The sequence below is a fragment of the Nymphaea colorata genome, chromosome 13 (assembly GCF_008831285.2).
Source record: "Nymphaea colorata isolate Beijing-Zhang1983 chromosome 13, ASM883128v2, whole genome shotgun sequence".
NCBI classification, from domain to species: domain Eukaryota; kingdom Viridiplantae; phylum Streptophyta; class Magnoliopsida; order Nymphaeales; family Nymphaeaceae; genus Nymphaea; species Nymphaea colorata.
This window is the reverse complement of record NC_045150.1, coordinates 15,334,465-15,403,131: the sequence shown is the minus strand read 5'-3', so window position 1 is coordinate 15,403,131 and position 68,667 is coordinate 15,334,465. Positions and strand designations below refer to the sequence as shown.

Here is a 68,667-nt window from a genome sequence, read left to right as displayed (position 1 = left end):
ACTGGACGTTGAAACCAAGAAAGCTCCAAGATAGGTTGAGGAAAATAGGAGCCATACTGGTTTACCTACTCCTGGAGAAAGTATGACTACCACGTTCTTTATGCAACCACTTTGTTGTCATATACAAAATCAATTTATGAATTAAAATAATGATTAGGTATTAGTCACATAAGAACTTTTAAAATTTATGTGGTCGTAGTTGAAGAAGAAAAATCAAGGAACTCCTTTTGGAATAAGCCAATACATTAGCTAATGGGGCCCTTGGTAAACTGTATGATGGGCGGATCTTTTAATCTTTTTCAAAAAGTAACCTTTTAGTTTCAAGTTTTGTTCTTGTATTACATATAAACGCCACATATGCTAGCGAGATTTTAATTAGGTTTCAAAAATGAATCTGAATTTGAGTTGGAATGCAAAGCAGATTATATGGAATCCTGTACAGGCAATTTTTTGCTCGACGACATAAGCACTTCATGTTTGAAACCTATATTGAGCATCCCTACTTTCAATTTGGGAGGCTTTTTCTTGCAACTAAGAGGTTGCGTTAATCATTGAGTGTAAATATGTTTCTTACAATGAAAGCCATCTGCGTGGGAGGGGCTCTCCTCATTTATTGCAACACCGAATCGTATTTACAAAAACTATACACCGAGTAAAGATGCCTCTTAAAACCAAACTTTATAACATTTAAGAGAACTATCTATCATCAGAATGGCCTATTGGGTCCACATACGTGCACACACACACACACACACACACATATATATATATATATATATATATATATATATGTATTATATATTATATATATATATTGTGTGTGTGTGTGTGTGTATGTTATTTAAATATAACTAAGCATCGAATAAAGTAACTACATTTCTTGACTTATAAACCATCATTGATATGGTTTCTTATGGCTGATGATAAACCTATGCAGCCCAATTGTAACAATAATCAAACGTGTAGAAGTAATATATGTAAAATTGATCAACATTGATATCGTGGTATGGAAAGAGATCAATTCAATTGTACTAAGCAGTTGAATGCTGAAATAATTTAAAAGTGTAGTCTTGCACTTAGATTCAATCATTTTCAAAAGGACCCAACAACAGCCCAATGATATAGGCTTCTTTTCTAATTTCCAAGTGGACAGTGAGACGAACCACTGAGCCTTACAGTGACAACTACATGGAAGAGTTCATGAAACAAAATGGCAGCATAAGAAGTTGATCCAATCTCTTCAACTTGACACCCTCCATATTCTCCTTTTACCACTTGCTCACTACTTGTAACAGTGTTGTCATTGGTTCAAGAGTGTAGCATAAGGACTGTAACCTTCTAACATTATTCAACATAAAACATCAAAGCTTACCGAAGACCAAAAAATCAGTAGAAGTAGGCGATAACACAAGTGCGACCGTTGATCTCATTGGTGACTTTATCCTTTGCTTTTGAAATCGCATAATTTTACACAAATGTCTTGGTTTAACATCTGTAAGGTCTCACATGTCAACATTGAAAGGTGTCTCTGATTTCTTTTAGATATTTGTTTATAGGAAAAGTAGTGTTTGATGCTTTCCACTAGTTTTGAATGTTTGGTTCAGAATTAATTCAGTTAGAGAATGAGTTGTTGTGAGAACCGAACATTTTTTTTTTGTGTCCGTTGAGTTCAAGTATCTAAGAAGTTTTGCCCTAGACATGAGGGAAAATGGCGTGATTTTCTTAATGATGATGGTACGTAAGTGTGAAGGTTTTTAGATAAGTTCAAGACCAACTATTATAAGAAAAACATACTCATATTTGTCCTTGCAAATAACAAATTTGGCCAAATAAGACTTGTCTTAGAGAGAGATCTATGCAGGAAAGATTGGATAGAAGCTGCCATTGTCAAAGTCATCTATTTCCCAACTCTTTGTCTATAAAAAAAAAATCACATGTAACATATATAGCATGCAACATGTTTGTTCAATTATTTTATTTGTTGTAAGCATCCATATCTTTCATTTAACCTACACTCATTCATTTGTCTCCACCTTCTAAACAAGTTTCTAATAGTCAACTACAAAAGTTGTTGGTCTAACTCTTCTCATATATAATAAATGTATTTCTTGTCCACTATTGGAAAACTTGTTTAAAAAGTGGAGATGAATCAATGTAAATTAAACAAAAGATATGGATGTTAAAGTTCTAATATCAAAAGAAAAAGGGAAAGTGCCGCTCTACTCATACTTAAAATGTTAACAAATACAAGTTCTAAATACCATGCTTGGGAAACGTTTTTAGCAATTAAAATTATTGCTATAGTTTGATAGTAGAGAAACTATATCATGTTGTGACTTGTTTAAATATAATAATTATCATATAAACAGAAAAAAATATATGATTTCTATTCTAGAAAGCCATGTGCATTACCTAGAAATTTACTAAGGAATCTATTTTAGATAAATATGAAAGCTCCAATGTAGGTAAAATAAAAGAAACAACACAACAGACTACACATTAGTACTTTAGTTTTGCTTTTTTCTTTTGGGGTGAGAGGTGGGGTGTTGTTGATTCTACCTTTCTGAAATCTACAACAAAGGCACAGCTTGCTCATGGTTTAAGTCATCTTCTATTTTATGATAAATGGTAACATAATCAAACCTTACATTACATGCATGAATATCATTTCAAAGAAAAGCAAAGTAAAATAAAACATACCATAATTGTACACTAACAATCTCATGTCATGGCTTATAATATGCATGACTAAGGCACCTATACGTGCATATCTTGGCCTCATGTACCAGATGATTGACATTATCATAAAGAATGAAATCCTGTGAATAAATATTCAACTTAGTAGACACTTAAACTCAATGAACACCATAGCAGAACTTGAAGAATAATTCAAAGCTAATATGAAGCAACATAGTGTCAATAATTAGTATCCCAAATAAAACCATCAAGCCCTTCCCCTAGCTTGGCCACATGCACCATATGTTGATTTTTAAATAATCAAAACCCTATAAGAAAAATCTAAACGTCCAAAATGCCTTCAAAATATGTTGCTTTGAGCTCATTTATGCACACCTTGAAATTATAATCAAGTTAGGTTGAGAACAAAATAAAAGATATACTAATAAAATGTTTAATGACAAATCAATAGAACATAACAGAAAAAATTATTGGAGGTGTAACACGAAATCTAAAAGAATATAAGCAGCATATATTCCAATAGAATCCAAACAATATAAAATTATATGAAGATGGATCTCAATAACATTGACTTTGGATTATTTTGAGGAGTTAAATTTGGTTGACTCCATTTCAGTGTCCTAGAAGAAAAATAATATTAGTTAATCATTGAAGAAAAAGAATGTTAAACTATTTAACAATGAACAGTGTTCATAATATTATTAAATTCATTTTTAAAATTTGGTTGACTCCTTTTTAGTGTCCTAGAAGAAAAATAAAATTAGTCAGTATTTGAAGAAATAAAATGTTAAAGTATTTAAAAATGAATAGTGTTCATAATATTATTAAATTCATTTATTAGATGTACTTAATTTAAAATACATGTTTAACAGGGCTTCCATAATTTTACCTAATCACATGCACAAACTACAATTTTTATTGATTTGATGTCAATGTGGCACCAAATCAAGCTAATGGTGAAAATGTCTTTAAAAGTAACAAAAATAATTGGGATGGATAATGTATTGAATGTTATCTATGATAGAAATGTGGTCATTTGCAAATAGAATTCATCTAAAAACATGCTTCATTTTAAAAAAATCAAATATGATTTACAAATATCAAAAAATTAGAAAAAGGAAAAAAATAATGTAAAAGTTTTTACCACTTAGAAAAAGGATGACAAAAAGTTATTACTACAATCATTAATGACAAATGAAATAACATATTCAACAAAGTGAATCACATCCAGATAGTACTTTTGTAGTTCATACATTCAATTCAAGCAGTTACCATTATCTTGTGAGGACCCTTCTGGTTTTACGATATAAGGTGCATTTAACCTTTGTGGATCACGAAAAGCTTACATGTATTCAAATTCACATTCCCAACCATTATTCAGCTACATTATGGAGTTTAATGTAATCCTTACAATAATTACAAAATGTTATCATTATTAAACATGCATTATCATTTAAGTTTGATGAAAGAAAAGAAACATTAATACTAATTTTTCAAAATTCCAAAACTTAGAATACCACAAGTACTAATTTTTCAAAATTCCAAAACTTAGAATACCAAAAGTATAACAGTTGTCAAAGTTCCAAACTTAAAACATCACTAATGTTTGTAAAAGTTGTTAATGTTGTCATGAGCTAAGATCATGATTGCAGTCATGTACATCATTGAAGCCATACCGATAAGTATAATCAATGTTTCTTCCAATCATTTGCATATTCTCTTTAGATTTTTCAATGTTTATGTTTGGTATATAAACGTCTTGTGGGACGCGAAAAGTATTTGTGTCTATAAAAGGACCACCATTTTTCATATGCATCAAATCATAAAAAGTTATCTTAGTTTATTATAAGAGATCTATAATACTGAAACAACATATTAGCAAATTGTATACCTTTATAATTCAATGTTGGGATTTCATGAACTTCATCTTCAATATCAGTTACTTCTGCCTATGAAGCATCTCCTTCAATTACCAAAGCATCTTCTTCAAGAACCAATCCTTAACTCATTTCCATGACATGAATGCTAATTGATCCAAGTAATTGTTTTGCCTTTCACCTTAATTTGAATTGCTTGTCTATAAATTTGAGAGAAAAAACAATTATAATCATATATATGTGATAATAAGTCAATATTTGAATGAAACTTATAGCCAAACTTTTGTTTCAAAGTCAAGTCATAGTTGACAACCTAGATCGTTAAGAATTAAACATTCAAGTATGTTCCTTTTCTTTAGTGTATATGCTCAAACACAATCAAATTTCATTTGCAACTAGATGTGTTACATATCTGGCTCAATATTCTAATTGCAAATTTTTTTTGAAGGGACAACAAAATAGTAATTCCTCTACTATGTTGTATCCATCATTCAACAAGCCATGTTATATGAAGATATGATCAATGTAAGGAACTTTAATATATAATGTGACACAAGTTGGAGCAAATCTATACTAGGAGCCATTTTATATCAGTTTTACTTTGCTATTTCTATTCTAAAGTCACTCTCAATTGAACATTAGTAGATGAGACCAACTTGTTAATGCAGTCAATAATTCCATACCAATTTTTTTGTATTTAATGCAAGTTTGTCACCATCATGTTTGTCACCATAAAGTTTATTAGGATTCAAATAGCATCCTACAACATGAAGAGATGAATGAAGTTGAGATTTATAGCTTTCATAATTTTTTTCTAATATCAGACCTAACTCTTCCTTTCTCATTACTGCTCATATAACTTGTCTTGCTTTTAGCATCATATCATATATATAACCCATGGATGGTCGAAGGTCACTATTAGCTAGAACAAGGACAAGTATAAGAGGCTCACATATACTACAATGTCTTTGCATTTATTCCAAACATACTATTCAAGTCTAATTGTGCCAACTTTACGCCAATGTCAACATTCACATATTTAGACAGAACCCACTCAAAAGAAGTAACATCTAAATCAAAACTTCTTTTTATGTAAATACTTTGCAAGGTAAGAAAGTGAGTAGCAAAAATCATGTCATTTTTGGTCTAATGATGTTTTTTCATATGTGCTTCTTCATTAACACACATGAATGATTATATAAGAAATTTGTTAACTTATACGAATTCTTCAATGTTAACTTAACTTCATCCAAGTTTCCAACATTATGCAACACAAGATCTACAATGAATGACATATGGAGACTTAAAAAAGTACCAAATTCTTTTTCCAACATCTTTCATGCTATTTAATAGTTGGCAGCATTGCCGTTCACAGAGTGTTCAATATTAGATGATCTAACTAAACACCATCTTTTCAAAGAGCATAAACAAACTTTCTGTTGTTTTAACAATTTCAATTGTATCAATAGATTCATCAAATATAGTTTCTTTTAAACAATATATTGATATGTCCACCAATCAGTCATAACTATACATCCATATTCTCTCTAGTCTTGTGTAAATTGTTCACAGCAATTGCAGATTTGTCTTACACTTATTTGTAGGAGATGACCTCATAAATAATGATATATGTAACCGGATCCAATACTAACAATAGCATTTTCCATATTGTTCGCGTTCTTTTTTTGTTGGTACTATGAAAGCCTTGTTTTGAAATCAAATTGGTGCTTACGAAAGGGACCTGCCCGTTGGCCAAGGTCCAACCATTGCCGATGTCTTTATCAAAAGTAATCAGACCGAGGACTAAGTATCTCCTCAAATGTTGAATTTATTTTTAGTGAAATCCTTTATGATTGTGAATGGTTTTGACATTTTCCAAACTAAGTTTGAAAATTTTACTCTCAATCATGATTTGAGGAGCAATTGTTTAAGGCTTGGGAAAAATCTTGATTTGTAGAACTTATGGGAATTTTAACTTGGAAAGTAAGCTTATAGAAGGCTTTGGTTCAAGCCTTTGAAAAACCTGAAAAACTAGTTCCAAATTTGTTTAAAATGTTTTGCTAATGTTTGGATGTGACATGGAGAGCTGAAAATTTTTAGTAAGACTTTGGGAATTTTTAACTCAGTGTCAAAGATTTTGCCAAAATCATGAGTGGGCGTGGGAAGAAGAATTTGCTTGTATACCTATATTAGCTTGATTGTGATGATTTAAATAGGATTTGCAATCCCAACATCGAAGAAGAGTGGGAGAGAAAGAGAGAGATAGCACTTGAAAACGGTTTAGGTGAGAGTTGTTTTGAAAATTTGATAAAAAAGATAGACTTAATGATGGCTTTTGGTAATCTCTTGAAATAATCTCAGGAGTTTGAAATAGAGTTTCTAGTCATTGGATTTGAAATATATGTTGAAATACTTGGCTAAAATCATAGGCTTGGTGTATCCTTTTATAATCTAAGGAGAGAACAAGGCTTTTTGTTCTCCTTAAATTCTTAAGTGATGGTACATTCATGTCATTCATGTAGACCACAAGCGCTCATGCATATGCATGGTCTGCAACTTCTATATATGTTCTTTCAAGCTTCTCTCATCTCGAGTTTGGAATAGCATTCATCCATTGGATCTCCAATCATACAACATGGAGAAAGTGGGAGAGGGACTCAAAATATGGGTTGTCTCTTAGATTCACCTCTTGATATTAAGCATCAAGAGTTGACTTAATTTCTAGAGAGACGATCCTTTGGTTTGTAGAAAATAGTTCAAAAGCTTAAGAGATGAAAAGTGAGCCCAAAGAGTTGGCTTCTTGAAAAACCATTGGTGTGTAAATGAATTCAAAGGCTCTTAGCATGTCTCTTAATTCAGCTAGATCTCATGCTTTTCACACACTTAGGACAGCTGAATTCTCATAAGATTTGGTGAAAATCTCCAAATTCAAATTTAAAAAGCTTGCAAATTTCAATTTTGAAGGTTAAAAATTATGAGCTTGGATTTGTAAGATCTTGCCCAGTTTTAGCGAAAGCTTCGATATTTTTCTCTAGACTTTTAAAAATTGTGAACTTGTGCCCTACTTTGGCTGGCTTTGTTAAGAATTTTCCATATCAGGTTTTGTAAATTAATCTTAACTTGTCAAAACTATAAAGACTTTCGAGTTTTTGATTTGGAAGTTTGTGGACTAGCTGAACTTCTTTGTCTTGCCGAGTTTAGTTGAAAACCCTATTGACTAATTCTTTGACCAAATCCATGAGGATTCTTTGCACTTCTTAATTTTATTTTGGGTGGAATCCAAATGGCACCTCCCTAAAAAGCAGCTAATGACTTTAGAAAATCATGCTTTCAGCGATCTTGTGAAAGCCTTATGAGATTTGTCTTGTAAGACTTCACAAACTCTTGATCAAGTTTTTGAAATGCTTGTAAATCATAATCTTAGGAGTTTTTTATCCTAAAACTTAATTTGAATGAACTTGGTAAGAAAGTATAAGCATAAAATAGAAGCTTCCATACTCGAACTTTATAAATCCTTGATTTACACAAAATCCTTGATTTACTCAAAATTCTTGATTTGTTCTTGTACCAGCTTCAATGTTTTGAGAAAACCAGGATATTATTGTCTTCATGAGAACCTAGACCCTTGAATTCAATTATTCTTGCTTGGATGATTCCATACATTCATAAACTTTTAGAATCATGAAATGATAGACAAGAATCAAGATCTTGAGTTGGCTTGTCATGGAGAGCCATAGCTCTTCTTCAATAAAATTTAACTTCAAGATCTTAACTTGAAAGAGCCCCAGCTGCGTTCCATGTTTAAAGAATGGGTTGTTCTTAAGTCTGGTTAAATGAAGAGCAAAACAGTGTAAAAAAAGATAAATGAAATTTCTTGGAAACAAATCAAGCACTTAGGCCTTCCTAATGTTGATGCTCATCTATTTTCTAAGATGAACCGGTCTCTTAGCTAGGATGCCAAGAAAGCGAAGTCCACATGTGAGCTTGATTGTGCATGACATTTCACATGCTTTAATTTAATTAAAGTTTTAGCACATTCTTCATGGCTTTCTAACCATTGTTTGCAAATATAATCATCACCACTTGGCACATTCATACACCAATCAAGCCAAGAGTGGAATAAGAAAAAGCTTGCATTGCCAAGATTACTCTTATCTATCACTAAGATAAAGCTGCATCTGGCCCGAGTGGGGCCCATGTCCTAAAATTGGGCTCAGGGCTGGCCCGAGTCGGCCCGATAACTTATTTTTTAATATTATTTTATTTTTTAATATTATTTTATTTTTAATATAAATTATATATATTGTTGTGATTAATTATTATTATATATTAAATTATATAAAAATATTTTTTTATTTTAATTAGAATGGGCTGGGCCTAGGCCCCGACTGCAGTCATGGGTTGTGACCTAGCTTGAGCCTAACTTTTTATTGGGTTTTATATATATAACTTGAATGGTGACTCTAGTTTTTTAGAATCATTCTGCCATCTAATTAGAGCCATATAATCCATCATGATATATGGTTAAGAGAAAAACAAGGAGAAAAGGTGGGTACTTTCGTCATCTAGGATTTGTTCCTAGCTTTTGCTTCATGTTTTTCTCTTAACCATCCATCTGCATCAGATGAACTACCTTGGTTACATGACTGGCTAACTCTAGACAGTAAGAGTCACCATTCAAATTATGAATCTTTTGAAATCTTGAGGAACCATTTTGATTCCATAATGAAAATGTTGTGGCTTATGCCCAATTTTGGCATGATCAACCCAGCCAATGGGCTGGGTTTGGGTGGCAAGAAGCCAAGCATGCCTGGCCTAAAATTCTAGGCCATGCTGGTCCACTTGGGGTGAGTTGATTGGACCAACTCATTGGGCCAATTACCCAGCTCGTTCACCCCATGTTGGGCAGCTAGAGTAAACGCTGGTCATGTATTGGCTGGTGGTCTGGTGCAAATCATTATTTTTTCATTAAATATTCTCTCTTGTTTTGTAGACTTCCAGTTCAAAATTTTCACTTCAAGTTATAAAATTAGGGTCTCATGTTTGGACCCCATTCCTAACTCAACCGATAATTTTTTGCTCTTGAGTTCTTGATTGAACATGATTTTAAAAATTAAAAGGCATTTAAAATGAGCCAAAAGAGGGAGTCCCGAGACAAAAGACTAGTTTTTCAGCTGGTCTTTTGGCACAACCCAAGGCACCCAACCAGGTCTGATCAGGTTATCCCCACTAACATTTCTTACGTCTTTGATTTTAAATTTCTTCTTTTTGACTTGGTTTTACTGGAGGACTAAAGTTTCTTTCAACCTTGGATCTCAATGTTTGCTTTGATCTTGGATCTACCACAGGTCAATCCATGGCCTGATTTTGATCTTGCCTTTTCGATATTGCTAAGTTTAGTTGAAAACGCTCTTGACAAATTCCTTAACACACTCAGTTAAAATTCTTTGATGTTGGTTGGAGGCAGCATGTTTATAATGGCTTTGGCCTTTGTGGGGTCCATTTTTATCCCTTTCTTACTGACCACTAATCCAAGTAATATGCCAAGTTCTACCTCGAGCACACATTTTTGTGGATTTAATCGTAGCTTGTACTATAAAAGACTTTCAAATACCTCCAATAGAGTGTCAACACAGTCTTCTCTAGTCATAAACTTGATAAGACAATCATTAGCATATGCATTCATAATTTGGTGCATTTGCTCATGAAAAATCGCAGCTATTGCTCTTTGATAAGTTGTCTCAAGACTCACAACATTCTTTAATTTAAAAGGCATCACTATATAACAAAAAGTTCCTCTTGGAGTTGTAAAGGACTTTTTCAAGTGATCTTTTCTTGCAAGCTTGACTTGATTGTATCCCGAGTACCCATCTATGAATGAGAATATGATGTGGCTAGTGATACTGCCTACTAACAATTCAATATTGGGAAGTCAATAATAATCCTTTGGAGTTGCTTTATGGAAATTTCTAAAGCCAATGTAGAGATGAATTTTGTCATTTTTCTCGGGGACATTAACCACCCAGGGTAGTTTATTGGGCAAATAAAGTCTTTAGGTGTTCCTCTAGGCCTTCGTTACTTGGCCCTTGAGTCTTCTATCCGTTTTATGCAATTTTTGCTTTACAAGCTTGCAATCTGGCTTGAGGACAACCAATGTCCAACCAGCTTAGTGTCAAGGTCTGACATGTCATCATATGTCCAAGAAAAGGTTTCTCGGTGACTTGCTAAAAATTAATTAATTTTTCTTTTCATTAGGTGAAAGGCGTGCTAATTTTTGAAAGTTTTTCAAATTATCCTTTGCCCCAATATTAATTTTCTTGATTGGGTCATTAACGAAAGGTGATTGATAATCATATTTTCATATTTTGGGAAATTTTGGCAGGTCTAGCTCTACAAGCCCTAGATTTACTGCATTAATTTTTGTTATTTACTTGGTTTCTTGTGTTTGTGGGAAAATTGCTTAGGAAGAAACACTCATTCTGAAAGTCATTCTAATAAAAAAAGTTTAAAGAAATCATAACAAAAGCAAATTTTCATTCACTACAATATTAGTTGTAAAAGTGCTCAAAAGACAAAGGAGGTCCTATGGAAGCTTTAGTGAACATTCGTCAGCCATGGTTTCCTCCTGTGCGTTGATGAAGATGACTGGGCTATTGTCTTCCGACCTCTTCCCTTTTTTCCAATGATATGATAAAAGCTTAGTATTTATTTGGGTTGGCATATAGATTAGCTCAAGAATGCTTTCTTGATTTTTGTTTAGGCTTGTATTCATGTCTCATCAAAAGATTGAATCACCATTCATTATTTGAGAAGAAATGGAAAAAGTGGTGGTTCCTGTAGAGAGGGTCTACATTGCACAACCCACTCCATTTCTTTCTCTTTCTCAGCTGAGAGGGTCTACATTGCACAACCCACTCCATTTCTTGCTCTTTCTCAGCTGAGAGGGTCCATTGATCATCAAATTGTTGAGACATTCTGACAAGTCATCTTTCTTTTAGGTATGGATACTTGGGACATCTGTTGTGAAGGTTGGATAGCGGTCACAGCGCACTACAGATAGGGTCAATTTCTTCTCCACATCTTTTGTACATAGATAATTGTAGTGACCATCTCTCGAGCTCATTTGACACATTGATGAAGAGTTGATGGGACCACATTTGCAGCATGAATCCATGGCTGTCCTAACAACAAAGTGAATGCATGTCAAATATCCACCACATGAAACTTGATATAATGCTTTGTTGAAGATATTTTAACTTCTAGACAAATGCTTCCCAAACACGGTCACCGTTGCCCATTATCTATAGATGAATAGAGGTTCCGAAGGATGGTTAGATTCCAGGATTCCCATGGCTTGAGCAGTCAAGACAACGCAAAGATTCAGGCTAGCTCACATCTACTAATACATGAGGAATGATCATCCCATATCTTGTTATTTCTTGATAAATGCTTTCAAAATAAGTATTCATTTAACTACCACAAATCTAAACAAAAACTTGGACCAGCAATTTTTAAACATATTAAATACATGTCCACCTTACAATGATTTTTCTTATTTTCTATATATGAAGGTTTTCACCCATAATTGTCAATTTTTATTGCAATCTTTGAACTTTCACAAAATATTTTGATCGCTTACGTTGTGTGGTAGTTCAAAATTTTCTAGATACTATTGTGCACTAACTCCACTAATCAAGCATATAACTATTCAATAAAAAAAAATGCTAGGCAAATTGGATAGCTAGAAAGTGGAGTTTTGTGTACATTTGTGTTGAAATGAAGTAGGAGCTCAAGTCTCATCAAATGGCTAAAAAGCTGAATTTTAAAAGTTATCAGCTATATAATCAGTATTAAGCTGGATCAACTTATTGTACATTAAATGTAAGAGAATTGACAAAGAATGCAACTCAAACCCTATTTTATTTGTTTAGGGTCCATTAAAATAATTATATTCAGTATTCTAAAAATTGTTTTAACACATTGATTTCACAATTCCATGACAATAATCATTAATGCTTTTTCAAATGAAAGGCAAAAGAGCTTATTTTTTTATTTTTAAATTGGTTAAGGTTGCAAGTGATCTAAGCTTTTTCAATTCTGCAATTCATTTCAAAATTGATAAATATACTTTTTAGTAAAAAATGAAAAGTCAAGGCTCTCCCTTTCCCTTGCCCTTCGGTGTTTAGGGTTGCATTAACTTATGCAAGGAGTTGTCACCCATGAAAATCTAGTTAGGGTTGCCAAATACACTTTAAGACAGCCTCATTTAATGCAAATTTTAGGATAGTTTTTCAGCAAAATGTCATTATAAACTTCCCAATGATAGTGATATATTGCCTACATATATATAACATGTGCAACAATGATCAAGCGTATATCTCAAAAGAACCACAAAGGTTGTCAACTTACGTTTTCAACCATCTCACGGTCAATAGAAAATTTGCTTCCCGTAAATTTGCGTTTGATGAGGTGAATGAAGCGTCTCAAAATTTGCTTTTGAGATACTTCATCTCAAAAGTACATCTCCAAAATCCAGCATGCCACATAGTGTCGCAAATCCTCAATTGCAAATTCAGCTGTCATTTTTTTTTCTTTTAAGTTCTCCTTGCACTCGTAAAATGAAAGTGTCACACACAGACGCCATCAAATTGACAAGGCTTCCCATAAGATGGTCATGGTATCTTGTCACTACTTCTCAAACACCCCATAAATGGCTGCTAAACATATGAACGGTCGGATCCCAACATACTTCTTTTAAGTTTTGATAAAACAACAAAAATATACTCAAGTTCTAATTTCATCTATTGGGCTGTTAAACCAAAGGAATCAGAACTAACAGCCTGTTTGGTAGAGGGGAAAGGGAAGGAAATGAAAAGAAAGTTAGTAGATGTAGTTGTTTGGATGAAGGAAAAGTGAGGAGGAAAATAGGTGGAAGGCAAAAAAAGTTATCTGGGTAGGTGGGTAGAAGGAAATGAGAGGAAAATAACAGAAGGGAAAGAAAAGTTGTTTATTTGGAATCCCTCTAAAACTGGAGAGATTGGGAAGGAAAGTGGAGAGAACATCTCAAAATGACTTATCTGCCCCTTCACGCCCCTTTTCTCTCTCTCTCTCTCTCTCTCTCTCTCTCTCTCTCACATGTGGTCAGATGTTCGGATGTCCGTCTGTCTTCTGCTTAATTGGACACACACTTTCTTCAACGTTGGCAGAAAATCCAAATTTTATCAGATATTTACATTGAATGAAAGTGCAAAACCTGCAAGCATTTTTCTTGTATAACAGCACTATTCACATACGCACGCTGGAAGTACCTAAAGAATCAAACTGCTCAAACACAGTTTCACCTCAACTTGCCCATTAACTAAATCATGCTTAAAAAGTGCTATTAAGATAAAGGGTTTACTTAGAATTAATACATAAATATGACAACAAAAAGTAGATACGGGTGTTAAAGAGTATTTTCGTCAATTAACTTAAACAATTTCGTTACTTTATGTCATGTCCTTCCCTTTCATTTCTTTTCCCTCCACCATTAATTTTCCATCACTTCATTTCATTTTCCAGGCCTTTTTTTTTCATCTATAAAAATCTATCCATTCAAAAGCGTAGTCTAACGGCCTATTTGGTTGGAAGGAAAGGGAGAGATTAAACAATCCCTCCTTTGTTTGGTTGGCTAATTAGAAATGAGGGAAATAGATGGAAAGGAAGAAAGTCTGTTTGGATGCGAGGGAAGGGAAAAAAAAGGTAGTGATTGTGTAGTGTAAATTCAATCCCTCTCAAATCAAATAGATTGAAAGGAAAAGAAAAAGCACTAACCTTGCCTCCCTTTCTACTCACAACACCCCTCCACCCACAGCTGTTTTTTTCTATCAAAAAGCACGACTGTTGCCTCCTTTCCCTCCACCCACAATGTGAGAGAAAGAGACTGACAGAAGGATTTGCAGTAGACGGCGAGAAGGAGAGCCCAGATGTCGAAGTAGCAGAAATCCCACCATCCTAGCGCCTGCATTCCCACGCCTCTCTCTCTCTCTCTTGCCCCCCCCCCCCCCCATCTGCTCTCTTGCCACCCGGCTCACTTGCCCGCCCGTCCGCTCACCTCCCACTACCCACGTCCCGTCTCCTCACCTCTTTGGAGTTGCATGCCAATTGTTCGATGAATTGTCTCATACAACATTTTGTTAGTTGACTCGTCCTCTTTCGGCATCTCTCTCTCACGTTGCACTAAGTTGTGCCTCACCAGCCTGTGGGGCCGTGCTCAGCTTAGGCTTTGAGCTGGTCCAGACACAGTTGCCTTGGCAGTGGGTGGACACACACGTGTGATTGGCTTCGTTGTTTTGGACCGGCCATTTTGTTCTTGCGCAGGGGTGGTGTCATGGCCACCCTCCCTCCGCCTCCGCCTTTGTTTTGGACCGGCCATTTTGCTCTTGCGCAGGGGGCTTGGGTTGGTGGTACCAGTCTCTGTGGTATCAAGCTGAGTAACCCCCTCCCCCTTAATCGATTGCTTTGTCGTGCCGCGGTCAGTTTTCTTTGCTCGCCTGAAAGGGCCCATCAGGCTTTGGCATTGTCATTCAGTTGGCAGTCTACTATCTTCAGTTGTGTCTTCACTGGCTCGCTTCAACTGCAAGATGCTCGCGGCCTCCTCCAAGCTTTCCTCCCTCCTGCGCGTTGTGGGTTTCTCCTCTTGCAGATGGGTGACTGTTCTTTGCGGCCGAGGCAGCCCAAGGTGGTCTCCGTCGGTAGGCCGACCCCCTCGCCTTGGTGTGTCCCCTCTTCCCGTCGTGCTTCCAGGCTTTGTCACCTTCTTCGGTCTATCGCTTCTATCCGCGTCAAATGGAGCCAGTGGTGGTGTCAGAGGTGTGCTACCTTGAACGGTCATCGTGCCGTTGCGTGTTCTCGATGTCGCTTTCCTGCTTGTCAGAATGATCCGCGTCTTTTTGGTCGGCGGCATGGCTTTGCAGCGGTTGCTTCCTCCTTTTGGGTCCAGGTTCCTGTGCCAGCTACTCCTCTGTCGCCTTCTTCAGATGCTATTTGGCTCTATCAGACTTCCTTGGCCTGGGCCTGCTTTTCCTGGCACACGGGGTCCGCCTTTCTCGGTAGAGGTCCCGCATGTCTTCAGCCCAGGTGGTCTGTCACACCAGGGTTCTTCGCTTGCCGCGCTCCCGCTGTCACTACTCCCGCCCTTGCTTCCTTCACCACTGGAGCCAACCTCACCTTCTCCGCAGAGTCCTGCCTACTCTTTGTTGCGCTCCCCTGAGGTACCTTGCTCGCCCCTTCCTTTCTCTTCTTTACGTGCTGGAGGTTCGCGCGCGTCCACCTCGGGTTGCCCCGACACAGCGCTGCTTGCTGCTCAGGCTGATCTTGGCCGCGTCCGGTCCTTTGCACCGTCACAGCCAGCTGCCCGCCCGTTTGCAGGGGGTCGTTCCCCTGAGGTTGCTGTTGTTGCTCGCTCTTTTTTTACTGCGACCTCTGTTGCCTTGACCTTTAGTGTTTCCTCACCCCCAGCCAGCCCATCCAGCTCTGTTGCATGTTCCTTGCTCTTTACCCTGGTTACCGGCCCCCCTCTCCCCCCTCTACCTCCCAGGACCCCCACATTCGCTCACCTGCTCAGACTTCCTTCAATTTCCTTTGGCTGTAGCTTTACCATCGCCTTGCCTTCCCTGCATGTACTGCTCTCTGGACTCAGTCGCGACTGTCCTCGCAACCCCGCCTGCATACCCCTCCCTGATGTTAGCCCTGCCCTCCCCCACTTCCCTTATGTTGACTCTTCTTCCCCCGCCTTGCGTCCTGACTCTTTGTCCACTACTTTCCACCTATCCTCGCTTCTCTCTCCTGCACAGTTGCCTGGTCCCGCCACCGGACCTGCTGTTAGTCCCCTCTTGCCCGATGGGTTGCCAACCGTATCCCCATTGTTAGATGTTGAGCTATGCATCTCCTTTCCGGATGCGCTTGCCGCTCTTAAGGTCTCTCTCCTACAGGAACAACTTGATATCCTATGTTCTTCTTTTGTTGCCGATGTTGCGTCGGTCTCCCATCCCAACCTCGCTAGGTTGCGAAGGGAATTGCGCAGGATTGGGGCTTCCGCAGCCTCCATCCTCCCCCCCCCCCCCCGGTGCGGCTAGGACAACCAGGCGTACGTCGCTTCACGTGGTTTCCCTATGAGGGTTGCGTGCTGGAATGTGCGAGGCCTAAGTGCCTATTATCGGCGTAGATATCTCTCTTCTTGGGTCCGTCAACATGAACCTTCTGTGCTCATCGTGGTTGAGACTAAGTTGTCAGTGATCTCTCATGCTTGTGTTCATACGTTGTTGCGTCAACCGTCCTTTGGGTTTTTGCCTGCTAATGGGGCCGCTGGCGGCATCCTGCTAGCTTTGTCTCCGCCTCTTACTGGAGTGGTTGTGCATGTTGGTAGGTACTCTATCTCAGTCTCTCTCAGTAGTCTCTGGCCCAATGGTTCGGTCTTAGTTACTGCGGTCTATGGCCCTTGCGTTGGGGCTTTGCGGGACCAGCTGTGGGCTGAGCTGCATCATGTTCGTTAGCTTGCTCCTTTGCCTTCGCTTTTGGCATGAGACTTCAATTGTTTGCTTAGCCCTGCTGATTCTTCCTCCCCTATCACTTCTGGTCCGTCTATGGCTGCTTTCCGCTCGTTCGTTGAAGAGTTTGGTCTTTTTGACGTGCCTCTGAATAATGGTGAGTTTATTCGGTCCAACAATTCCTCCCATTTTTCATAGGCTGGACCGTGTCTTCCTCTCGCCCGAGTTGTTCTCTGTTTTTCCTTCGTTCTCCTTGGTTCTCGAACTAAGGCACTTGTCTAATCATGCTCTGTTGCTTCTTTCTCTTCTTCGGGGTAGGGCTGGTACCAAGCGCGCCAGGTTCCGTTTTGAGCTTTGGTGGCTCCGTGATGAGTCTTTTGTGGCTGCCGTCCCTAAATGGTGGGCTCGCATCATCAATGGCAGGTGGGCTGCTTTTAAGCTCTCGCGAAAGTTACACTCAATCAGGAAGGAGGTTTTTGCCTGGAAATGCATTTTTTGGAGTGGGAATTTTTCTGAAGTGACCGTTCGGGATGAGGAGATCATGTTCATTCAGTCCTCTGACAATATTTCTGCGGATCAGTCTTCCCGTCTCCTTTGTCTCTAGTACCTTGCTCAGGAGTGAAGGGTTAGGGAGTCCATCCATTGGCAACAGCGGTCTAGGTTGGGTTGGCTTTCGTATGGAGACCAGAATTCTAGATTCTTCCACTTCGCCGCCTCTCAAAGGCGCCGCCAGACGTTGCTCCAGTCCATGATTATCGGGCACAGGGTTTTTCTTGGTGATGACATTCTCCCAGCTTTGACTGCTCATTTTCGAGAGTTCTACTCTAAGTCTTTTCGTTTCCGTGCCCCGTTGTCAGACTTTCACCTCTCGTCCCTCTCCGTCTCATGTGCGATCTCTCTTGAGCGGCCCTTTCTGCACCAAGAGATCAAAAGCGCTGTCTGGGCCCTTGGCGCTGGTAAGGCGCCCGACATTGATGGTTTTCCTATTGAATTTTTTCGCACCTTTTGGGAGGCTTGTAGCGCTGATGTGTTTAAGTTTTGTGATGAGTTCGCCTCCAACTCCGTCTTTCTTAAAGAATTTAATCGAGCCACCTGTGTCTTGGTGCCTAAGTGTCCTAACCCTACAGACGTCTCTCACTTTCGCCCGATCTCCATCTTAGGCACACCTTATAAGATTATTGCTAAGTTGCTTTTCTTACGGCTTGCGCCTGTTTTGCCTTCCATCATTAACCCTTTCCAGGTTGCTTTCATCAAGGGTCGACGTTTGCATGATGCGGTTGTCCTCGCCAATGAGGTTGTTCACTCCCTATACTGTTTGTGTCTTCCTTCCTTCATCCTTAAGTTGGACATCTCTAAGGCTTTTGACTTGGTTAGATGGGAGTTCCTTTCTGATCTCCTTACCCGCCTTGCTTTTGGTATGTCGTTTAGACAGTGGATCCTTTCGTTTGTCACTGGAGCCCAGCTTGCGGTCTCCTTCAATGGGTTGTGTGGTGATTTCTTTTGTCTCGGTCGTGGCCTTCGTCAAGGTTATCCGTTATCTCCTTTGCTTTTCATCTTGGTTGCCAAAATTTGATATACATTTTCATTTTATCGACTTTCTCTCTTTCTCTCTCGCGTCAAAATGCCACCACCACCTCTGCTCTCCAGCGCCATCAGCTGCAGCTTGACCCTGCCACCTCTGGGTATGTGATTGTAGTCGCAAAGGATTTGCAGTAACGACAAAATGGCGACGGTTTACAGAACAAATTATTATTTTGGGAAAGTTCTTAAACGCATGAACAAAACCCTTTCTAGGAATGGATGATCTAACGAGTGTGTCTCTCGAAAAAAGCATCAATGCACAAAAATGACTATATTCCACAAGAATCAAACATCTAATTTGACAAGCATATCTGAAAAGAAATGATTTTCTTGAACTCTGTCAAGTTTGATCCTCAATTTCATGATTACAATTTTCCAATCAATGGAGGTTTCAAACTCATATCGGCTCATGGGTTTTTCTATATTTTTTCTTATAAGTTCAGAGACTTCGGTGTACCATTACCAAACAATCTAAATCCACAATTACAAACTATGAAATTGCTATTATGTGGGAGAATTTTCTCTTGCTCTCAAAATGATCTTAAACTATCGTTTAGTTGGAAATACAGCCACCACAACAAAGGGAATGGATTTAGTTGATACCTTAATGGTTCGATCCTAAAAATTATGTCCCTAACGCTTTCTATTTATCAAGTAGACATCTAAAATCATGTTTTATGATGCAATTCCTGCAACTACAATAGTGACAGCAGTTTTTTTTGAAACCTCTCATTTTTTAAATATTTTTACTGTTAAGATATTATTATAAAGTATTGTAAATTTTATTATTTTTTATGTAGGTAGTTCAAACAAACAAATTTTAGATTTTCTTTTCCTTTCACTTTTTTCCTTTCTTCCATTTCATTCATTTTCCTTTTCTTTTTTCTTCCTATTTTTATATCATCCATTTTCGGCGAGAGGGAGAAGAAGAAGGGGGAGAGGAGGAGGAGGAGAGCAGCGAGAATGCTTTGGCGGGGAAGATGGGTGCTGCAGAAGCGTCACCTTCAGAAGCAGCTATTACCGGCGACCAGTTTCTCTTCGTGGACTAGGCCTAGTCGGGGCGGCGCCCGGCTCGTGCCCGGTGTCAAGAAGCCTAGCGACAAGTCCGAGTGGTGGGTGATCGACGGAGAGATGCATGAGATAGGCGACAACGTCCCGCCGAGGGAGAGATTCGCCATCCCCAGGGACAACATCCCCAACAGGCGCCGGAAACAGATGCGAGAGCAGTTCATGAGGAGAACTCGCCTGGTCCTGAAAGAAACGGTACCAGGCATCTCTGCCTCGTTTGCTCCTTCTCCGTTATCCATTATTCTTGTCTCTTTCTTTTCTTTTTTTTTGCTATGCGTGCATTAATTTTGATAGATTTGCAACATGGCTTTGATGATTTTGCTATAGTCTCCTGCATAAGGTTTCAAATTCGACCGCGAGTTCTTCTATTTTCATCGAAAACTCTAGGATTCTCCTCTATTTAGTGCTGGATTGATGCATTTTATTGCTTTAGTGTGTGTTTCTTTGGTTGGTTGGAAGAGGGTATCTTGCATGGAGCCTCCCACTGGGACCAGTCCCATAGGATCTTGGGCTTCAAAATCCCTCTTCATTTTCATGGTGGTTCTCTAAACTTGGTAGAGAGAAACATGGTTATTCTGAGGGGAATGGTCTGTTCATCTCGGTATTAGTTCGTTCTTGGAATGTAACCATGGTAAGTTCCACGTTCTATGACGTTCTCTATGCTATTTTGGTTCCTTGGGCATGTGGGTGAAAGACATTCGTTATTCGATGAAGCAGCCTTTTACAGGCAGAGCAGACTTGAACTAACGTTCTAACTTAAGCATGAAGGCCACCATGAATTAACAGTCTACTTACTAGTTAACGGGAACAAGGAGCCAAGGACTATTATTTTGATGTTTTAACTCTCGAAAGCAATTCCCTCAAAGAAAAAGGACTTGTTCTAATGCTTAATTGTTCCAGTAATGTTAGAGAGATGGTTGATGTAGAAGACCATATAACGAGTCTGTGTAATACCTAGAACTACAAGGATGGTCTACATGGTTGGTTAGAACTTTCCATTGACTATTGCCTGGCTGATGGCTCAACTAGTTTTGTTTATTATTGGATTTAAATGATAGTCTACTTCATCCAGTAGTAGTCAAATATTTGGTTCTTTCAGCTTCAATTCTCCATATAAGTAAGTGTCAAACGAATGCTTCATCTTGCCTTGGAAAATTTTATGTGTTCTTCTTTATGTGTGTATTCATGAATAGTCAATCTTATGTAAAATATTCATGAGATGTAGTGCAAAATCTTCGTATATTTAATTTCTCTCTTAATGTTGGAAGGAACATGAGCCTTGGTGCAAGCGGTATATGGAGCTCTATCAAGAACTCAGGGACAACTGGGAAAGATTGTATTGGGATGAGGGTTACTCGAAGAAACTGGCTCAGGATCATGCCAATTATGAATCTGAAGAAGATGACATAGATTTCTCGCCAAACAGGTTAGTACTTCATTGCATATTGGAATTCTGTTTGAGTCATATTAATGTTTTCTTTTTTCTTCATGTTTTGATTGTTGATATATCTAACGAGGGAAAGAGAAATCCAAAAGAAAACAGTTAAGGACATGTTTTGATGATTTTCATCATGGAGTTTTTTTTTGGAAAATTGTGTCGCTTGAATATGATCAAAACATGTACGGGTATCATACGGCGAGGAATTTCTCGGGTATAATGCGGCAAAGTTGTATTTCTCGGGAAAATCTCGGCAAATTTTTAAAAAAATTAAGACATTTAATATGCGTTTTTTTTTCACATTTTTTATTTTCTGGCGTTTTTTAAAAAAGACGCGTTTTTTTATGTTTTATACGGCTGACTGTGTTTTGGCGTATTATATGCGTTTTTTTCCAATAAGATGTGTTTTCTGTGACACTGAGATTCTAAAGGGGGAAAGAAAAATCCAAAAGAAAACAGTAAGGACATGTTTTGATGATTTTCTTCATGGAGTCTTTTTTTTTTGGAGAAGTGTGTCGTTTGAATATGATCATGTATAATACCCGAGAATAAGTCAGCAGTATAAAACGGAAATTGGACATGTTCTTTCTAAAAAAACGTCAGAAAATAAAAAACGTGAAAAAATGCGTATTATATGCGCTTTTTGTAATTTTTTATTAATTTTTGTTTTTTATAATTTTTACGATTTATTAAATGTTTTAATTTTTTTTAAAAATTTGCCAAGATTTTCTCAGGATATTCCCGAGATATACAACTTTGCCGTATTATACCTGAGAAATTCCTCACCGTATAATACCCATACACGATATATGTGACAATGGATCAAAATCACACACACACACACACACACACACACACATGCATATGCACACACCCACACTGATTTTCTTACGTCTTTAACAGATCACTAGGCTGTTTTCAGGTAGCTGCAGGAATATTTTTTTTTTCCAAAATTTGGTTCTACCTTGTGTTATTTTTTTTAAGTTTGTTCCAATGCAGCTCTAATTTGGTTTGAATTTTTTCAGGGGAAGGCATTTTAATCCTCAACATATTCAGGTACTTGCATGGGTAATGACTTTTTTTTTTCATCCACATTGTTTCTATTTTCTAGGTACTAGCATATTATATAAGAATTTGGATATTTTAATATGATCTCCATTCATAGGCAATTTTATGTATTAAGAATTTGAAGGTGCAGGGATCATGATGTGGTCAACACATATTTTACTGCGCGCTTCAGTAGAAAATGTGCTGATTGTGAAAACTGGAAGAAACAAATTTGAAGTGAACACCTTCCTGCCTTTTCCTCTGTTACCATGAGAAATTTTGTCCCTCTCTTTTGATATAGTTAAGACAATAAAAAATAATATGGAAAACTTAGAAGTTAAAATTTTGTTAATATGATGGTTAATAACTTTCATAAAGATATTTATCAAATCAGGATTCAAACATATACAGAGTCACATACCAAATTACCTTTTAGCCTTTCTAGAGGAATTAGAGGTTTTTGGTTAAGATTTTCAATTAAAAGTTGGGGTGAATATTGTTAAAAATGGAAAAATAATTATCTAAAGTATTGAGGAAATTTCACCAACTTGATACTACCTGTGTGTGGAACTGCCATTTTCTTGGTTACTTTAAGCTGTATGGTCAAAAGCACTAGGCGGGGTTAGGCAGTGAACTTTCAAAAAGGATTAGGTGGGGCACTTGGTGGTTGCCTATGCAGGCAAAAGATAGAACACAAACGCACAGACACACACATATATAGGTAGCATGTTTTAACAGTATATATAGCAGCAAAAAGACATAACAATAGCGGTAGCAGAATGTATATAGCAATTGATAAAGAGTATATAGACAGTAAAAGAAAAAAGGAAAGAATAAGTAGTAGTAGAAGAAGGAAAGATAAAGAGAAAAAGGAAGAAAAAGCAAAAAGCAAAAAAAGAGGTCCAAGGAGGAAGAAAACTCTTTTAAAACTTCTTTTGTTTTTTTTTCTGTTTATCTCCTAGTTGGACCAGCCTAGGCAGCCCCACCTAGGTACTACAACCCAGTTAGAGAGAGGACCTCCCAGGACCTAAGTACGCACAGGTGTACTTTTCGCTCTAACCTTTGAACCTCCCACATCTGAAATACAAGTATTTTCTTGTCTATAAAATAGCCCATCATAAATATAAAGAAATAAATACAGGGGCCATTATCTTTCTCTGCCTGAGTAAGCAACCAACTTGGTGATGTTACAATAGAGCTCACCTTTGAAACAAAATAAAAGATAAAGCAGGTAGTTCAACGTAGCAATAAGTAGGCAGATTCACATAGCACCTGATAAGTTTGGATACATTTCTCAATTTGCTTAGAGTACAAAAAAGGTTTTCTATCTACCTTTTTGGCTATGTAGGAGGACATATCAGCCTAGATTGGGCTGTTTAGATTGGACTGTTTTGATTGAAAAAAGCTTATAATATCACTGCATGGTGTGGAGGAAGTAGGATCAGGTGATGAGCTAAATGTTCTAATGGGTAAGGGTTTTTGTTCTTTTCCTTTTTATTCTTGTAGAAAAGACTTAACAAACACACACTACCACTATGAAGTGTACACATACACAGACACTCACATAACACATTCAAATCTACATGCTTAAACATTACAAAAGTCCTCTCTCTCTCTCTCTCTCTCTTTTCTCTTTCTCGGTTCATTTCCTCACATTGTTGGGAACCATTGTGATAGCGGAGGACATACCAAATATATGTAATAAGTCGGGTCAGTTCTGTCAAGAAAGAAAGAGAGAGAGAGAGAGAGAGAGAGAGAGAGAGAGAGAGAGAGAGAGAGAGAGAGAGGACCCTTTTACGAGTTATGTAAATACTCTGATACCCAATAGTTTTGGGAGAGCATGAGAATGAATAGAATTCTAGAGTTTGGAACCCTGGAGTGGCATGCGTGACTGTGTTTCTGGCTCTTATTGGCATGCAGGAAGAGGCGGCAGAAGTAGCAGGCTGCTTCTGCAACCACATTGCCTATGTGTGATGGTTGTTGGCAGCTACCTCCCTCCATATGTTCCTTTCTTTCTCATTGTCTTGACTATGATTCTTCAGCTCTCCCTCTTGTTAGTTTCCTTTTGCCGGTGCCTAGTTTCCATTGGATCGGACCTTACCACCCTTTTGGCCTTGATCCTCTCTTTCGGCCCCTGCCATGCTGCTTCAATACCTGGCAACTTTACCAGCAGAGCTGCATTTTTGCAGGCTGCCTTGCATTCACTGCCTCTTTGCAGGTGATGGTAATTGCCTCATTGTTTGTCGGCAAACACCCCTAGGTTCTTCCTGCTGTCCAAGGTTCAATTCTATTCCAAACTTCTAGTTTGCCTGGCCTTTTCCTTCTAGCCATGGTTCGACAAGCAACTAACTTGCAAGGTCAGTCCCTTGTGGAGTAATGGAATGACACACCCTTGCTCAGGTATGCTCCTTACTGGCAACTAATCCTTTTCTACCTTCCTGTGGCTTCTCGCCATCGGTCTCCAATAGCCCCACTGATCCGAGATGGCCCTACTGATCCATGCTTCCCTGCTCTCATTTGTCACGTCTTTAGTTTATTGATTTCAGCCCTTTCTTCGATCGGCTCTTTGATGGCCACATTGGCCGCTGCAACTCATAATCCTACCGTTGTCGGCCAAATCCAGCTGTTACCTGCAGATGTTGACTGTTCATAGCTTCCTTCAGGCAACCTGCCAACTCACTCCCTACTAGCCACTAGTTCTCTTTGGCTGGCCCTTGATTCCCATGAACTAGTGTATGACGTTCATGTTGGTTGTTGACTTCTTGCTCCCTTTTGCCAGTCACTAATGGTCTTGCTGCCCCTGGGTTTCCTACAGTCCTACTGCCACTTCCATCTGTCAAGGTAGCCTTACCATTCGCTGGCCCACACTACAATTGCCTGTAGATAATGGATGCGGGCTCCACAACCTTGCAATCCAGATGGCCTTGCTGACCCTTGCTCTGTGATTGAGAGCTGTTTGCGAATGTACCTGGCAACTTAGCATCCTGTTCTAATCATTGCTTCACGCTTGATGCCCCTCTCCGTGATGAGTTGAAGTGCTCAACGAACTTTGGGGTGTCTGACAATTCAATTCTGACATTGCTCTCTTGGTTTATTTTATCCTAAAGATCCGTCTTTCTCGCCCTTTGCTTGTCACAGCTCATCAGCACAGCACTCTTTAGCCGTTAATTAAATCTTCTGGCCTTTCCCTGCGGCTGCTGCCATTGCTGGATTTGCATCTGCATTGCCCCTTTCAGTTACAGTAAAGCAACCTTGAACCATGTCTTGGGCACTAACATTTCCTTTGGGACTGCAATGCAAGCTTGTGCTTACACTGTGCTCTTCATCTATGGCCTTTAATTTCCTGCACCATGTAAGGTCGGTGCTTTCATTTCTCAGGCCATTGACACCTGACACGCACTCTCTTAGGAGCTGCAAACTGTTGTCTTTTGGTTTCTCGGTTACTGAGCTCGGCCTTCATCAGCTTTCGCTTTTGACTGTAATCCCTGTTCCATGGCCAATGTAGTTGATTAAAGAGTGTGCTGCCATTGCTTCTTGGTCCATGGTAGTATCATTGGGTAACTTTTTTTGGTGGAATTGGCTTTTTAGTATTTTCTTGCCCTTGTGGGTAGCCAGGGTATGCTTCTGTTGCTTTCTGCTCCATGCTAGTAGCTTTGGATTACTTTTTGGTGGAATTGGCTTTTTAGCATTTGCTCACTGCTCACCCTGGGTAGCTAGGAGTGATGTGCATATTATTGTTTCTGGTCGATCTGCCGTACATGTTCTCTTTCTTTAGCATTGAAATATACTGTGGTTATTGATCCATATTGAGGTTTTCAGTTCCAACTATTCATTGGAAAGGAACTCTGCAATGTTGTTTGATCTCTCTCTCTCTCTCTCTGTGTGTGTGTGTGTTTCTCTCTCTCTCTCTCTCTCTCACACATGCTTGCTTGCTCTTTTCTCTCTTTAGCAACACAAATACACACTTAGCAACACAAATACACACTTAGACTTGACACTCAACACAGTCTCTCTCTCTCTCTCTTTCTTTCACTTTCTCACTAGCAACACAAATGCCCAATTAGACGTAACACTCAACACAGACTTGGATCTCTCTCTCTCTCTCTCTCTCTCTCTCTCTCTCTCTTTCTCTCAGTAGCAACACAAATACATGCTCAGGCATCACATTCAACACAGGCTTAGATCTCTCTCTGTCTCCCTAAACTCAACTCTCTCTCTCTCTCTCTTAAATTCTTACTCGACACACAGACTTAAAACTCAACACAAAACTCACAAAGGGCACTCTTAAGCCACACAGACTTAACACTCAACACAAGCTCTTTTAACACACATGAAGAGTTTTGATATGTTGAGCTTCCTTTCCACCAATTTCTTCGTTCAAACCTTTCCTCCTATGCTTCTTCAGTTCATGCTTAGGAGATAGGGATGTCAGTGGATCAGATTCAGATAGAGCAATTACTATATCCAACTTTTGGACGTTGCTTAATTTGATTCTAATTTAGATCTATGTTGTCAAGGCGCACAGGGAGTGCCTGGGCGCCAGATAGCACCTAGGGCTTAGGTACGCCCAGGCAAAAAAGGTACCTATTTTTTTAATTAATTTTTTTAGTTATGTTAACTATAACATAATAAAATTATGTAGTTAGGGCGCGTTTGATGCCCTGGAAATTTACTGTAGCAGTAGAAAAAAAATTCAAAATTTAAAAATTTTTCCTGTCCATCAAACTTAGAATTTTTTTTTACCGTTAAAAGTGGAAATGGAAAAATATTTCTGGAAAAATTTTTTTGACCGTTGGGAGGAAGAAGAGACGCTGAGGAAGGGAGGAGGAGGAGGAAGGGAAGGAGGGAGGAGGAAGAAGCAGGAAGAAAGGAAGGATTGAGGAGGAAGAAGGAGGAAGGGAAGGAGGGAAGAGGGAGGAGGAAGAAGCAGGAAGAAAGGAAGGATTGAGGAGGAAGAAGGAGGAAGGGAAGGAGGGAAGAGGGAGGAGGAAGAAGGGGAGGAGGGCACGGCGAGGAGGGAAGGAGAAGAGGGGACGGCGAGGAGGGAAGGAGAAGAGGAGGGAAGGAGAAGAGGGGACGGCGAGGAGAAGAGGGGACAGCGAGGAGAAGAGGGGACGGCGAGGAGGGAAGGAGAAGAGGGGAAGAGAGGAAGAAGGGGAAGAGAAATGATAGGAGGGGAAGAGGGGAAGAAGGAGAAGAGGGGAAGTGGGCACGGCGAGGAGGGAAGGAGAAGAGGGCACGGCGAGGACGGAAGGAGAAGAGGGGAAGAAGGGGAGGAGGGCACGGCGAGGCCACGTCCCCCGCCGCCGCCGATGGCACCGCCTGACGCCCATCATCCACAAAATCCTCCCTCCTTCCCTTCCTTTCTTCTTCCTCCTCTTCCTTCTTCCTCCTCCTCCCTTCCCTTCCCTTCTTCCTCCTTCTTCCTCCTCCCTCCTTCCCTTCCCTTCTTCCTCCTTCTTCCTCCTCCCTCCTTCCCTTCCCTTCCCTTCTTCCTCCTCCTCCTCCTTCCCTTCCCTTCTTCCTCCTTCCCTTCCCTTCCCTTCTTCCTCCTCCTCATCCTCCTTCCCTTCCCTTCCCTTCCCTTCTTCCTCCTCCTCCTCCTCCTCCTTCCCTTCCCTTCCCTTCCCTTCCCTTCTTCCACTTCTGCCAAACGACAAAATTTCTTTCCAAAAAATATTTCCTACTTAACAAACACAAGCTTGTTTTGGAAATATGGAATTTTTTTTCCTATTTCTCAATTCCAGAAATATATTTCTCGAAATTTTTTTCCGTTTCCATGGTTTCCAGCCATCAAACGGCCCCTTACTGATTGAACTGTAAGCTTCTGTTCCAGGTGTGCCTATCACCACTAACACAGACATATGTAGTACAAAAAAAGTAACACATGAAAAACTATTCTGTTCTGTTCTAATTGAATGATTACACTTTGTAAACAAAGCCAAAAGGTAAAACATGAAAAACTGTTTTGCTCTTGTTTACATGACAGACTAACAGCACATTTCCAGCTTGTTTACATACTGGAAAACTGTTCTGTTCTGTTCTAGCTGATGCCTTAATTTGATAGACAACAGAAGACACGTCATTCTCGTTTACATACTGGACACAATGCTTGCATTTCTTAGGATCTGACCCTGTCAGAATCCAATGCCAGACACATACCTAAAATATTCTGACTCTAAAACAACAATTTCTCTAGATAAAGTACTGCAATAGAAAAACTCAATATGAATTCTGGTGTAAATAACTGTATATCTTGTTATGAATTGAAATTTATTTTATGTAGTATGTTACAACTATTTTATTTGAATCATTTAAAACAAAAATCGTATCAAATCAGTACATATAGTATACATTACAACAGATTGTACATATAACATATAATATACATTATAACAGCTTGTGAAAATCAGTACATATCCCATGGACTAGGCATGCTGGCACATAGTCCAGCCTAGGCGTCAGCACCACACCCATTGCCTAAGTAATGGACTTAGGCGACGGGTGTGGACTGTCGCCTAGTCCATGCCTAGGGGTGGCCTAGGCGATGCCTTAACAACATAGATTTATATTTAAATGTAGGAAATAGAAAAAACATATCTATATTTTTACTTCCTTAAAATCAGTCATTTTATTAAATTTGGTAAGAAAACGCTATATCATATCTGCATCTGATTACTAATGCGATATAAGTTTTCTTGTATGCGTCCGATTTCTGGAAGTCATATTTGAGCTGAATATTGGATAAAAAACACAAAGAGAAGAGCACATAGTAAAGAGGGCTTGATTTAGCAGCAGAGGATAAAGGTGATGCCATATATATATATATATATATATATATATATATATATATATATATATAGAGAGAGAGAGAGAGAGAGAGAGAGAGAGAGAGAGAGTAGCAAAGATTGATCTAACTTGGTCAACGAGCCCTCAATTTTTGGAGGGAAGAAGATGCATGCCTAAGATTTTCCAACAAAGAGAAGGTCAAAATGTGAAGTGCTGCTATGAGATGATGAAAATACTTTAGAAAAACCTAGATGCATGCCTAAGATTTTCCAACAAAGAGAAGGTCAAAATGTTAAGTGCTGCTATGAGATGATGAAAATACTTTAGAAAAACCTAGATGCATGCCTAAGATTTTCCAACAAAGAGAAGGTCAAAATGTGAAGTGCTGCTATGAGATGATGAAAATACTTTAGAAAAACCTAAGTCACAGTGGTACGTTGGGGAGGCCCACGTACTCGTACTGATATGCCGGTACGGAAAAACCGGTATGGGGGTACGACTGGGTACGTTTGGATCGGTTCCAGGTCGGAACCGATCCAAACCACAAAAAAAATTGTCTTAGTCTATTTATGTTTTTTTTATGAGTTCATATGTAGGAACTGTTAAATACTTCTAGGAGCTGTCAGACCTGTGCATGTTTGCTGCCTACTATCTATATCTGAAATTGCTGCCTATCTACATCTGAAAGTAGTTATCTACGTCTGAACCTATGTCTGCCATTCTCTGGTTGTGTTCATCCTGCTGCACGTCTTTTGGCTGTGATCTCCGTGTTATATTAATTTTTTTTTACTATGGCTGACGGTAGTAGGTTAGAAGGGTCTAATGAGTACAAGATGATTGGTAACTCCTTCTCTTATGGAACCACAATCAAACTTAATGGTTCAAATTATGAAATTTGGTCGAGGGTATTTATGATGTCTGTGGCTAGTCATAGGAAAAAATATATTCTTGAAGAAGATGAACCTCTTGAGAAAAAAGGGAAATATACTGCTTGGAATGAAGATAATAACATTGTAATGTCGTGGATCATGAACAGTGTAGAGTCCTGTATCGCTTCAACAATTGCATACTACACCAGAGCTAAAGATATGTGGTCTTTCTTGAATAAGACATTCTCATGCTACTAATGTTATTAAGATTTTACAATTGGAAGAGGAGCTTTGTAACATACGACAAGGTGATCAAAGCCTATCACAATATTTTGCTACATTGATTGCTGCAAATGAACAGGTAAAAGTGCTTTGCCCACCTTGCAAGCACTCCTACGCATCTCATTTTGAAACTGGTATGGTAACAAAGTTTCTATCTGGGTTATCTTCAGAGTACTCTGTGGCAATGTTATCACTGCCGTATCGTATCGTGTATCGGTCGGGCCGACCTATACCCCGTATCGTAACGTATCGTAAAATTAATTTTTTAATTTTCAAAAAATATTAAAAATTTATAAAAAATAGAAAAAAATCAGAAAAATTCTAAAAAAATCCGAAAAAACTAGTAAAAATCAGAAAAATTCAAGAAAAAAGTATTTAAAGGAACATTCATCATTCATGTATATGAAATATGAACTATGAAGTATGCATATGAACAAGACATTTCAAAATAAGAAATCAAACATTCAAAAAACAAAATAACATACTAAGCAACCTAAGAGTATTCAAGTACATCACAATTCATAAGTTCATAAGTCAAAACTCAAAACATATTGACATAGTTTTCAAAACTCAAAACAAAAAGCATCGTCAATCGTCATTTGCATCATCATCTTCATTCTTCATCATCATCTTCATTTTCTTCATTAACTGCTTCTTCTATCCCCTCTGTTGTAAATTGAATGTCACCAACATTCCATTGCTCCCCCCCAGCCTCTCCTTGATCAATAATCTCTGCTGCTCCTTCAACGTTCAAAAAATCAAGATCGTCCTTGTTGAAGTTGAGATAGCTTTTAGAATATTAAAGAACTTGACAGTTCTTTAATTATTTTCACAAAACTTTTCGTTTACATTGTAATTTTGTTTTTACCCTAATTCTCCCTTAAGTAAGGGTTAGGGTACGTGATGAATAATAAGTTGGACGTGTTTTCTTCTCTCTCCTTCTCTCACGACAACATGGTATCAGAGCTAGCGGCGTGATCACTTTAGGCTGCCGGCGACTGGCAGATTTCCGACGATCTCCTCTCCGGTGACTGTCAGGTTTCTAACCCCCATACTCTCTCTTCCTCTCTCTTCGGTTGATGGGCAGAGACTGAATCTCCCTCTCTCGTTCTTCCTCCTCTCGTTCTTCCCCCTCTCTCGTCTCTCCATCTCCTTTATCATCTCCTTCTTCTTCTTCCTTCTATTGCTCGTTGGAGGGTGGAATATGATCACACCTATGTGGAACGCGTGATTAGATCCATTAGTGGAACATGGTGTGGCTATTGGGATCCTGTCGCTGCTGCTGATCAGAAATTGCTTGTTGCTGTTTCTGGTTGTGGATAGCTGCTGCTGATCGGGGAGATGGTTTATTGACGTTGCTAATTGTGGAACAGCAAGATGTGGACTTGTTGTTTGAGAGTTGAGGTTGGGAACAGAAAAAGCAGCGACAGTCTTTGTCTGTAAGTTTGTTTTTTCAGCAGTAATTATTGTCCAAGTTTCCTACTATTCAGGGACGTGAAGGAAGTGTGACTGCTACCTGCTTTGAATGCATGTTAACAGCATCTAGATGTTAAAATCTGTGACTGGATTTTTCTGCCTGCACGTTCATTTTTTTTCCAGCAGTCTATATTAAGTGTGCAGAGATTTTATATTAAGTGTGCAAAGATTCTTTTCTTTGATCTTCACTATGGAGCAAAAGGATAGTATTGTTGATACACAGGGAGAATATAAAGTCTCTGGGAATCTTCTTTCATTTGGGTCTACCGTGAAGTTAGATGGTTCAAATTATGAAATCTGGTGTCGCGTATTTATGATGTCTGTTAAGGGGCATAGAAAGAAACATGTTATTGAGGAGGAAGAACCCCTAACTAAGACCGGAAAATATTCTACATGGGAGGAAGATAACAATATTGTGATGTCATGGATTATGAATAGTGTGTAGGCACACATCACTCCTACGATTGCTTATTATACCTCTGCCAAGCATATGTGGGAATTTCTGAAGCAAACTTACTCTCATGATAAGAATATGAGCAAAGTCTTGCAGGTTGAAGAAGAACTTCTTAAACTCCAACAAGGTGACTCAGATCTGGCCCAATACTTTGCATCAGTCAAATCAGCCATGAGAGGCTCAAAGCCCTACGTCCCCCGTGTCAATCATGCTACAAAACCCACTTTGAGCAGCACATGGTGGCAAAATTTTTAGCTGGGTTATCTCCTGATTTTGCAGTGGCCAAAGCCCAAATGTTGACTGAGGCTGAAATTCCAGACCTTGCTGAGGCCTATAATAGGCTAAGTCGTCTGGTGGTGACTCTATCTCCATCTTCAACTGATGCACCTTCTTCAGCATTAGCTGTCCCAGGAGGTCGTGGGCAGTCCTTAGCCATCTCAGGAAGCCGAGCACAGACCTTCAATAGAGGGAGAGGAGGTCGTAGTTCAGGAGGTGGACGTGGTAGATTTCAATGCACGTTCTGTGGAAGACTTGGTCATCTAGAAGATAGATGCTGGAATAAACATGGTCGCCCTATGATCCGAGGCTCCGAGTCATCACAGATCAAGAACTCGTCTCATATCCCAAAAGCTTCACGTGTTGAAGATGACCATACAGAATCAAATGTAGAAAATGTCACTGTTAGTATGAGTAAACCAGAGCATGAACAATTTCTGGCTCAGAAAGCTTCATCTTCCTCCTTGGCGTCTACAATTGTGGGTGATTCTACTCTTTCCACCACTATGCAAAACCGAGATCCAGGTATGTCATGGATTATTGATTCTGGAGCCTCCAAGCACTTTTGCAGTAGACCAAACTTATTCACCGTGCTTCACCATTTTCCTCAACCTAGACAGGTGAAGCTTGCAGATGGGAGATTCTCTCCTATTATCGGTTGGGGCAGTGTGAAAATTTCTGATTGTTTAACTGTGAATAACGTGTTGTTTGCTCCTGATTTTCCCACTCATCTTCTCTCAGTTAAAGGGCTAACTCATGATTTGAACTGTAGAGTCATTTTTGATCCTGGCTCGTGTTGGTTTCAGGACTTGCGGACTGGGAGGATGATTGGTGGAGGCCATGAACGAGGGGGAGTCTATTTCCTGTCTGAGGCCATGGACATAGCTGCTACATCAGTTCCATCCAAACCTACCAGTCTCCAGTGGCATCTCAGACTTGGGCATCCATCAGTGTCAAAACTTCGTTGCTTGTTTCCTCAGCTTTTCATGTCAGAGTCACTCCAGTGTGAAGCTTGTCAACTTGGGAAACACACTAGGAGTAGTTTTCCTTCGAGTCTAAGTCATTCGAGTCATAATATGTTTGATTTACTTCATGTCGATGTGTGGGGGCCTAGCCGGTCTAAATTTTGGTATTATTTGGTCGTTGTTGATGATTTCTCTCGTGCTAGTTGGGTTTTCCTTTTGAAGGAACGTTCTGCAGTTATATGTATCCTTCAAAATCTTATTATTGAAATAAAGACTCAATTTGGAGTTTCTGTTAAGTCTGTTTGCACTGACAATGCTCTTGAATTCAAATCGTCCAATCTTTTGCAATTTTACTCAAAACATGGAATTGTTCCTCAATTCACCTGTCCACATACCTCGCAACAGAATGGTGTTGCAGAGCGAAAGCATCGACATTTGTTGGAAGTTGCTCGTACTCTTATGATACAGAGCCATGTACCATCTTACTTTTGGGGGGATGCGATCCTAACTGCTTGTTACCTCATTAATCGCCTACCGTCTTCATCTATACTTAACAAAATTCCAGTTCAAATGCTTTACCCGGATCGTCCATTGTTTCAAACTCCACCTCGTGTGTTTGGATGCACATGTTTCGTTCATATCCTTAGACAACTTGCTGCCCAAGCCCGAAAATGTATCTTCATTGGTTATCCCAAGAACCAATGAGGCTATAAATGCTTTGATCCTCTCACCCAGAAAGAGTATGTCAGTACGGATGTCTCATTCTTTGAGTCCCGTCCATATTTCCCACAACCATCAACCTCTTGTCCTGAGAGTCTCCCTCAATGCCCTTTGCCAATCCCACCTTTCCCGCTTATGTCCCTTCCGAGTTCATCACCACCCCGAAGTCGTTTTTCGGATCCTCCATTAGTTTACTCTCACCGACAGGGTCTCTCACATGGCTTTCCTCCATCATCCTCTCCTGAGGTAAGTGTACCTGATTCCTCACCTCTGGTTATCTCTGACTCGCAGGATCTTCCTATTGCCTTGCGGAAGGGTAAACGTCAATGCACTATTCATCCCATTTCACAGTTTGTGACGTCTGAATATGTAAGTGACAAGGTGCGACAATTCATTCATGCTTTGTCTACTTATACTACTCTGACATGTCATCAACAAGCATTACTAGACCCTAATTGGCGCCAGGCTATGGAAGAGGAAATATATACTTTACAGGAACGCCACACATGGGACCTTATTGCTTCTTCTTCTGGTTGTGATATTGTTGGATCCAAATGGGTATTCACTATCAAATACCATGCAGATGGTACCCTTGAACGCTATAAAGCTCGGCTGGTCGCAAAAGGGTATACTCAGACCTATGGTATTGATTTTTTGACGTTCTCACCAGTGGCTCGGCTAGGTACCATTCGCCTCTTGATTTCTCTTGCAGTTCACTATGATTGGCAGATGCATCAATTGGATGTCAAAAATGCATTCTTCTATGGCGATCTTGAGGAGACAGATTATGCAACAACCACATGGCTTCGAGGTTCAGGGGGAGTGTGGGAAGGTGTGCAAATTGCGAAAGGCCATATATGGACTGAAACAAAGTCCCCGTGCGTGGTTTCATAAACTATCTGATATTGTCTCACAGAGTGGATTCCAAAGGTCACCTCTTGATCATTCAGTGTTTGTTAAGAAGGGAGAGTTGGGTATGGTTATCTTGGCTGTATATGTTGATGATATTATATTGACCGGCAACTATAAACAAGGTATATCTGAGACCAAAGAATTTCTTCAAAAGCATTTTGTCACAAAAGATCTTGGACACTTGAGGTATTTTCTTGGAATAGAAGTGGCTCGTGGTAAAGAAAGAATAGTTCTCTCTCAAAGAAAGTACATTTTAGACTTATTGCAAGAAACTGGAATGTTGGGGGCAAAACCTGCCACCATTCCCATGAATCTACGATTGCACCTACATGATGAGCAGTCAGAACTTGTAGACTCTAAGACGTATAGATCCTTAATTGGAAAGCTTCTTTATGTGACAATTACAAGACCAGATATTAGTTTTGCAGTGGGAAAGTTGAGTCAATTTATGGAGAAACCGAGGAAGATTCATTGGGAAGCTGCATTGATGATACTTAAATACTTAAAGTCTTCTCCTGGTAAAGGACTACTATTCAAGAAAGGGAAAACCTTAGATGTCCAAGCATATAGTGATGCAGACTATGCAGGATCTGTTGAAGATAGAAAATCTACCACTGGATTTTGTGTTTTTGTAGGAGGGAATCTTATATCTTGGAGGAGCAAGAAACAGAATGTGGTCTCACGGTCTAGTGCTGAGTCAGAATATAGGGCCATGGCCCTAACGGCAGCAGAATTAACATGGGTTAAATCCATGCTTGAAAGCCTTGACATTCTAGTTCAACTACCTATGACAATGTTTTGTGATAACAGGGCTGCCACTTATATTGCAAATAACCCAGTCTTTCACGAAAGAACTAAACACATTGAAGTTGATTGTCATTACATTCGTGATTTAGTTCAAGGAGGAGTGATTTCTACAACTCACGTGGTCTCTGAAGAACAAACTGCTGATATCTTTACTAAGGCTCTTGCAATTAGGGAATTTTCAAAGTGTTGTAACAAGCTAAGCATGGTAGATATCTATGCTTCAGCTTGAGGGGGAGTGTTGAAGTTGAGGTAGTTTTTAGAATATTAAAGAACTTGATAGTTCTTTAATTATTTTCACAAAACTTTTCGTTTACATTGTAATTTTGTTTTTACCCTAATTCTCCCTTAAGTAAGGGTTAGGGTATGTGATGAATAATAAGTTGGACGTGTTTTCTTCTCTCTCCTTCTCTCACGACAACAGTCCTCATCAAGTATTGTAGATGGTTCTTCTTCAGCCCAAGAATCTAATATATCAAAATGGTCAATGAAGATATGATCATATTGATTGTGATGCTTCCTCGTAGATGTTGTTTCTAGTTGCCTAACAAGAGAAAAATTTAACAAATTGTTAGAGATTAAAATATATATTAGAATTTGCTATTTTGTATAACAAATGTTTACCTTTGTCTCAACTTCATAATATAACGAACGTAAACAAGGTCATTCAACCTTTTATGTTCCAGCCTATTCCTCTTCTTACTGTGGATGTGTTGAAATACACTCCATTCTTTCACATCCAGTTGCACTACATGTTTGGCTGAGGATTCTAATTGCAAGCTTCCTTAATTCTGGGCAATCAGGCCTAAACCTTTCCCACCACAAATCTAATAACAGATGGAAAGTAAAAATGTTGTCAGAATAAATATGTGAGAAGGTAGAATAAAAGCTAAACAACAAAAAAAAAGTATAGTCTCTTTTTCCAATACCTGGACGCATAGTTGTCCTGCATCGAACTGCTGTGTCTCTTGCCATGGTACCAAAAGCCGTATCATATTTGTTGATCGACATATGGATAGCGTCTTGTTCTTTACTATCACTTACTAATACATCAATACAATCCATCATGCCATATTCGACCTCTCTGTCCTCAAAAGTGGGAAGATATCTAATAGCAGGACTTAGGTAGTAGGCTGTTGCATGAAGTGGGCGATGAAGTTGTCCAGACCACCTTTCATCTATAATCTTCCATATAGGCATGTACAACTTCTTTTTCCCCTTCATATTATCTCTAATGACCTCCTTGGCTCTGTCCATAGACTCATATAAATATCCAATAGAAGGTCTATCTTCACTATCAACTAATCTGAGGACTTTCACTAGAGGTACACAAATCTCCAATAAGTGCACACATGATTCCCAAAAGTCAGCATCGAAGATGGTATCCACAACTGTCGTAGCCTTTCTTTTATAGGCATGTGGATATGCAGCCCAATCATCACTTGAAAACATCTGCCTGAGAGAAGTTCTTTGCTTGACTATACCCTGCACAGTCAAAACATTTGTAGCAAAACGTGTTTGTGCAGGTCGAATCAATTCAGCCCCATTTGTGAATTTCCTCATCAAATTCAAGACATAAGCATGATTATAAATAAACTTCGTGATTTCTTGGCATCTATGAACTGTCAACTTCATATCATCTCTTTCACCAAGATCCTGAAGCATAAGATTTACACAGTGAGCAGCACATGGACTCCAATAAAATGTCCCATATCGTGCTTCTAACATTTCACCTGCAGCTTTATAATTTGCTGCATTATCAGTGATAAATTGTACGACATTTTCAGGCCCAACTTCTTCTATAACTTTATCAAAAATCCCAAACAACACATCAACAGTCTTAGGAGTATCAAACAAATCAACAGATTTTAAGAACATAGTACCAAGAGGACAATATACAAGGAAGTTTACCAATGTTCTGTTCTTGATGTTTGTCCACCCATCTGCCATTACATTGCATCCTGTAACTTTCCAGCTCAATTTTAGTTCATCACAATATGTCTTCACATCTCTAACTATATTGTTGAGAATTTTACCAATTTATGAAAAGAGGGCATTTTATACCCTCGCCCTACACTTGCAATCGCATCTGCTATAGGCTGATAATGATAAGAGTTTGCTACATTGAAGGGAATGGATGCATCATAGAACCACCTTCCTATGGTTTCATCTGCTGCTTCAATAATATCCTTTGATTGCATGGCTATACGAATCTCAGGCTGAGCACCAGCAGCAGTATAATTGGGAAAAAAAATTCTTGATCGAACCAGACATATTGCTCGACCTCATAGTAGGTACTCTACCACCACTAGTACGACCACTATGACTCCTGCCACGTCCTCGTGAAATTGAACTTATATTTGCACGTCTTCTTTTTCTGGTTGCAGTTGCAGAAGAACCACCTCCCTGCATGATGCCTTTCCCTTTAGCTGTTCCCAAACTGACACCAACATCTTCTTCTTTAAGCTGAACATCTTCACCTTCACTTTCTTCTTCTTCATGTGGGTCCCCATATCCTTCCTCTGCATCTTCCATTTCCTTTTCAATCCTACTTGCTTTCACTGCATCAAGAAGCTCCTGACACTGGTGCTTTACATACGCTGACAATGGGTTCTCTTGGGAGCCATTGCATTGACCCACATCGCTGTGTGTACCAGCTATATGGTGTTTAAAGCGAGAGATCCCTCCTGATATGATTTGCTTACAATAATTGCACTTAACTCTTAATCTATCTTTGGGATTCACCCTTGTACACCACTGCCATGTAGGATCCGACATTATATCTTCATATAACAAGTAAAAACATACAAATAAATGTAGGAAATAAGACAAATGAACGATTCAATGGCAAAAATGAGTTATTTCTTACCTTCTTGGTGTTAAAAACCAAAAAACCCTCTTTCTCCAAGCTTCCCACCGTCCCAAGACTCCCCACAACGAGAAAGAAAGCTTCTTCACCGGCAAGTCTTGATGCAATGGAGAAAAACTCTCCCTCCCACGTCTCTAGCAGAGTTGAGAAACAAGAAAAGAGAGAGAGAGAGGAGTGTTTCAAAATAAGACGCAAAAAAAGGGGCCCGAGGGCCCCTTTTTTAATTTCACCCCCGTATCGTGCGATACGGTGGTGTATCGCACGTATCGTGCGATACGGTCACCGTATCACACGATGCGTACGATACGCGTACGATATGTACGCGTCTGTATCGTACGATACAGATAACATTGCTCTGTGGCAAACTAAGTCACACGGGCCGCACGGTATTGGTACGACACCGGTACGGGTACGGCGTCGGGTGCGGCGCAGGTGCGGTCAACACAGCACCGGGTACGGTCAACGTACCTGGGGTCATTTTTGACCATTTTTGGACTCGGTCAACTTTGACCAAGTCCAAATTTGTCCATTTCGAGTTTTAACGTTTTATAATATTTTAAAGTTTTTAACCATTTTCACGTTAAAATCTTCGAACCCTATTTTCGTTTCGTCGGCTGCCTTCTTTTTTTTTGGTACATAAGAGCGGTTTAGAACTGCATTAATTAACTATAGCACGAGGTCGAGCTACACCAATCAGATCCTCCTCAATCAATCAATCAATCGTTTCGTTGGCTGCCTTCTTCCTCTTCACTCTTCACCCACGAGCCATGACGCTTCACCGAAGACCGACGAGGACAGGTGGTGAACGGCAGTGAACAGCGACGCAGGCGGTGTCCGTTTTGTACTCGCAGGCGAGCTTGTGGCTTCGTCCTCTTCTCAGCTTCTTCCTTTTTCCATCGCGACTGCAAGATTCCCTTCTCAGCAGCGCACCGTCTTCTTCACCCTCTCCTTACTCCTCAGGCATGGAACAAAGACTCTCTCTCTCTCTCTCTCTCCCTCTCCCTCTGTGTTGCCTGCTTCTACTGTTGCTCACTTGGGAAGAATGGGTGCTTGACATTCGTTTACATTTTTTGTGCCTGCGATTGTCCTTCTCTCTGTCTTTCGCTCTTCCTCTCGTTCTGCCTCCCTTCGGCACTTTATATGGCTTAATGTTTCTTGACATGCTTGATATGGCTTAATGTTTCCCCTCTTTTGTTTGTCCTCTGTTTTCTTATGAAACAATATGAGAATTGGCGACATGCAGCCTAGACCCCATCTAGCTCTGATTATCAGTCCTTTCCTCTCTTTCGTTTGTCCTCTGTTTTTTTTTTTGAGTGAATTATGAAACAATTTGAGAATTGCCGACATGCTTCCTAGACCCCGTCTACCTCTGATTATCAGTCCATCTTAAATGCATTTGTTATTCTCATAAAATCTATACTTCTCTTTAATGCATTCTTAAGAAGTGTGAATAGAGAGGACATCTCCCTCCATTCGGAGTTGCAATCTGATGTCTCTTCATTTTCTCCCGATTCTTTGTTTGACTTCTTTGATTCTTTCTACACTTTTTTCTTCTCTTGTTTTATTGATTCTCTGCTGATTTTACATGCTTGATTGTTGCAGTCTATGAATTTATGAAATTGAATATGTTATTCTGTTTGTAATTTTTTGATATATATATGCTTGATTGTTGCAGTCTATGATTTATGAAATTGAATATGTTATTCTGTTTGTAATTTTATATATATATATATATATATATATATATATATATGTATGTGTGAATATGTTATTGCGTCTGAAATTTTTTGACACACACACACACACACACACACACATATATATATATATATATATATATATATATATATATGTGTGTGTGTGTGTGTGTGTGTGTGTGTGTGTATGTGTGTGTACGGCCATACCCCCGCATCCAAGTTTTTTTAAAATGGTTCGTACCCGCCCCGGCACCCTTATCCGTACCCCCGCATCCATAGCTCTTTTGGTGGCACGGGGGGACATGGTACAGGTCGTGGTGCAGGATGCAACATATTTCAGTGCTCTTATTGTGGCAAACTAGGTCATTTAGAGGATCGATGTTGAGACAAACATCCTTAACTTGGTTCTGCTGGTCCACCAGGGCGTGGTGGAGGGAGAACCGTTACAGGAAAGGGGTCTTCTTCATCTAATGCACCTTTCTCACAGGCTACAATTTCTATGGTTGAGTCCCCTACCACTTCGCCTATACCTCCATCGTATTCTTTCAACTTAAGTAAGGAGGAATATGATGTAGTTCTCGGTCAAAGGTCCTCCTTTGCATCTACCAACACTGCTGCAACAGAGTCGGCTTTCACTGTTGGTGCCAGTGTTGTACGTATTGTACGATACATATCGTATCGAACATAAAATACGATACGATACACCCCCCGTATCGTACATTTACGATACGATTACAATATGACAACGATACGCTACGCTACGACACGATACAGGTACGATACGACGCGATGCAGGCACGATACGGTTACGATACGACACGATGACGATACAGGTACGATACTACACGATACATGTACAATACGGTAATTTTTGTTGATTTTTTATTATTTTTTGAGTTTTTTTATATTTTTTCTGAATATTTAAAAAAAAACGATACGGTTATGATACGTTATGATATTTTACGATACAACGTATCTTAAAGCCAGACCGATACGGCTTACGATATGCTTTTTACAACATTGGTTGGTGCCCCTACCACTGACCCAGGTATGATATAGATGATCGATTCAGGAGCTTCCAGATATTGTTGTAATCAACCACATATGTTTTTATCATTATCCAGGTTCACTACACCACAACACGTCAAATTGGCTGATTGCAAGTTGTCACCTATTTTGGGTAGCGGTGATATCTACCTCACACCTTTGGGCACCATTACACATGTGCTATATGCTCTTAGATTTCTTGTTAATATGTTAAGCAATTGGCTAGAGATTTATAGTGTAGAGTCATTTTTTATCCTGGTTCATATTCTTTTCAGGACTTACAAATTGGGAAGACGATTGGCGGCGGCCATGAACGTGAGGGACTCTACTTTCTCTCTGTCCCAGTCGATGTTGCTGCATCATCATTCACATCAAAGCCATCTCCTTTGCAGTGGCATCTCAGACTGGGTCATCCCTCTGTGTTCAAACTTCATTGCATGTTTCCAGATATTCCTGCATCAGAGTCTTTCTTATGTGAAGCATGCCAGTTAGGCAAACATACACGTAGCAGTTTTCCGTCGAGTCAGAGTCCATCTAGTCAAAGTCCTTTTGATCTCCTTCATATTGATGTTCGGGGTCCAAGTCGGGTTTCTTTTCATTCACGTTTCTGGTATTACATTGTTTTGGTTGATGATTTTACCAGATCCAATTGGGTATTTTTGTTACGAGAAAGATCTAAAGTCATTTGTATTCTTCAGAAATTTGTCAAGGAAATAAAAACTTAGTTTGGTTCCATTGTCAAAAATATTCGCACTGATAATGCTCTTGAATTTAAATCTTTCGTTCTACTTCAATTTTATGCCAATCATGGGATTCGACCACAATATGCATGTCCCTACAAGTCCCAACAAAATGGTGTTGCGAAACATAAACATCGCAGCTTCTAAATGTGGCCCGTACCCTCATGTTACACACTCATATGCCGCCTACTTTTGGGGTGATGCTATTCTTACCGCATGATATCTCACTAACCGATTGCCCTCGTCTGCCATTCAAGAACGCATTCCCATCCAACTACTATACCCAAATCGACCATTATTTCATATACCTCCCAAAGTATTTGGATGCACCTGTTTTGCACACATTTTAGGCTCAAATAAAAACAAACTTGTTGCCCAGGCTATCAAATGTGTGTTCATTAGTTATTCTGCCAATCAAAAGGGTATCAGTGCTTTGATCCCCAGACCAATAAAGAGATTGTCAGTGCAGATGTTACATTCTTTGAGTCTCATCCTTACTTTTCCACTTCATGTCGTACTATGTTTGAGCTTCCAGTTTCTATTCCGCTTCCTATTCCCCAGTGTCACTTGAGTCTCTTCCTTCTTCTCCACCATCATCATGTGATGGTTTCCGTGATCCTCCACTAGTCTATACTAGTCGTCAAGGTCCTTCTCCAAACCGCCCACCAGAGACTTTTCATGAGGTAAATTCTATTGTTCTCACTAGGAAAAGTAATCAAGAGATAACTCAGACAAAGGAGTTTCTACAGAAACACTTTGTCACAAAAGACCTTGGCCAACTCCGTTATTTCCTTGGTATTGAAGTGACTCGTAGTAGTAAAGGGGTTGTGATGTCTTAGAGGAAATATGTTCTTGATCTTTTGCAGGAAACAAGGTTATTAGGGGCCAAACCTACCACACTTCCTATGAATCCTCGAATTCATATTCATGATGATGAATAAGAGACTTTTGACTCTTGATCTTACAGATCTCTGATAAGGAAACTTTTATATTTGACCATCACTCATCCAGACATTAGCTTTACTATAAATAAGCTAAGTCAATTCATGGAAAAACCTCAGAAAATTTATTGGGAGGCTGCCTTAATGGTTGTAAAAAGGGGTTTTGGTTCAAAAAGGAAGAATATGTGGAAATAGAAGCATATAGTGATACTGATTATGCAGAGTCAGTAGATAACAGGAGATCTACTATAGGTTTTTACGTCTTTGTTGGTGAGAATCTTATTTTTTGGAGAAGCAAGTAACAAAATGTGGTTGTTAGATCTAGTGCTGAGTCTGAATATAGGTTATGACCCAAACTGCGGTAGAAATGTCTTGGGTTAAATCGGTGCTTCTAGAATTGGGGATTTCAGTGAAACTCCCAATGAAGATGTATTGTGATAACAGAGCAACTACCTACATTGCAAATAACCCTGTTTTTCATGAGAGGACGATCCACATTAAGGTGGATTGTCATTATGTTCGGGACTTGATACAAGGAGTCATTAGCACTATTCATGTCTCTTCTGAAGATCAAGCTGTTGATATGTTTACTAAGGCTCTTCCCATCGGCGATTTCTTGAGAGGATGTAACAAGCTGAGCATGATTGATATCTATGCTCAGCGTGAGGGGAAGTGTTAAATACTTCTAAGAGTTGGTTAGAAGCTTTTTGAAATATTAGAAAGTTGAAATGGGTCTAATTGTTATCTTATTTTTAGTGGACTATATTTGTAAATTTGTTAACACACCCTAATCTCTTTTAATATGAGATTAGGGTTATGTGAATAGAGATAAGAAAGTTTCCTCTCGCTCTCTCTCTCTCTCTCTCTCCCCTTTCTTCCTCCATTATTCAACAGGAACTATGAAAGAAACATTGTCTTAATGATGTGATGATATCAATTTTGTTTTTTGGGATTAAAAATATATAATTATCATCGTACTGCTGTTCACCGTACCGCCGTACCAAGATTGGCAAAAACGGCGTACCCATACCCATTTCCCCGTACTCCTACCAACACCTGTACCCATACCTATGTGACAGAGAAAATGGAAGTAAAGGCAGACTCTTTTTTCATGAGAAAATCTCAACCACGCCACATATATATCATTGTCCATAATATCATTCCTAGGCTTTTATAGGTGAGCTTTCCTCAAGAAGTTTGTTTTTGCAGGTGAAATTTCAAAAATTCAAAAATTTTAAAGTTTAAATATATACAAAATCGATGTCTTATGAATTTTTGAGTTTCTAATATTTTTCTTACAAAAACATTAACAAAAGTTCAAAATAGTTATGAAAGTATTAAAAGAAGCCACCAAAGCAATATATATATATATATATATATATATATATAGCGAGAGAGAGAGAGAGAGTACATGCATGCATACATTGTTTCAACTTTCAACTCTCCGGCATTGTCAGTATGAAGTCCGAACAGTAACTTTTCCTCATTGTAAAAGAAAATCACTTGCAAAAGCATTTTTATATTACTACGGCAAAAATTTGGCCTCAAATGGTGGGCCTCTGGTGAGAAATTTGATTGATATATCCATGCCAAAGAAAAAGCTAGCACATTGAGGAGAAATAGCAAAGTTGTGTTATTGTTTTGTTTAGTGCTAAAGTGTTTTAGTGAGTCCTTATTAAGTTATTCCTCTTCAACTTTCTAACTTGGTGCCTTTCTTTCTTGACTTAGGATCAAAGGTTTGGCAGCAATAAACCTGGTGATACTTGGAACAGGACTGAGATAATACGTGATAAGTTTGAGTATGACAGAGAAAGAAGGATGAGAGAAAAAGGTTTACCCGCCCTCATCTTATAATTTATTTGATGTACATGCAAGCTTCTGTGGGTCTTAATATTGCACAACTTGAGTTTTTTGTTGGTCTATATCCATCTTTTGAGTTTGTCTGTTAGGATTTAAAATGGCTCTTCCAGGTTGAATGGTTTGCTTCTTGTCCTTTCATCAGTTTGTCATGCCAAAGCACAAGATCAAGGTTCTATTTAGCAACTTACTAGAAACAGGTCCACTAGTAGGTCCAACAAGGAACCTGAGTTTAAGCAGTTAGTGCTTAATGCATTAGGTCTGTAACGTGGTACTAGTTGATTAGATGAGGTCTTGCGATGTTGATTGGTAGTGATCTGAATTTTGGTGCATATTTATTTTTACCTCTGTTCATCGGACGTCAGAATCACATGGTTGGAGATGGAACTCCTCCATGGGTGCTAGCAGGTTGATGGCATCTTCTATTTGTCTAAAGCCCTGTTATAACTTATTGTCCCGTATCTTAGCGCTCTGTGTAGCACAAATAAGCAGGGAATTTTCTTTAGGTGTTCTGGGCAGCTTCCAAAGTTTCACCAATTGGAGCTTTCCACTGTTGAGGTAACTTCAAGCAGATGGGGTTGGTTTTCTTGTCCCATACAGAAAAGGGCTTTCTCAGCTTCCAGGAAAAGGAGGAGAGAGAAAAGTTTGGATGGGGGGAGGGGAGAGAGAGAGAGGGAGCCAGTTTATGTATTCTTTCCTTCTGAACAATGGGATCTTGTCTCGTAATGGATATTCCCATACATTCTGGTTTTGATTTTTCAATTTTCTTTTACTGCTCCATATTGTGGGGCTAGAGAAATGTTTATAGGTCTTTTTTTTATTTGCTGATCCACTAATTGTTGAACATATTTGTGCACTCTGAAGTGTAACTTTGATGAAGTGATTTGTTCTGATTGCCTGTTCGCAGCATTTGCTCCAATAGCTAGAGGAGGCAGCGACAGAGGCTTTGGCTTCCATAATACAAATCCCAGGTCCCAGCCTTTTGATGTCAACAAATTTTTTCCTGAGAATTCAAGAGAATAAATCTCAGCTACTGGGTGCCAAAGACTGCCAACTTTAGAGGATGCCAGACCCCTTCTGCATCGTGAGGACTCAGGAGACTGTTCTTTCTTCTCACTAGTCTGAAATGATGAGATCTGGATGCTGGATAATTCCTCTAGTCCCAAGAGATGGACCTGCACGAATGGTTGAGAAATTGAAGAATAAAAGGAGCTGTTTTCGGCATTTTGAGCTGATCGGTACTGCCTTCTTTGATGAAGTTTGGGAGTTTATGAAGGTCAATGCTGATTTGCTGCGCTAAATCTGTTGCTCGATTACCAATATAGTGCTCCAGTTCCGGAGAAAATGCAAACAGGAATAACATGAGAATGCTAATGGGTGTAAGGGTGTTGAATATGTTATCGAGCTCTTAGTCTATATATAATGGCCGAGAAGCCACTGTTGGGGTGGGAGATTCCACTCCTTTTAACTTGCTATATCTGCAGTTGCTGCATCAACAGTGTACAACTTTGATGTGAAAGCCCATTGAACCCCAATGACTTTCACCAGGCAAGCATGGTAAGGTGAGCTAGTTATCAATGACAAAGTAGCATCTTGTAATCTTCCACCAGCAAAATTGTGTGTCATGTCTGCTTCTCTTCTTTCTGGTTTTCACTAATCCCTTAAAACCTGAGCTTGGAAAAGAGCCAACTCTTGGTCCTATTAGACTTGTTAAAATGGGGTTTGCCACACCAAAGCTTCTGCTTGTGCCAAGATAGTTGCCTCTTGTTGGCGCGGCTCAAGCCCCAAGCTAATCAGTTTTAAATTTCTTACCGCAAACCATCTTGTGCAGCGGCAAGCCCCCTTATAGCAGTATTTCCCCGGAGCCGTCAATGTATGGCGTTGGCTCGTGGAAAGAGAGTGATACCATGGGATTTAGACCATGCATGATGTAAACCATTAAGTGATTTCTGTTTTCAAAATACTTTTAAAGTGTTTCTTATTTTTTGCAGTTATTTTTTTATGTATATATTTTAAATTTGTTTAAAGTTAATGTAGTAATAATTTTCTCGCAGATTCATAGCTAGTTCAATGATTCTGATTCATTGGATCAGCAGCCTGGCCCATTCAATTCAAATTCCAGTTTGCATGGCCCTGTATGGAAGCCATATCAAGATGGCAGCACATTTGTGTGAAGGATGTCGAAATGTACTCCTACTCTTGTGACGAGCCTACTGGAGCTTCAACAAGTTCAAATAAAGCCATTTGACTTTTACTTCCTGGACTACATGCTTAAACCATTATGTCAAGATCCACTTGACTAGAGTATTATGCGTGTCAAGATGCCCAAGTGCTTATACAAATAAAGCCCAAGCCAAGTAGTTCAAGTTTTACTAAGTTTGTGCACTACGAAGGGCTGCCAAATCGGTGAATAAACTTATGATTCAAATAATTGAGGTGACCAACTTAGGGCAGTCCATGAGCTGAGTTTGAGTCGAACTAACTTGAACTCTAATTGACGTTCAAGCAGGGTAAAGCCAGAAATTTTTCATGAGGCCGGCGGAATTAAAGTTTTTAAATTTTGATTAGGGTCGAAATATCATTTTTCAAAATTTTTATATAAAGTTTTTAAATTTTGGCTAGGGTCGAAATATCATTTTTCAAAATTTTTATATAGAGAGACGTCTGTGGGTTAAACTTCTTTTGGAAAACCAAATAGAACATGATATGATGAGCTCCGTCAAGCTTAAATGAGCATAGCCTAGCTGGAACTCTATGATTCAAATAATTGAGGTGACCAACTTAGGGCAGTCCATGAGCTGAGTTTGAGTCAAACTAACTTGAACTCTAATTGACGTTCAAGCAGGGAAATTTTTCATGAGGCCGGCTGAATTAAAGTTTTTAAATTTTGACTAGGGTCGAAATATCATTTTTCAAAATTTTTATATAAAGTTTTTAAATTTTGGCTAGGGTCAAAATATTATTTTTCAAAATTTTTATATAAAGAGACGTGTGTGGGTTAAACTTCTTTTGGAAAACCAAATAAAACATGATATGATGAGCTCCGTCAAGCTTAAATGAGCATAGCCTAGCTGGAACTCGGCTTGTTTAGCAAGAAAAACTGGTTTAGGCTCAAATTCAACTCGTTTAACGAACAAGTGAAGGTGGAGAAGAGGTAAACAAATAGGCTAAATCAAACTAATGAACTTGTAAACTTGTTTATATGAAGTGTATTCTAATCCACGTACACCTCAAAATTAGTTTCATGCTAACGTCGGATTAGTTTGGCAGAAGGATATTACTTTATTAATGGTGCAAAATATTGGGCGTCTTAACAAAAATTTAAGCATGTTCCCCGTATTGTGGCCAACACTTTAGGCGTGTTCTTGAATATTTTTCCTTTACCAAATAAGATCTTCTAGAAAAACGGCTACCTACCTTATGGGCCATATTACGGAAGGACTGGCTTCTTGTGTTCCTTCTTTTCTCTTATTATTGATCAAATTTAGAGTTATAAAGAAGAAAAAGGAAAGAGATGGAGAAAAAGAAAGTCGGTGAGAGATCGAGGAAAGAAAAACAAGAAGGGGCCCGTGAAAAATTCGCTTTTAAAACGAAAACGAGAAACCATTCCATGCATTTGCCATATTTGTGAGCCCGTGTCCTTTGTTGGATCTAAGCTTTTGAGAAGAAGACAGGTATGGTTTATTTTGTACACCTATAAAACAACACAAATTTCAAATGGAGAAATCTAAACAACAATGGTGGCGAAAATTTTCTTTGGTAAGGGTAGAATAATCCTCCCCCACAGTTGTCTAACCGCGGAAAACATTAACCGTAGTTACTTTTAACTACTTTTAGTATAAGCTAGAGACTATTTTCTAATATGGTGCAGGAGGCAGGGAAAGATTTTACAGAAGCATTAAAAAATTTATATAACAGTATAACAAGCATGTCTTTAAGGCAGATTCATGAAATAATTCGTTACTATTTTTATTGCCAACGGCCCATAATGTGTGCAAAACAAATTGAATCTGCTGGTACTTCAGATACAACTGTGTACCGAGGGGGACAAAGATTAATACACCCATGACCTTAGAACTATTAAGGGCAAAGTTGAAAGAATGGAAAAGTGGTGTTTTGGGACAAAAATTCCCTAAGAGAGCATTTGATGGTTTAGAATTTTGATTCAAGAATGAAAAATTACAGAATCATAATTCTTTTTCAAACTAGAATGGAATCAACATTCCATGTTTTAGATTCCTAATTCCGGAAACAAATTTTAGTTTCCTAATTACGGAAACAAAATACCCAGTTTGTTTAATAATTCTAACTTCTTAAAAAATGAGGATTTTTTTTTTCTAAAATTCCAAAATTGTGTATATCAAACACCCCCTTAAACAAAACAAAAAATGCTCTCAAATCGTGTTGACTATAAGATGTTGAGTTCAAGTCTCTTCCATCACAATTAGGGTTGCAAGTGGTAGGAATCGGGATTTATTGCCACTTTCTATTCAATCCATTTTCAACCCTTGATTTTACCTTGCTCTTTTCCGTTCGTTTCTTTGTTGGTAGTATTTGGTTGCTTGCTTGGTTCATATGGTCGACTGACTGGTGTATTCTTTGAAGGCTTGTTTAACGTGACTGCCAATCTAGGGATGTTAACGCGTTGGATTTTTTTCACCAATTTTCGACAATGGAGCTAACTCATATGGATATCAGTTCAGCAGAGCAACGACAGACACAACAATTTAAAAATTTGTGGATTCAGACTACAGGGACACAAAAGGTGTAATACTTATATATGTGTGTTGTGTAAAATTCTACAGGATTCCACAAAACGTATGAAAACTTTCAAAATTCCACAAAATATGCACAATTTCCTAAAAAAAAAAAATCTTCTTGTACAAAAACAAGGGAAAAAAATGTCGTGTCCAAGTGTGTCGCCATGCCCACACAGCACCCATTTCTGTATCTATGTGACTCAAAAATAACTCTCTTCCATCAAAATCCAAATTTGAATTTGTGTCCAATACAAAACGGAAAGAATCAACTTTCTTGGCTGCGTACACTCTAAACATGAACTGTGCGTACCCCATTGGAAAGCGTGAATATTATTTCAGTTTATGGCCTGATCAAGATTTTCCCTTGTTTTCTTTCTTTAATTGGCTGTATTCAAGGAGGTCTCTCATGTATTTAACTGATCCACATGATACCCACCCCATCTGGTAATCAATTTATATTAAAAAAATCAACCTAAAAAAATTATCAGCAATACTGTTTTATTTTTAAAAGATTAATTAAATATAAAGAATCAAAACATTTATACAGTCGTTGTAGTATAGTGGTGAGTATTCCCGCCTGTCACGCGGGTGACCCGGGTTCGATCCCCGGCAACGGCGATTTCTTTTTCCTTTTACCATGGTGAAGGCGAAGAGTTAAATGTTATACTCGAACCTAACATTTTCAAGTAAGACGTAGAAATCAATTGACTGACTATGTACAGTTACTTAGCCATTATTGTTGAGAGAAAAATATGAACATTAATTTTTTTTTGTTTTTCTCTTTAACCATGATTCTAAAAAGCTAGAGTCACAATTTAATTTTTCTGTATATGTTTTTTAAAATCACCTAGTCATATAATTTGCACCATTCAATCCAATATAATGGAGAGAAAAATAAGAAGAAAAATGTGTTGGATATCTTCGTCATCTAATATTAATTTACACTTTTTTTTTAGTTGTTTTTCTGTAAAAAATGGACGGACTTGGTGAAATGAGTTAGATGACTTTAGATAACTAGAATCATCTTCACTTAAGGTTTTGGCTACATACTAAAAAGTTCTCAAATCCTTATCTTTCTAGTGTTCGTTTCTTTGTGGAGTACACATAAAAGGGATTTGAAATGAGGTAGTCAAGGCTATCAAGGCTTTTTTCTCAAAACTAATGAATAGTTGGTTATTCACTTGAAGAAATTACTTCTTCATGGAACAACTTGTGTACCTTCAGCTAAGTTGATCAAATGAATAATTTGAGGTTCGTATTTCTTTAGTTTATTGTGCGCATATCATATGTATCTATTGCTTGAAGTCAATACATCTACCGGGAAGTTGGAAACACAAAGAGAGAGAGAGTTACGGACGGGAATAGAGAGATTAAAATGGGGTCCAACACGACACCGAAAAGGCTTGAGTAACGGAGTTCCTTAAGATGACATGGGAGCCCCAAAAGGAAGGACAAGTAATGAAGGCCATGCAAAGAAGGAGGTAATCCCTTCCCTTAAACAATCAATACACAATTCCAGGAAAGCCGTGGCCATTTCCATGCGCCATTTATCGTCTTCCAAATATGTCGACCGTTTCGTCCGTCCTCGAGGACTCTGTACTTAGTCATTGCTTCCAAGTTGCCTCTTCAATCTCTCTCTCTAGATCGATCTGCTAATTTCCACCATTATTATATGGAACTTTACTTATACTCCATGTCTTGATGCAGCAATGCACCTTACCAGGCCATTACATAAGCTCCCCACCGGATGCCTTCTCCTGTAACAGCGCCCCCCTCAGACCATCTCAATCTCTTCAACGAAGAGCCCTTGGAAGATGGGCACTCCCTCCTCCTCCTCCTCCTCCTGTAAGGCTCTGCGGGTGGTGCTGCTGCTGGTGGCTGCCGTGGCAGCGGCGGTGGCCGCAGCAGTGGCAGGAGAAGTTGGGCAGGCGCCAGAGGGAATCAGCTACGATGGGAGGTCTCTCTTGATCAACGGCCAGAGAAGGATGCTCTTCTCCGGCTCCATCCACTACCCTCGGAGCACGCCGCAGGCATGAACTCCCCTTCCTTCTCTCTCCTCATCTTCGTTTTAGTTTTTACGGTTCCTTTTCTCGCTTCATTTGTGTCGCCAAAATAAAACTGTCATTTCTCCTGTTGTGCTTCTTTTCCTCCTCCCCTATCTTGTCCGTTTCTTCGGTAAAAAGATTCCTACTATGCACCAATTTCTCCTCTCTCTCTCTCTCTCTCTATATATATATATATATATATATAAGTTTGAATTTTTACATTAGTCTCTGTACGGTAATGACTGAACAGTCGGCTGGTTGTATGTTGTTTTATTGTGGACATGGTTGATAATTCTGATTCATGTTGCAGATGTGGCCAGACTTGATAGCAAAAGCGAAGAAAGGAGGGCTGGATGTGATCCAGACATACGTGTTCTGGAACCTGCATGAGCCCGCGCCTGGACAGGTTACTAATTTACTATGTGATCAGAGAACAAATGGTCTATTACTGAGTGCTTTTAGTTTCTCTGAATCTAGAGATGCTGCCTCCATCAGAAAAACTTCTTTTGATTTCAGTAGAAAAAAACAGAAATTCATGCAACTTAATTTTTTTTTTTCCTTTTTCTTTTCTCGAGTACTTAATTAGTTTGCTATGGTGGCGTTATTTTTTTCTGTTTGTGTTCTTGTTTGGTTGTTCTGGATCACTTTTTACCGTTAGTTGACGGGAAATTTCAGAATTTTATTTGATGTTACTGAACTTTCTTGTTCTCTAGTGGGTCGCAGAGATGTTGCAGTTCAAAAATCCTTGGCTGCATCGGATATTAATATTATGTCACTTTTTCTCGAGAAATTTGTATATATTCTTTTTAGTAATGTTTTCTGACTGCCTTTTTTTTGCCTTAATTTTTTTTTTCAGTATTATTTTGAAGAAAATTGTGACTTGGTGGCGTTTCTGAAGGAAGTTCAGGCTCAGGGTCTGTATGCTAGCCTGAGGCTAGGACCCTACATCGAGTCCGAATGGAACTATGGGTATGAAACAGCTACCCTGTTAATTATTCTTTATTTTCATTTTTTGAGTTTTTTCATATATAATATTTTTCTTTAGTTAATTAATTATTAACTAATCTTTTACCTTCCATAAATGCAGGGGCTTTCCTTTCTGGTTGCATGATGTTCCAGGCATAGAGTTCCGGACCAACAACAAACCTTTCAAAGTCGGTACCTCATGCCTAACTAAACCGTCATGATCAGTAGCGCATTTTGTTTTTTTTTTCTTCACGAACATGTGCAGTTTCTTAGAGACCCTCAAGATTGGCATAGTCTCATCTCGAACTTAGGCATGTAATTGCTTCGGATTTAGGCAATTTAAAGGCTTTGAAAGTCGGGTCAATATAGAATCTGGTAAAATAAAAAGATTATCAAATCCAAAAATCGCAGATCTAGCCCATTTACTTCCTTACCCTAAACGCTAGGTTTGGATCCAACTGCATTGTCATAAATGAAAAACCAAAAAGACAAACCAGAATGGTAATTTATAATACCTTTTTTGCCTAGTGGTGGATTCAATTTGTACTGTTTCAGGCAGTGCCGTAGAATTGGATGGTTCTCTAAAAAAATACAGGGAACCAGCCTGTATCTGTACCAGATAGGGAATTTATCCACATTTAAAATCCATTTTTTTATTTAAATTATATAAAAAAAGAAAATATTTATTTTTATTATTTAAAAGTTCAAAAACACGAGGAAACTGCACTTGGAACGAGAGACTTCTTAGTTATTACTTCCTTCGTATCCCTTGGCCAAAAGATTCTGGCTCCACCGGTCCTTATACTTGCCAAAACTTATACTGGCACTTACAAGAATCGAATCAAGTCTTTTTGATGCTCGGGATTTAATACAACCATGTATTCTATTTGTCTCTTTAAAAATCTAGATGGAGATTGAGAGTGGACTCGAGCCAGTTTCGTACATGAGCTAAATATTGACTAAACTTGGCTTGGCTTGTTGGGTGCATGCAGTTCTACATGCAGAGCTTTACCACCAAGATTGTCCAACTGATGAAATCTGAAAAACTGTATGCTTCACAAGGAGGTCCTATCATCATGTCTCAGGTAATAATAACCTTGCTCTCCATCTATATATATATATATATATCATCGATTCTATGTGGAAATGAGATCTTATTTGAGTTGGGATTTTGTTTTTGATGACCTTATATTATTCATTTACTTTTAAAAACATTTTAATATTTATCTCTGATTCACAACCGAATTACCACTGAATCGGCAGCCTTGTCGATTTGCTTTGAGAACCGATTTTGTTAACATGTTTCAGATCGAGAATGAGTATGGAACATATGAAATGGGATATCACAAGGCGGGCGCCGCGTACGTGAAGTGGGCTGCTCAAATGGCGGTTGGTCTCGACACCGGCGTCCCTTGGATCATGTGCAAGCAAGATGATGCCCCTGATCCTGTGGTTAGCATCACTCTTCCTTACCTCTTCCTCCTTCCGTTCCTCTCTTCATTTTGCTTTGTGAAAGTTCTCATTCTTTGGTTGAGAAGATCATGGAAGGTTCGTCACGTACCTGGGCACGAATGTTCATTGTCTTGCTTGTCAATTTATCATTTTTAATTCCATTCTTTAATCTTTATTTTGATTAAATAAATTTTTACAGTTCACAAATCACATTCGGTGCACTAAAGGTAAAATAGTAATGACATTCAGTGACATTGAAATTTCTTAATTTCTAAAATTATATATCGTAAATGGCATTGATAGCCTCATGAATGGGATGTAATCCAATAAAAGTAAACGAATCATTGCTAATTAAATATGATATTTCTTCCTGATATTAGCCCCTACCTAGTCACACACACTTTAGCATATCTAATTCTTGTAAATTGAGAGGAAGCTCTCTCTCTCTCTCTCTCTCTCTCCTTCCCAGTATGGAGAGACGTTGGAGTTCTTAAGCCAAGTAGTTCAAGTTATCTCTTTCTTTAAAAAAAATAACTCAGCATGTGGGTTCTATTCTAACGTACCATGAAACCTACTCAAATGTTATATATATATATATATGGATTTATCGATGTTCTGACTTCCTACACATGCAGCTCAACTCCTATATATATTATATATATAATATGATATAATGTATAATATATATAGGGAGAGAGAGAGAGCTGATTTTTTGTCCACTGAAATGAATTATTTTTCTTCGTGTTAAACTAAGATGATTGGCTACTAGAATTTTCTTTACTTTCATTTTGACTTTTTTTTTTAAAGCTTCTGAACGTTTCTTTGTGATTCTATGTCTTAGAAAAACGGAGATTTATTATCAGAGAACTTTTTATCGTCGAGAATAAAAATCGCAGAAGTAAATCCGAAACCGATACACTCCGGTAGAGAGCCGTATTGGTAACATTGGAGTAGATGCACGAGCCTAGACCAGCAGTGATCATATCAATGTGCCTATAGCATATGCCCGCAAATATTGGCAGCCACTTGACAAGTTAGCACGTTACGACATTAATTATTTTCACATGGTCTTATCTAAAATCAATGCATTATATAATGAGGATGAAAGTCTATGTCTACCTTTGAATAACGTAACTTAGAGACCGATTTACCTCAAGGATAGCTGCTCACACACCGATTCATAGAATCTGTCCTGGACCTACAAGCAGGGAAAAAGGGAAGGAAGGTTTCAGCCCTTTTTTTGGGGCAGTGGGCTGTAATCTTTTTCTTCATTTGAAACTTGAGGGGTTGCTCAAATGAATTAAATTGCTTTATTTATTATTATATTACTAAAAGTAAAACTGTTAAGAGTACCATTTAGCCAAAAAGTTTCAGCTTCGTCATCATCGTCTACAAAAGCTGAATCATGGCAGCCAATGAGTACATTCTCCTCCAATAGCGACACAAAAATGTGCTGATTGACCAAAAAATTGGGATCGCAGACTGGTCTCCCCAAAGATAAACAATCTCTTTCCAACTATCTAAAAAACTATTGCGAGTTCACGGTTTTCAAGAAAGTCTAGTTGTGAACCCATCCAGATTAAAATATTGCAGAATTTAACTAGGCATTTCTATGGACAACTAAGAGATGAGACCTTAATCCACGCCTCAAATTTAAAGCCACCTTAATGCTCCACACTAGAAATTTATGGCATCCCTTATGGTTCAGTAAGCTGAGCAATAGGAATCCAGGGCATCGATCGTGGGTCTTTTGTCTTTTATGGGTGTCTGAAGTGAATGACAAGTTGTGGAATAATAAGTTAGCTGTGTAATTTCGAGCCGAAGAAGCCACAATATATGGTTCTTAAAATATGCCATTCAACGTTCTTGATATTTTAAGCACATTTTACTCACACACAGCCCAATAATCTTTTATATATATATATATAATGATTTGAAATGTTGGTATGGTTAAATGCAGATAAATACATGCAATGGACTGAACTGTGGAGAGACCTTTGCTGGCCCAAACTCACCTACGAAGCCAGCTCTGTGGACAGAGAATTGGACTTCTCAGTAAGTTCCTAACTCCCCACCGAATCAATGACCCTTATTGTTTCCTAAATCAGTATTGAAACCTTAATTGCTTTGCTGGATCATTATTCTGATAGCATTCAGGGTTTTCGGTAGCTTTTGTACCATATTTGTGGGAACAATAATTGAAATTGGAATGGTGAATAACCGGCAAACTGCTGTATTAGTACAAATGCTTCCCTTTTTTGGTCATTCACGGAAATAAGAAACCTGCCAAAAGAATTTTACAGCTCCAATTGGCACCTAAAAGTTTTATTCCAATTCAGTAAGGTGCAAGACCGTCTGAAGTGTTCTTTTGTTATTGCTAAAGCTTTACGTATATACAATTTTTTACAAGTATTTACAAAACTTAGATGTCTTTTTAAAATTTTGTATCGTTTCAATCTTTCCAAATGTAGTGACAATTTATCTTTTTTAGGTATGTTTTGAAGAGAAACATATCCTTGTTTGACGATTAAATGGTAGCTTTTGCTACATTAGCCTGTCACAAGGAGCTCTAAACTTCTAACTAACCAAAGAAGACTAATACGTTATGAGGATCAAACACAGACACCTTCTTAGAAGTTTGAAGACTAAATTTTCCGTCCTTTTTTTTCTGTCAAGATACCAAGTGTTCGGGAGTGATCCGAAAACAAGAAAAGTTGACGACATTGCCTATGCTGTTGCACTTTTTATTGCCAAGAAGAATGGCAGCTTCGTGAACTATTACATGGTAAGCAGCCATGGAGATTCTCAGACACTCTTTCTCTTTCTTCCATTCTTTTGTTCTTTTTTGGAATTCACCGTGAATCATCCCTACAAGGTGTTCAGAGCCACTAGGGGTGCCTTTCATTCATTTTCATTTTGTTTGCCGAGTAACAACTGCTTGACAAAGTTGCATCTTCCAGTACCATGGAGGAACTAATTTTGGAAGGAAAAGCTCATCCTATGTTACCACAAGCTATTATGATGATGCTCCCATTGATGAATATGGTAAGCGCGCTTCTGCTATAAGTTTTAACTAGTTACCATACTTCTGTTTCAAGTTTAACTGGTTTTTGCCGATGAGTGTTGCTTTAGTTTGTTGTAGCAGCACTATTTTGGTATTTCATATTGGTGTTATAAAAAAAATCAGTTATGGAACTGGATTGGTGAATTGGCGGATTCAGTAATTCAGCTTAAGAGGCTTGCTTTAGTTTGTTCTTGTTGTAGCACCACTATTTTGGTATTTCATATTGGTGTTGTAAAAAGGTCAGTTATGGAATGGGATCAGTGAAGTTGCTGGTTCAGTGAATTGGATGATTCATTGATTCAGCTGAAGAGTCTTGCTTTAGTTTGTTGTAGCACCATTATTTTGGTATTTCATGTTGGTATTGTAAAAAAAGCAGTTATGGAACGTTATCAGTGAAGTTGCTGGTTCAGTGAATTTGCCAATTCAGCAATTCAGCTTAACTGGTGCAGATTGGCAAAAATAATAATAATAATTTAATGTTTGAAAAAATAAATGAAAAATATATAACAATTAATTGGAAAAGAAGAATGTTAAATAGCTTAAAGGCACATGGTACTCTTGAATCAGACACTGAATCAAATTGGTTTGCCATATATTTTTTTTGCATTGGCTGATAATGATAATACTGTCTCCAATTGTCTAAAGTAGAGCAACAGCCATGGCATTCTGGATATCTATTTTGATAAACTGAGATAACAATAAATCTATTAAACTGACTCAACGTGAAATACTTCTTATGTCTTTCTTGAAGGCTTGGTAAGGCAACCAAAATGGGGTCATCTCAAAGACTTGCATTCTGCAATAAAGCTTTATGAAGCACCATTACTGCTGGGGACACCAACTTATTCTTCGTTGGGGCAGTTCCAGGAGGTATAAGCTACTGTCAGCAAGTTCTTAAGTCTCTTCCTGTTCATTTTAAAACTGACATGATGCTAACTATTTTCTTTTCCTTAAAGGAGGATGTTCTTTTAAGCATGCAATATCATAGCTAGTTCATAAGTTTAGCAGTTCATATTAAAAATAAATCCTTATTTTTACACATTTCAGCAATGTTTTCTGCATTTTCTATTTTTTAATATTTACCTTTCTGTTTTTATAATTTCGCAAAGATAGTATTAATTAAACGTACATGTTTCTCTCAATTATTTCTTCACCACTTTTACTTCACAAAAAAAATCCTCCCGAGAAGAACCTAGCAAAGAAATTGCCAAAAAATAATTCTGAAACATTCGCATGCTTCATTCAAGAATTAGTTACAACCTTAATTGTCAAAATCTCGACTAGTCAATAGAGTCAGTTATTAACTGATCTGTGTTTGAACCACCGATTGGTTGATTGGTTGATCAGATAGGCAGTTTAGTTATTAGTCAGCTGACTAATCCCTGACCCACAACACACACACACACATATATATGTATATATATATATATATAATCAATCTGTTCGGACTAACTAGTTTTGCATCTTCTTTTGGTGCCTTGAACAAACTGCATCCTACTTCTGATTCGAAAGCTTAATATACAACTTACAAAATTACTCAAGCCATACAAGTTGTAATCATTTCGAGAGCATCTAGACTGTCAATGATTTTTCTGCATCTAAGCTCAATTTCTGAACAGGTCTACATTTTCCAAGGAAAAGCAGAAGGCTGTGTCGCATTTCTTGTGAATACTGATAAAAGAAATAATGCCACTGTACAGTTCCATGGCACAAGCTACAATCTGCCTGCACACTCAATTAGCATTCTAGGAGATTGCAAGGACGAGATCTATAACACTGCAAAGGTAAGATTCTTGGTTATATTTCTGAAGCATCAAATTTGGGAAGGAATTGAACTAATTGGTGATTCCCAGTTTTAGCTCGAGAAAAAAAATCAGGTTATGAGGGTTATATAGGATTGACTGGATGAACTTCTAGTTTATGTATAACTATTATACCATTTTAACCACTGTAGAAAATTTTCTCAAACTTTATTGATTCAAGAGTCAACATCTGCCTGATTGAACTTGGGTTTTAAGTTCAATTTATATGGCCTAGAAGCTTGATCGGATTTCAGAAAATCTCTCTCCTTTTGTAGTTCTTTAGTTCTTATAAATTTGTCTTTTGTTCATGGTCACTTTTCAACTGATTTTATCTAATAGTTATCATGCAGTCATACCAAAGTATCTAGCTGCCTTATATTGCATTAGGTTCTCCTGGATCTATGGGATGTTTCTGAATTTCTAAATTTACTGTTAAGCCCCAAAGGAACAGAAACTGAAGAGATTATAGTTTTTCAATTTTGTTAGTAAATGGTTCATGGAAATAGTCCAAACTCACAGTGGTTCAAGGTAAAGCACAAAATCAAATTCTGGGTGTCCAATACAATATTTATACAACCACTGAATCTAATTTTACATGAGGAAATGCAATTGATTGATCAAGTTCACCAGTTAATTTTGTTATTTTAGAAAACCAAACCACAAAAATACAAACATGTGAATTAAAGTCAGCAATATTGGCTTTTACCACCTTTGTCTAGCACCTTTTTTCTTTTCATCTTTTTTTTTTTTGCAGAAACTTAACATTGCTGTGGGTTCACTTATTTCTGTAACCAGGTAAATACTCAACTTAATGTGAGATCTCATGTAAGTTCAAGCAAAGTTTCTGAAGACATGTGGTATGGAAGAATGGAGCCTATCCCTAATTATTCAGATACCAATATAAAAGCAAAATCACTGTTGGATCAAATGAACACAACAAAAGATGTATCCGACTATCTCTGGTACACAACAAGGTACTTTATGAAGGCTTCTTCCTTAATTGTTTATTTCTTGTCTAGACTTCTGCAGTGAGATATGTCACTAACACAAGAAGTTCTCATGGTTCATGAGCTAAAATATTGCTGATCCAAGCTAAAGCTGTGGGTATATGAACTTACAGCAACTTCTACTGGTCAAAGTTGGATTATTGGCTAGCTTGTCGGTTATATTTTTGGTTCAATCAGCTTAGGGACCTTGACATGCTATACTTAAGTCGTCTATGAGTCTGCTCTGGGAGGCTTATGATCAACTTGGTCGCCCAGAGAAAATAGAAAGCCAAACCAAGTTCCTCCACCTGGCAAATCTTTTCTCTGTTTTAAGGAATAACTTAAGGAATAGTTTCAAAGTGTAGCATGCACTAGAAGTCTTGGAGGTGTTGCGCCTCATGATTGATGGGTACAATAGCATAATGCAAAAGACTACTGCATTGCCATGTACATCCACATCCAGATCTGTAGTTCATTCTACCTTCTTAGAACATTGGGCGAAGTCTGTTTTGTTAAGTAACCATTGATCTTTTTTCATGTTCATAAGAGTTTCTAATGCAGCTTTAATTATGACGGGAACATCACAGAACCAGTTCTTCACATAGAGTCTTCAGCCCATGTGGTATATGCTTTCATCAATGGCATTTTCATAGGTCAGTTTACTTTCTTATCTCCGCAAGCCATTGCTAATTTAGCTACTTTCAGTGAGTTTTGGACCATAGATTGTAAATGCAATGTGATTCATATGAAGCCATACCATTTTGGCTGGTGTGTTTGGTACATGACAAACAGCTAGTAAAACCACTATCGAGGCTCATATGACATATACAGTCCAAACTACACAGTTATTTGCACAAACTCAAATAGTATCCTTATTTTCTTTCAGGAACTGAGCATGGAAGTTTCAAATCATCTGGATTGCAATTCGAGAAACCAGTATCATTGAATGCTGGGGAAAATCAACTTGCTTTACTAAGTTCCCTTGTTGGGCTACCTGTAAGGATTTGTCGTTCTGACTAAATCATGTCATATAATGAACCTTCAGTAAATATACTGCTTTTACAGCTTACGTAAAATACTTAAACTGAATGAGAAACAAAGTTTTCATCTGATCCCTGACACTTGTTGTGAAGGCTGGTGGATCACATCTTGAAAAGAAAACTGCTGGGATACAAGTGGTGATGATTAAAGGGCAAAACAATACCTCTCTTGACTTGTCCAACTATCCTTGGGGATATCAGGTGACATTCTTTTATTTTTCTCCACTCTCTCAATAGATGATTGAGACCAATATTTTTTTTCAAGTTCAAACATTACAAAATCCCATTAGATGCAAACATGATACGGAGTTGAGTTAAACTTGAGGACCCCCTCCCAAATGCTATAACATGACTTTTAAAGCAGAAAAGCTTCTTACTTTTGACCTGGTGGTTTGATATAGGTTGGCCTATTTGGTGAAAAAATGGCAACACAGAGGATCAGAAGAAGTGGGAAGGTCGAATGGACTAATGCCAAGGATGCTAAACAAAAATCTCCTATCTGGTATAAGGTATTGTAGCAACAACCATGAGTTTGGAAACAGAATTTCAGAATCACAAGATGCAGGCTCTTTTACTAAAGTGAAATGTTTATAATATTAATCTCAACTTTAGATCTAGTTTTAAGTGACTTTAGACTGAAAATAGGATGGTTATTGTATCCACTGTACCTTGACAGGCCACAATGGAAGCTCCTGAAGGGAATGATCCAGTGGCTTTAAACTTCAGTAGCATGGGGAAAGGACAGGCTTGGGTCAATGGACATCATATTGGTCGTTACTGGGTCTCCTTCCAAACAGCTAGTGGAAAAGCATCACAAGAACTGTAAGCATGGTTTTCCTAGTCGCTTTTATTCAACAATCTGGTCATCACACGCATCACAATGGTAACAATTGTGTTATCTAGGCACATCAGGAGGGTCACAGTGTTATGGGACACATGCTTGAACATACTCACGGACGCATGACATACATTTGCCGCTGTCATTGGTTCATGAAATCAATTTACTTGGATTTTCTTTTTCATCCTTTCTATAAATCCAACCATCAAATATGTGATCCGTGAGCTGCAATTAGCATAGATCAGCTTTTGAATCACCAAAATCTTATGCATATCAAGGTTTGGTGATTGAAAAAGGGCAACAACCAAAAATGCATCAAATTTTGTAAGCTAAAGAAAACAATTTTGGGTTCCCCCCCCACAAAACAACAGATATGAAGTTAATTAGTAGTTTTTTTTTTTAATCAAGATGGACGCATCTAAAACTCAAACTGAATTACACATCTAAACACTTCTAGCTATTGAAATGACTGGTCTTACCTTCTGAAGAATTACAAGTATGAATACTTCTATAACATACATAATTGATTCTTGTTATAAATATAAGAAAAAGCTCCTGAATCGGTCAATTTTTGTAATTTTGTTGTGAGAAAGTTTGGACAAATTTTTAATCCATTTGTTTTGATATATTTGTGAAATCAAAGCTGCACATTGAATGAAATTGATCCAAGAGCAGTGTCTGTGGCTTTTATGCATATTGATAACTGCATATAGGTTTTCCAAAAGAAGACTTTCATTAAGGGGGTGAGTATAATTATATTTTGGTCTATTTACGATTCATGGATTTAAAATCAGAACTTCTCTTGTCATAAATCAGACTTTTTGGCAATAGAAAAGGTAAAATAAGGATCACAAATGTGAACCTTAGATCTGACCTAATATCCCTAGTTTTATGAACTATAGATTTTTGCGGATCTTTTTCCACATCAGATCCTTGGATCTAAAATCTGAAGTAATAAAAAGCCTGCTAAATGTTCCCTTGAGGACTATGATTCAGAGTAGGACAACACCTTCTCTCTCCCTGTATACACACACACACACACACACACACACACACACACACACATATATATATATATATATGTATATAAGTGTTCCACTTTCACTCAATGCGCTAGGTATTTTTAGTGCAGAGTTTCAAATATGAAAGTGCTAATTCACATGGTCATTTCCCTTCGGTCAATTTTTTTCTGTGTAAATTGTAAATATATCCAGATAATAATACTACTTGCTGACATTTTCTTCTTATTGTCACGATTTTTCCTGGAATAGATATCATGTCCCCAGATCATTTCTCAAGCCTGAAGGAAACCTTGTTCTGCTATTTGAGGAGCTTGGTGGAGTTCCATTTCTCATTTCATTCGCCACAGTCACTATATCACAAGTATTTGCAGATGTATCAGAGTCATATCCACCACTCATGACCAATATAAAGAAATTACGAGGGGGTGAAATCAAATATTTGAATCCACATGTCAGACTGAGGTGCATGCGTGGAAAGACTATATCAAGAATAGACTTTGCCAGTTTTGGAAACCCAACTGGTGTTCATGGGAATCATTCTACTGGAAGCTGCCACTCAAATATTTCAACGAATATCGTTGAGAAGGTATGCTTCTTTCTTTTTCCTTGTTTTTTTCCATTTTCCTTTTAAATAATAGAGGAAAAGCTCTCAGTTATAGGAGGTTAGAATAAGCTGATTCAAATCTAACTGATGCCAAACCCGATTCAATTCAATGGTCGATTCAAGAGTGCTTCACGTCAAAATTTAAACATTTTTAGAAATATTTTAAGAACTTTACTTTGTAATTTTTTTGAAACTTCTCATTTATTTTTTTAAAAAATCCATTGTTAAAATTTTTACTGACTCACATATTGATTAAGTCGAATTGGTGAATCGGCAGCCTTATTGATTTGGCTCCCAAAGCAATTCTGATGGCATCGATTAGATGACCTGATCAGTTGTTTATATACCACTTTTACCTCCATTGAACTCACTCCTACGTGGCACAGCCTTAGATACATGAAGGCTTAAGGTTTTCCCTTTTAATTTATATATTCTCTTTTCTCAGTTTTCTTTGAAAATTTTTGTCTAGGCTTGCCTGGGAAGAAGAGGTTGTTCAATTGAAGTTTCAACCGAATCATTTGGAGGTGATCCTTGTCCGAGAATTCCAAAGTCCCTAATGGTTGAGGCTGCATGCAACTAATTGGGAGTGAGCAAAAAATTCACATGCTGAGGAAGGAAATTACATAAATTGGCATTTATGGAGTGTCATTCTTTGTTAAGCATTGGTGGGAAAAATTTTCCCAATCCATCAATTAATCCTCTTGTACAGCAATGGAATTGGCCCTCTACATTCCACCATACTCTTACATGTTTGGAATGTAATTAATGCAATGGAGGGGCTGATATAAATTGTCAAAATAAAATAGAATGCTGCTGAATTGTGGCCTTACAATCTCATCCTTTCTTTTTGAATTTTGCATATTTGTTTTTCTTATACTAGAAAATATTTAGTAGTAATATTAACCATTAAATGCTATTTCGCCCATGCATTTTCTTGTCAATGTACCATATTAGTACACTAACCGGGCTCTAAGTTTCTTATTACAACATTTCAAAATACTTCATGGCCTGATCTCCACTCCATATGAAATGTGTACAGCCATAGGTGAGAGACGCTTAGCGTTGTTATGGTAATGGGTCTGCACTAAATGTTTTTAGCACCTACCTCCATTTGAGCAGTGCTCCCATAAGGGAGGCAACTGTTTTGTAGGTCCATGTCATATCGACAAAGTTTCAGCGCATCAATGTATTTCAACCTTTTTCTTTTGTGAGGCAGGTCCTACTTGTAATTTAAGATACTTTACATCAGATATATAAAAAGGGCCTCCATTGTGGAGGTATGTCACTCCATTCATATATATATATCGATGGCAGCTGCACGTTCTAGTCCCTGTAATACAATTTCCTTTTTATCCACAAAAAGAAGATTCGACTACTTAAAACCGTAGAATTGATCTATTAACATACAAAGAATCGTTATTCAACTCCTCTTTCTACTGAAATGCTGCAAAAAGACTTGGACCATGCCCTCGAAATTCTTCTCGTCCATTTGATTTAACAGGATATCCCACAAAGTCTAACCCCTCTGCTCCATGATTCTCCAGTCCCCACCAGTGTTAATGCCCTACAATATAGAGCCGTATCCTACGGTAGGTATCATATAGGTTGGAAAAACATATATGATACAATACATGCTGATACACAAAATGCATGTATATCGTGCTCATATCAGCTGTATCTTCGATATGGCTCCTGTATTGTACGATATGGCCGATACAAGCTATATCTTATGATATAACTCTGTTTTACAAAAAAATGTTTGATGCAGCTTTTTTGTTGAGATTATTTTTCAGGAGGGGGAGATTTCATCTGTTGGAAAAAATATTTAAGTGCATTAGTTGGTTATTAGAAATTTAGAATATGTGTTAGTGCCCTATTTAGTAATTTTTATTTTCTTGATGGTTTTATTTGTAATCAGGGTATCCTAATCTCTATTTAAGAGATTTTGGCTAAGCTAATGATGATTTTTTTTCTCTCTTTTTGTCTTGAGCTTGAAAGACTCTATAAAAGCAAAAGTTAAAGCTCTAGAAGGGGCTGAGCTTTTTGGAAGATTCCGGATCAGCTCTCCCTCGCGACTCTTGGATGATCAACAGCTTTCTCCTTCAAGCTATCTTTCAGCTTAGCAGCTCTTGGACGCTCAACAGCTCTCTTGTTCAGTAACCCTTGGATGCTCATTAGCTCTCCTTCAAGCTCGTCTCAGCTCTCTCAAAGCTTGGCAGCTCTCCTTCAAGCCCAACAACTTTATGGGTCAGCTCGGCAACTGCCTCTCCTTCAAGCTCACACAGCTCACTCAGGTCACCTCAGCAGCTATCAAGTTCAAATCTGCTGCTCCTTCTCATGCTCAGATCAGCAGCTCATTATCTCTCTCTCTCTCTCTATATATATATATGTATATATATATATATATATATGGTATATCAACAATTTGTGAACCCCGTCTATTCCATTAGGATTCCAAGACTATTATTCTAAAACAACTCATATAGGCAATAGTTATAGGGCATGCATTGTTACCTACTATCTTCAATTTCCAAATGATTGCTTGAATGAATGAAGCAGATGAAATACCCACCTTATTCCTGGACCATGTATAAACTCATTGCCCAACTCTTTTCAAGTCTCTATTGGGTCAAACAATGTCAATTCAAACTAATTGAGTCATCCTTCATGCGTCTAGATGAACATTTTATAAGCTAAGATAAGTTTCTTATCATCGTGTCATCCCAATTGAAGTCTACCTATCCCAGTGGTACCTACATGGTAAACTACCTTCTCGTGTATGTTTCTAGATCACTTGGAGGATTGCAGCCTCAAAGAAGTTGTTAGTTTAGCTCGTGTCATCCCAATTGAAATCTACCTATCCCAGTGGTACCTACATGGTAAACTACCTTCTCGTGTATGTTTTTAGATCACTTGGAGGATTGCAGCCTCAAAGAAGTTGTTAGTTTAGCGTTCTAACCTATCAATGGTAGTCTAACCCATGGAGTCACTGAAGCATGAAATCCAAGAACCAATGCATTTTGGTTTCCATAAGAGTTTAATGACTATCTCTTTGGACAAATTTCCCTAGAGGACCAATCAAAAATTAATTCCTTGTCAACTAAGAACCAGTTAAAATCCTAGAGGTAATTCATAGACTCACTAAAAAAGGGAGTTGACATGAAAAAGATGGACACCAATACATTCAGCTAGTAAGTCTTAGCAAAGAGCTTTCTCAATATGTTGATCTAGCCACAATCTCCAAAAAATGCTGCAGATAAATACAAGAATCCAATGATGACTTGCATAGTCAGTTTTATCTTCTTCCACAACAAAGAACAAATCATAGACCTTTGAATTGCTCACCTATTCAAAAAATGGGGGCACATCAAAGCTCAACACCGATCAATAGCAATGGCAACATTAGCTTCGTTACAAAGGACTATCAAAATTTTCAACTGAGGATACAAACGAAATTGCAGGATGTGTTTTCACCCTACAATCTTGGGTCTATAAACACGTGGGGCTACAGTCTAGCTATTCCCAAAATTTTGACTAGGGATTGTTCAACATGGAGAATTATCGAGGAAAGATACAGCAAATAGATGAAGAAAACGTAATTTGAGACTTATTTGACAGAAATATCACCAAATCAAGTTCTTACAACCTAGACGAAGGTTGCCTACTTCTTGTGCCATATTTCACAGTGGCATATTATCCAAAGTGGCATATTATCCAAAGCAGTGAATTCATCAATTTTCATAGTGACAGAAGAAGACTCACAAAATCCGTCACAAGGAGTCATCGTGGAACAAGAGTTGGATGCTCTGGAGTGGTCTACAATATACGCCCTAGCCCAACAACATTGGGGACTTGTTGCTCACATTTATCTTATCCTTGGTTCAACCATCGGTCATGACTTGTCAAATGTTGGAGAGATATTCGCTCATCTATCTTTCTTAGCTAGGTGTTGGAGTTTAATAAAAAAATTGTAATCAAATAAGCTATCACAAATGATGTTATTCCAACTATGCAATATCAAACTAAACATTCATCTATCTCCAATGATATTTGTTGTCAGACCACTTTTCAAAAATCCTAACTCCTTATATTTTTTAAACCAAATAAACATTTAAACATTTTGTATACGGTGGAAACTAGGATCATTGAAGGAAAATGATAGCAATGGAAGTTGAACACCTCAATCCCTAAAACAAGAATGAAGAGCCATCTTCAAGTTCCACTTCTACTCCAAAAACTACTGTTCCAAAAACAGCATTGGGACTTGTGATAGTACTGCCACACAAATGAGTAATGAAGAAGATGAAATGACTTCCAAGGAGAAGAAGGAAAAGGAAAAATATATTCAAATCAAAATACAAGAAGTTGAAGAGAAGCTTGACGTTGTTCAACTTAAAGGAAATAACAAGAGAAGTTTTACATGTGAAGACTTCTATGAAAATTTTTGAAAATGACAAATATATAAAAAATTCACCAAATAAATTCATGAAATTTGATGATTATGGAGACCCCAAGGTCATTTGGCCATGTTCTTGGCCAAGTGCTATAAGTTATGCAACAACCACTGAGCACTTTTCCACTGTTTTTGAGGAGCTGGAAAAGCATAGCAGCACAATGATGTTGAGAACACGTCAGTCTGGGACTAATCACTAACAATCTTTTCCAATCACTAAGGAGTTCGATCTCAAACATTTCAATTAATTCATTCATTTACTGATAGAAATGGTAGAATGTATTGAACCTGGTATTGAAAATAGATCACTTGATGCAGTCATGCCTGCTAAGCTCTAAGAATAATCAAGGAAAAATAAAGCTCAATGCACTACAAACATATTTTATTGCCAATGCATCATCAACCAAGAAAGAAAGGGCTGACTATGTGAAGGGAAAGACTCCTACAAGGAAGGTGGAGCCAGTAGAAGCAAAAATGGCCATAACAAAAATAAACATCTAGGGTGGAGTTATGGTTATATCAGCAGAGCAAACTTACAAAGAAATAATGAACGAATTAGTCAAAAGAGGTACTTTGTCTTTAACAAAGGTTTTTGATCCTCCTCCTGCGATGGAAAGAAACAAAAATCAAATTTGCAAATTTCACCAAGCACCAAAACATGATACTTAGGATTGCTTGGTGTTGAAAAATATAACATAAGAT

The 68,667-nt window shown here is 38.2% G+C and overlaps 2 protein-coding genes and 1 non-coding gene across 5 annotated transcripts; all 3 read left to right on the top strand.

The window, feature by feature from the left end:
- The first annotated feature begins 19,582 nt into the window (after positions 1-19,582).
- Positions 19,583-46,468, top strand: LOC116266744 (uncharacterized). Of its 2 annotated transcripts, none has more exons than XM_031648061.2 (5): positions 19,583-19,945; positions 21,019-21,176; positions 22,214-22,244; positions 44,805-44,907; positions 45,841-46,468. In XM_031648061.2, the coding sequence occupies exons 1-5, from the start codon at positions 19,646-19,648 to the stop codon at positions 45,954-45,956; spliced, it is 708 nt and encodes a 235-aa protein (XP_031503921.1). In that variant the 5' UTR covers positions 19,583-19,645; the 3' UTR covers positions 45,957-46,468. The 2 variants fall into 2 exon arrangements, with proteins under 2 accessions (XP_031503921.1, XP_031503920.1); XM_031648060.2 differs by having other exon boundaries at positions 22,214-22,256.
- A 3,771-nt stretch (positions 46,469-50,239) lies between these two features.
- Positions 50,240-50,311, top strand: TRNAD-GUC (transfer RNA aspartic acid (anticodon GUC)). The gene has a single exon. It is a non-coding gene; the product is annotated as a tRNA-Asp (tRNA).
- Positions 50,312-51,051: 740 nt separating this feature from the next.
- Positions 51,052-64,320, top strand: LOC116266743 (beta-galactosidase 6-like). 2 transcript variants are annotated; one of them, XM_031648057.2, is made up of 20 exons: positions 51,052-51,174; positions 51,401-51,723; positions 52,049-52,144; positions 52,595-52,707; positions 52,826-52,892; positions 53,697-53,789; positions 54,013-54,156; positions 56,117-56,211; positions 56,833-56,941; positions 57,117-57,201; positions 57,972-58,090; positions 58,840-59,004; positions 59,818-59,996; positions 60,570-60,661; positions 60,895-61,004; positions 61,142-61,249; positions 61,450-61,557; positions 61,725-61,870; positions 63,158-63,494; positions 63,982-64,320. In XM_031648057.2, exons 2-20 carry the CDS (start codon positions 51,508-51,510, stop codon positions 64,090-64,092), a joined length of 2,493 nt encoding a protein of 830 aa, XP_031503917.1. In that variant the 5' UTR covers positions 51,052-51,174; positions 51,401-51,507; the 3' UTR covers positions 64,093-64,320. The 2 variants fall into 2 exon arrangements, with proteins under 2 accessions (XP_031503917.1, XP_031503916.1); XM_031648056.2 differs by lacking the exon at positions 51,052-51,174 and having other exon boundaries at positions 51,181-51,723.
- Positions 64,321-68,667: the final 4,347 nt, after the last annotated feature.

Bases quoted from the DNA above. Each gene is read 5' to 3' on its own strand.
- LOC116266744 (XM_031648060.2), top strand. From the start codon at position 19,646: ATGCTTTGGCGGGGAAGATGGGTGCTGCAGAAGCGTCACCTTCAGAAG. The intron at 21,177-22,213 runs GTTAGTACTTCA...GAATTTTTTCAG, and splicing joins ATAGATTTCTCGCCAAACAG to GGGAAGGCATTTTAATCCTC. The intron at 22,257-44,804 runs GTAATGACTTTT...TTCTTGACTTAG, and splicing joins ATATTCAGGTACTTGCATGG to GATCAAAGGTTTGGCAGCAA.
- LOC116266743 (XM_031648057.2), top strand. From the start codon at position 51,508: ATGGGCACTCCCTCCTCCTCCTCCTCCTCCTGTAAGGCTCTGCGGGTG. The intron at 53,790-54,012 runs GTAATAATAACC...AACATGTTTCAG, and splicing joins GTCCTATCATCATGTCTCAG to ATCGAGAATGAGTATGGAAC. The intron at 60,662-60,894 runs GTCAGTTTACTT...ATTTTCTTTCAG, and splicing joins CATCAATGGCATTTTCATAG to GAACTGAGCATGGAAGTTTC.